The 72089-nt window shown below is 36.5% G+C and overlaps 1 protein-coding gene across 3 annotated transcripts; it reads right to left on the bottom strand.

The window, feature by feature from the left end:
* Positions 1-35005: 35005 nt before the first annotated feature.
* LOC121993268 (probable inactive histone-lysine N-methyltransferase SUVR2) lies at positions 35006-64940 on the bottom strand. Of its 3 annotated transcripts, none has more exons than XR_006115148.1 (11): positions 64658-64940; positions 64263-64480; positions 63449-64040; positions 63222-63341; positions 61317-62497; positions 60660-60925; positions 53692-53758; positions 53534-53584; positions 50199-50292; positions 36842-36986; positions 35006-35363 (listed from the first exon to the last, which is right to left on the bottom strand). XR_006115148.1 is itself a non-coding variant. In XM_042547996.1 (10 exons), exons 2-10 carry the CDS (start codon positions 64452-64454, stop codon positions 35335-35337), a joined length of 2592 nt encoding a protein of 863 aa, XP_042403930.1. In that variant the 5' UTR covers positions 64455-64459; positions 64658-64940; the 3' UTR covers positions 35006-35334. The 3 variants fall into 3 exon arrangements, 1 of the variants encoding a protein (XP_042403930.1); XR_006115147.1 differs by having other exon boundaries at positions 64263-64459; XM_042547996.1 differs by lacking the exon at positions 36842-36986 and having other exon boundaries at positions 64263-64459.
* Between the last annotated feature and the right edge of the window lie 7149 nt (positions 64941-72089).

Here is a 72089-nt window from a genome sequence, read left to right as displayed (position 1 = left end):
CATCAACTCACACGAAAATTGTAACGCCCCCGTCCTCCCTGCTTTCTAAGAGTTGGGTTACTTCTTTCTCTTTTACTTCTTCTTTAATTTAAGCGCTACTCTACTTGGCAATAATTAAATGAATTTCTTTTAATCTTTAAAATGAATCCACATACAATGCATCAATCAGCATACCTCACATGCTAAAAGTATCAATCTGTAAAACTAATTAAGCATTTCTTCATTTTATTACTTTAGAATCTCATGCATATTCCTTAAAAGACATGGAATCATAATATCCAACAAACATTAACTAAAACTAATCTATTTCATCACTAGCAACAGAAATACTAAACAATATCCAATATATGCAAAATTAACAATTTATAAAATCTTCTTAACAATGAATAGAAAGTAAACTCTCTAAATTTTCTTAGTAATTTAAAGAAAAATCATATTATGTTCTAAGCAAATTCCCAAGGTTTTCCATAGTCCAAGCATCATACACACCATCACGCATCCCCTTGTCGCCTTCCTTCAAATTTGTTTTCCTTTTCCTTTGTCTATAGTAAGAGGAAATGCAACTAGTAAGCAACAAGGCTTAGTAAGTACTACCTAGCTCACAAAAATCTCAAGATGTGCAAGCATATTTTTAAAAATACTTTTCATGCCAGAATCTTTACTACTACTTACATTGATGGTACATGTAAACATGCATAAATACTTTCGTACTAATAGAGGAACTAAAAACAGGTTTAACTCAAGGAAACATGCATATACAAGCATTTAACTTTCTTAAACATATACAAGCATTTAACTTCCTTAAACTCGCTTTTTTCTTAACTTAACTTGAAACTTGGAAATTCTTCAACTTGAAAACTTTGCTAAAGCATATACTTGAAAATAAATAGCTTCATTTGGGATCCCTAAGGCGTAAGTACCATCTTATGCGCGTTCCCTAATAGGTTGAGGTAGCGAGCCACCAATCTTAAAAGAGCAGACCTTGGTCTACCAGGGCCAAGACCTTGGAATTGGACACCTGGATTTATTTACGGCAACCTTGGAAGTCGGGTACTGGCCTTTCAAAGTAAAATATCTTAATTACTTCTTCTTTAAATGTCTTGGCATTTTAACAAGTACCTTGTGTGCCAGAATCCCTAAAGTCTTGACTTTGGGATCTACTTAAGGCCTTGGCCTTTTTCTTTCTTTTCTTTATCTTTCTTATACTTCTCCTAAGCCCACAATATTGATTGGGTATTCTTCCATATGCATCTACAAGTGAAATCAACTAGGTAACACATAATCATGCATAGAACACAAAAGAAATCTGCACATATAATATTTCTACGACAAGAAATCAATGGAAAACACCTCTTACTACAGGTGAGCAGTACTTACAGTGTTATCTTGAACTTACTAACGCGAAACCTCTCTAGGATTTCGGTGAAACTTGAGATCCTCGCACTTTTCTTACGTCCACGCACTCCTCTCGTCGGGAAGAGTCGGAAAATATCAAAAGCTCCCTCGAAGCTCGTCCTAGCCGGCCACCACAGGAAGCCCTAAGTGTTAGGATGTATACTAAAAGCCTAGCTTTTGTTATAAACATTTATCTAGAAATAAGAATCACATTGGTCAAATGTCTACATTTATGATAAATGTAATTGTTCAATTAATTTATATTGTAGATAACATGGTGTGTGGTGTCACACACAGAAGATCATGTTATCGGTTCCTTATAAATTATAAACAGTAGCTCATAACCAAGATGGAAAGGAACAAACCATTGGAAGGTCGTAGTGTAATTAGGTATTAGTTTATCTTAACTATATAATTACACTAGTACACTTAGAGTGTATTGAGTAGGACCATTTGAGGTCGTTTCTTTTATACTGACTTTATAAAGGAACAAAGACCTCAGTTATTATGGAAGTGTGTGCTCTTAATCCTAATATAATAACAAGCACATATATTTGATATTTATTTCTTTAATTTATCAATGGGTGAGATTTAGTTCAATAAATCAATAAGCTCGATAAGTTGGGAAATGATATCACTTATAGTGTGTGTTGTTGATTATAGAAGGAAACTGTGTCCTAGTGATCTAGGTTGAGAATGTCCCCAAGAGGAGCTCATAAGGATTGTCATGTTAAACCCTGCAGGTGAACTTAGTCCGACATGACGATGAAGTTGAGTGGTACTACTCTTGGAGCTAGATATTAATTAAGTGAGTTGTCAGTAACTTACTTAATTAGTGGGCATTTGTTATCTTAAACACAGGGAGACTAACACACTCATAATAAGAAGGAGCCCAAAAATGTAATTTGGGATTGGTGCGGTAGTTCAATAATAATTCTTTAGTGGAATGAATTATTATTGATGAAATTAAGTTGTGTGTTCGGGGCGAACACGGGATGCTTAATTTCATCGGGAGACCAAAACCAATTTCTCCTCTCGGTCCCTATCGTAGCCTCTTGTATATAGAGATTTATACCCACCTATACCCACCTTCTTACCCATCCTATAGGGGTCGGCCAAGCTAGCTTGGAGGCCAAGCTAGCTTGGAGACCAAGCTAGGGCCGGCCATGGCTTGGTTCATGAGTAAATTAATGTGGTCGGCCCTAGCTTGGACTAAAGCTTAGGTGGCTGGCCCTATTAAAATAAAAAGGAATTTTAATTTTAAAATTTTTTCTTATGTGGATAACATGATTTAAAAGAGAGTTTAAAAATTTAAATCTCTCCTTTTATAAGATTCTACAAAAGATTAAGAGAAGAGCTAAATCTCTTTCCTTATTTGTAGATTAAAAGGTTGATTTTAATTTTGGTAAAAACTTTCCTTTTTAATCATGTTCATGATTTAAAAGAAAGTTTAAAAATTTAAAAATCTCTTTTATTAGTTTCTACAAAAGATTAAGAAAAGATTTGATATCTTTCCTTATTTGTAGATTGAAAAGAGATTTTAATTTTTAGAGATAACTTTCCTTTTTGGAAATTATCCACATGTTTAAAAGAAAGATTTTAATTTATAAAATTTCTTTTTTATTAACCAATCATGAAGGGATAAAAATTATTGGAAAAAGTTTATAAATTTCCGGAAGCAAATAAGGAAGTTTTAATTTGTGTTTATAATTTTATTTGCTTGGAGATTTGTATATGGCCGGCCATTGTAAATTGAGAAGAGAATAATTATTTTTACTTAAATAAATTTTCCTTTTCATGGCAAAAGAATTAAGGAAGTTTTTATTTAAATTTCCTTATTTGCCAAGACCAAGGATTATAAAAGAGGGGGTAGAGGTGCCTTCATGGGTGAACGACTCTATTATTTTTCTCCCTCTTTTCTTCCTTGGTGTGGCCGGCCCTTCCCCTTCTCTTCTCTCCATCCTTGTGGCCGAACCTCTCTTCCTCCTTGGAGATCAAGTGGTGGCCGGATTTTAGCTTGGAGAAGAAGGAGAGAAAGCTTACATCCCTTGGAGCTTGGTTGGTGGAAAAAGATCTTCATCTTTTGGAAGCATTGTGCTTGGCCGAAACTTGAAGAAAGGAGAAGAAGGTGCTTTGGTGGTTTCTCATCTCGGAAGATCGTTATCCACACAACGTCCGAGGTTAGAAGAGGAATACGGTAGAAGATCAAGAGGTCTTTCTAAAAGATATAACTAATATTTTTCCTTTCCGCATCATACTAGTTATTTTAGGAAATAATACTAGATACAAGAGGCATACGATTCTACTATTTCGAATTTGTTTTCGATGTTGTGTTCTTTTGTTTTTTATTTTCCTTGTGATTTGATTGTTCTTTTCGGTTGACCTAAAGTTATTTAAGGAAATTAAATATTAACTTTCCTTAAAAGGCTTTGTCTAGTCGGTGGTGGTTGTTCCCATATCCAAGAAGGCCATGTGCCTCGCCACGTCAGTACTGGGAGTCAATTTTGGAAACTAAGATTTAATGAAATTAATAACCTAGGTGATTTGGATCGAACGTGTTAAGTTCCGCAGGAGATCCGAGTCTAAACCTAAAAGAACAAATAAATTAAACTTAGGATTAAACGTGTTAAGTTCCGCAGGCGATCCGAGTTTAATTTAAAAGAACACATGGTAGCTAGGAAAAGGTTCAGACCTTTGTACAAAATTTTTGTACAGTGGAACAATTAGGTTTTTCGAGTAGCAACCAACAATTGGTATCAGAGCTAGGGTTTTACCTCTGTTTATTTGGTATTAGTTTAATTATGCACATGTCATACATAATTTAGGCAGGTTAATAGTAGGATGTGCTAACTTTGTGGATGCAGGATCCAACTATTATGGCTTATAGTTGTTATGTGTGTGATTGGACCCTTGGACATGTCAAGGGCATTTTTATTGTGTGTGCATGATTGTATTATAAAATACAGCAGGAGCTGTATTTAGTTTTTTTAGGATTTTATTTTTTGATCTAGTTACATGTACATTCCTTTTATGGAATATAGGATCGATGGATGTAAATTTTATTTTATGTTCGATTTAGTTTACATGTACATTCCTTCGAGGAATATAGGATCGAAAAATGTAAAATTCTATTTATGTCGCGGATCGAATCTTGCAAGGCGTGGAACCTTTTGAGGATCAGAGGTGCAACGGAACAAGGAGCAAGATGGATGCGACAACTAGACCCGGTGGCGGTGGCCAAAGTTGGCAGCAGCTAGGGTTGGCGACACACGGAGGACAACAATAGATAAAAGCCATAATAGTTGAAAATTAGTTTTTCTATTTATTGCTTTTTATGTTGTGTTGTGTGTGTTTGTTAGTATGCATGCTAAGTAGGCTAGCATAGTCAAAATTCCTCACTTTAAATAACTAAGTGGGAGAGAGATTTATTTTAAATAAATTCCACGGTCTCCATTACTGGTTTATAAGTGATGCAACAAGCTTGCGCGTTGGCTCTGAGTGTCTTCCTCCATATCGGATGAGCTTGTTTGCGGATCACTAGCTTAAACTTCTATTTTGGATGACTATAGGAAGTTAATTAAGAGCGTGTGATCTTCCCCATCGGAAGGGACACAATCTTATTAACGGACTTAGTGTCAAGTAATGGTATACACTTAGGCACGTCTAATAGTATCCTCCCCATCGGAGTCACTGCTATTATTTGTGTGACCGAAGAAAACCAACTATTGATTTGTCAAATAAATAAGTTGACAAGATAATAAAATTAAAAACCCCTCTTACAAATGTTTGATTTTGTATACGTCCACACTATCGTGGCATACAAAATTCACGGTGTTTGAGGTAATTTTATTTGTCATAAAGATTTATTGACAAGATAATTAATGGGTAAACCCCTCCTCTTACAAATGTTTAAATTTTGTATACGTCCACACTATCGTGGCATACAAAATTCACGGTGTTTGAGGTGTTGGTGAATTTAAATAATATTGTTTGAGGAATCAATGTTATTTTAAATTCAAAAAGTTTTGAACAAATATTTGATCAAAGACAGATCAACTATTAATTATATTCGTCATAAAGTAAAGTTGACGAGATAATAAAATTAATGGATAAAATCTCTTTTTAGATTTTGTATACGTCCACACTATCGTGGCATACAAAATTCATAGGGATTTTAAAAGAATTGATCTTGACCAAATATTTTTGTGATTCTTAGGATTTAAAATGTTTGTCAATCCCCTAGCTGTTATACTATAGAAAAGACTTAGTAGTCCCAATTGTAATGATTGGAAATAGGACTTGGACATTAAGGTTGACTGTCTTCTTAGAACTAAGAACAATATAGGTGTATTTAATTCATTAGTTGAAATATGTTTAGTGGTGTTATTTACCAGAACCTGGAGTGTAGATACAGATGTCATTAATCATGTCCGTAATTCATTGCAGGGTTCCAGGAAACTCGACAACTAAATGAAAATAAAAACACCGTCCACATGGGCACTGCTGTAAAAGTGGCAGCTGTTGCAGTGGGAGATGTTTATCCTTTGATAAGAATAAAATATGGATTATTAGAAATTGTCTTTACATACTAAGTTTAGAAAGAACCTGATTTCAGTTTCTAAACTATTATAGAATAGATATTGTGTCTATTTTGATAACAAAGTTGTTATCAAGAAAAATAGGGAAGTTATCTATTCTGATATGTTGGTTGACAATTTATAATCCAATAACTCCCACGATGCAACAAATGGAAATAAGTAACACATCTTCTAACTTTAAGAGAAAGCAACCTTCGAAAATGAACCAATTATATCTTTGGCATCTAAAGCTAGGTTATATTAACTTAAGTAGGATTCATTGGTAGCTGATGAACTTTTGGGTTCATTAGTAGTGGAAATCTTTCCAACCTGCTGTTGGTTGCTACTCGGAAAACCTATAGGTTCCACTGTACAAAAATTTTGTACAAAGGTCTGAACCTTTTCCTAGCTACCATGTGTTCTTTTAAATTAAATTTTGGATCACCTGCGGAACTTAACACGTTTGATCCAAAACTTAATCTATTTGTTCATTTAGGTTTTGACTTGGATCTCCTGCGGAACTTAACACGTTCGACCCAAGTCTCCTTAAGTTATTAATTCCATTAAATATTAATTTCCATAATTGGTTCCCAGTACTGACGTGGCGAGGCACATGACCTTCTTGGATATGGGAGCAACCACCACCGACTAGACAAAACCTTTCATAGAAATCTAATATTTAATTTCCTAAAATAACTTTAGGTTAACCAAAGAGAACAATCAAATCACAAGGAAAAGAAAAAACAAAAGAACACAACTTCGAAAAATATATTCGAAATTCTAGAACGTAAGCCTCTTGTATTTGGTATTATTTCCATAAATAACTAGCATGATGCGGAAAGAAAAATTACTAGTTATACCTTGTAGAAAAACCTCTTGATCTTCTACCGTATTCCTCTTCTAACCTCGGACGTTGTGTGGGAAACGATCTTCCGAGATGAGAAACCACCAATCACCTTCTTCTCCTCCTAGCTAGGTTCGGCCAACAAAGAGGAAGCTTCACCAAGGAAGAAAATCAAAACACTAACCAAGCTCCAAGAGATGCTAGCTTTCTCTCCATCTTCTTCTTCTTCTCCGAGTAGTATCCGGCCACCACAAGAGCTCCAATGGAAGAGAAGGGTTCGGCCACCACAAGAGGAAGAGAGGGAGAGGATGGCCGGCCACACCAAGGAACAAAAGAGGGAGAGAAATAATAGATGTTGTGTCTCTTGAAGGCACCCTCATCCCTTCTTTTATATTCCTTGGCCTAGGCAAATTAGGAAATTTAATTACAATAAAATTTCATTAATTTCCTTGACATGATTTAATTGAGAAAAATAAAATAAAATTTCCTAAATTAAAACCAATGGCCGGCCACATCAATGAAGGAAAAAATTAGACAAGTTTTAATCAACAATTAAAAGTTCCTAATTTGTTTCCGGAAATTTTAAAAATAAAATTTCTCTTTAAAAATCTCTTCATAGTTGATAAAAGGAAATTTCTATAATTTTAATTTTATCAACATGTGAATAATTTTAAAGAGAAAATAAAATATCTCACCAATTTACAAATAAAGAAAGAGATCTAATCTCTTTCTTTAATCTTTTGTAGATCTTTTACAAGAGAGATATTTTAATTTTAATTCTCTTTAATAAATTATTTCTTCCACATAATAAAAATTAAAATTAAAATCCCTTTTAAATCTAATTTGGCCGGCCCCCACTAGCTTGGGTTCAAGCTAGGGCCGGCCATCCAATATTATACCTAGGCCGGCCCTAGCTTGTTCCCAAGCTAGCTTGGCCGGCCCCTATTGGGTGGGTATAGAAGGTGGGTATAGGTGGGTATAGAACTCTATAAATAAGAGGCTACGATAGGGACCGAGAGGAGGAATTGGTTTTGGTCTCTCGATAAAATTAAGCATCCCATGTTCGCCCCGAACACACAACTTAATTTTATCAATGATAATTCATTCCACTAGAGAACTATCATTGAACTACCGCACCAATCCCAAATTACATTTTTGGGCTCCTTCTTATTATGAGTGTGTTAGTCTTCCTGTGTTTAAGATATCGAATGTCCACTAATTAAGTGAGTTACTGACAACTCATTTAATTAATATCTAAGTCCAAGAGTAGTACCACTCAACCTTATTATCACGTCGGACTAAGTCCACCTGCAGGGTTTAACATGATAATCTTTATGAGCTCCTCTTGAGGACATTATCAACCTAGTATCTCTAGGACACAGTTTCCTTCTATAATCAACAACACACACTATAAGTGGTACCATTTCCCAACTTATCGGGTTTATTGATTCATCGAACTAAATCTCACCCATTGATAAATTAAAGAAATAAATATCAAACATATGTGCTTGTTATTATATTAGGATTAAGAGCATACACTTCCATAATAACTGAGGTCTTTGTTCCTTTATAAAGTCAGTATAAAAGAAACGACCTCTAATGGTCCTACTCAATACACTCTGAGTGTACTAGTGTAATTATATAGTCAAGATAAACTAATACCTAATTACACTACGACCTTCTAATGGTTTGTTCCTTTCCATTTTAGTCGTGAGCTACTGTTTATAATTTATAAAGTACTGATAACATCATCTTCTGTATGTGACACCACATACTATGTTATCTACAATATAAATTAAATGAACAACTACAAACAAATGTAGACAATTTGACCAAATGTGATTCTTTATTCATAATGAATGTTTACAAAGCTTAGGTTTTCAGTATACAATCCAACAATCTCCCACTTATACTAATGACTAAGCTGCCATATCTTCTACCATACATCTGATTCCCATTCCCTCCACATGCCGATCGAAAGCTTTCGCCGGAAGGGCCTTAGTGAAAGGATCTGCCAGGTTATCCGCTGATGCAATCTTGGCGATGACAACTTCTCCTCGCTTCACAATATCTCTTATCAGGTGGTACTTGCGCTCTATATGTTTACTTGCCTTATGGGCTCGTGGTTCCTTCGAGTTTGCAACTGCACCGCTATTATCACATTAAATTGTGATGATTTTAGGCAAACTAGGAATCACATCTAAGTCCATAGAAAGTTCCTGAGCCATACTGCTTCTTTAGCTGCCTCAGAGGCTGCTACATACTCAGCTTCCATGGTTGAGTCCGAAACGCATTTCTGCTTAACACTCCTCCATGAAATGGCTCCACCTCCTAAAGTAAACACATAGCCTGATGTAGACTTACTGTTATCCCTATCTGATTGGAAATCTGAATCCGTGTAACCCACAGGGAGCAAATCGTCTGCTTGATAAACTAGCATATAATCTCTAGTCCTTCTCAGGTACTTTAATATATGCTTTACCGCAGTCCAATGTCCTTGTCCAGGGTTACTCTGATATCTGCTGACCATGCCCATGGCAAAACAGATATCAGGTCTCGTACATAGCATTGCATACATTAGGCTTCCTACAGCCGAAGCATAAGGAACTGCTTTCATGTCCTCTATCTCTTTTGATGTCTTTGGAGACATCTCTTTAGATAGAGATACTCCATGTCTAAAAAGTAAGAAACCTTTCTTGGAATCCTGCATGCTAAAACGAGCAAGGATTGTATCTATATATGAAGCTTGGGATAGACACAACATTCTTTTCTTACGATCCCTTATAACTTTGATCCCAAGAATGTGTGCACAATCTCCTAAGTCCTTCATATCAAATTGTTTGGACAACCATACCCTTACGTCTGATAATACCTTGACATTGTTGCCAATTAATAAAATATCATCTACGTATAGTACAAGAAATACCACCACGTTTCCGTTACACTTCTTATATACACAAGATTCATCCGGACTTTGAATAAATCTATATGACTGGATTACTTCATTAAACCGGATGTTCCAAGATCTTGAAGCTTGCTTTAGTCCATAAATGGACCGATTGAGTTTGCACACTAGATGCTCTTTGCCTTTTTCAATGAACCCTTCTGGTTGCTTCATATGGATGTTCTCTTCAAGACTTCCATTAAGGAAAGCTGTCTTGACATCCATTTGCCAAATCTCATAATCCATATGAGCAGCAATGGATAAGAGTATCCGGATAGACTTAAGCATGGCTACCGGTGAAAAGGTTTTCTCATAATCGATTCCCTCTTTCTGAGTGTACCCTTTTGCAACAAGCCTAGCTTTGAAGGTTTCTACCTTCCCGTCTGTCCCTCTTTTCCTTTTGTAGATCCACTTGCATCCAACGGCTTTTACACCATCAGGTGGTTCTACAAGCTCCCAGACCTTATTAGAGTACATAGACTCTATTTCAGAATTCATTGCCTTTTGCCAAGATGCTGCATCTATATCTTGGAGTGCTTCGTCATATGTTCGTGGATTAGGTTCATGTTTACCCAGGATCAAGTCCGAAGACTCTCCCAAAAACATGAATCTATCAGGCTGCCTTACAACCCTCCCACTACGACGAGGCACTGTTTGTGGTTGTGTATCATGTGTGACACGTGTTGCAGTCTCTTGTGGTACTTCATCTTGTACTGTTGGTACTAAAGTAGACGTGTCCTCTCTTAGTTCTTCTAAAACAACTTTACTACTGGGCTTGTGATCCATTATATAGTCTTCTTCTAAAAACTGGGCATTGGTGCTAACAATGACCTTCTGGTCTTTAGGACTATAAAATAAACCTCCTTTCGTTCCTTTGGGATATCCTACAAACACGCGAACTTCTGTACGAGATTCTAACTTATCAGCATCTGGTTTTAGCACATGTGTTGGACTACCCCAAATCCGAATATGTCTTAGACTGGGTTTTCGCCCATTCCACAATTCTATGGGAGTAGAAGAAACTGATTTAGAAGGTACTAAGTTCAGAACGTATACTGCTGTTTCCAGAGCATATCCCCAAAACGAATTTGGTAATTCTGAATAACTCATCATCGATCTAACCATCTCCATAAGAGTCCTATTCCTTCGTTCTGCTACACCATTCTGTTGGGGTGTTCCAGGTGCAGACAATTGGGATAAGTAATTCCTAAACTCTCCTAAGAGGTATTCGCCACCACGATCAGACCGTAGTGTCTTGATACTTCTACCTAATCGTTTCTCCACATCAGCCTTGTATTCTTTGAACTTATCAAAGCACTCGGACTTGCGGCGCATTTGGTAAATGTATCCGTATCTTGAATAATCGTCTATGAAAGAGACAAAATATTCAAAACCTCCTCTTGCCTGGACAGACATAGGACCACACAAATCAGAGTGAACCAATTCTAACACTTCTTTGGCTCTATACCCCTTGGCCTTGAATGGCCTTTTGGTCATTTTACCTTCTAAGCAGAATTCACAAGTTGGAAAATTTTCCAACTCTAATGAACTCAAAAGTCCATCGGCTATAAGCCTCTGAATCCTACTTAAGTTAATATGACCAAGCCTTAGATGCCAAAGATATGCTTGGTTCATTTCCGAAGGTTCTTTTCTCTTTTTAGAATTAGAAGATGAGTTATAAATTTCCATGTTTTGCTTTGTGGAAGAAATTGGATTTAAAGTATACAAATTGCCAACTAATGCACCAGAACAGATAATCACTTTATTTATTTTAATAACTACATCGTTACTAAAAGAAACTGAATATCCATCTAAAAACAGTTTAGAAACTGAAATTAAATTCTTTCTAAAACTGGGTACATAAAGACAATTTCTTAAAACCAAATTTTTATTTCTACTAAAAAATAAGTAGACGTCTCCCACTGCAACAGCTGTCACCTTAGTAGCATTACCCATGTAGACGGTAATCTCCCCTTCAGATAGTCGTCAAGTTTCCTGGAACCCCTGCAAGGAATTGCAGACATGATCAGTGGCTCCCGTATCTACACACCAGGTGCTGGTAGATAACACCGCTAAACATGTTTCAACAACTAGAGCATGAGATATACCTTTGTTTTGGTTCCTACGAGGACAGTCCGCCTTCCAATGTCCTGCCTGCTTGCAGATGAAGCACTTGCCCTTCGGCTTCTTCACTCCAGCTTTAAATCCCGTACTCTGAGATTTATTCACTTTCTTTGCTGAGCCAGCTTGTTTCTTCTTCTTCTTTCCTTTCGGTTTAGAAGTAGAACCATTTTCAGCAAAGTGAATTTGAGAATTGTGACGAAATAATCCTTCTGCTGCTTGAAGTAGTTTCCCTAATGAATAAATCCTTTTATTCATATTATAGTTCAGGCGGAACTGCTCAAAACTTCTAGGTAGCGTTTGGAGGATCATATCGATCTGGGTTTCCCCATCAATTTCTCCTCCAAGGATCTGTATCTCGTTCAGATAAGCCATCATCTTTAGGATATGATCCCTTACAGGAGTACCCTCTTGCATGGTGGCTGTCATTATCTTTCTCATAGCTTCTTGTCTAGAAGCCCTATCCTGATGACCAAAGAGTTCCTTGAGATTGTTCATAATATCATAAGCTGTTGGTAAATCTTGATGCTGATGTTGCAATACATTTGACATTGAAGCCAAAATGTAACACCGCGCCATCTCATCTGCCTTTACCCATCTCTTATGATATTCAATCTCCTCTTGGGTAGATTCACCTGTGGGTGCATCAGGACAAGGTTCAGTCAGTACAAATTTATAGCTTTCAGCAGTCAGAACAATGTCCAGGTTCCTTTTCCAATCTATGTAATTAGGTCCAGTAAGTCTATTTTGTTGAAGTATGATGGACAGTGGGTTGAAAGTCATCCTAAGAATCAGAAATAACTTTTGGTCAGAACTTTAAATTTAGAATAATATTGATTCCTTAAACAATACTATTTTAAATTAACCAACACCTCATAACACCGTGAATTTTGTATGCCACGTTAGTGTGGACGTATACAAATTCAACATTTGTAAAAGGAGGGTTTTAACCCATTAATTTTATTATCTTGTCAACCTAACTTTTTGACAAATAAAATTAATAGTTGGTATTATTTGGTCACACAAATAATAGTAGTGACTCCGTTGGGGAGGATACTATTAGATGTGTCTAAGTGTATACCATTACTTGACACTAAGTCCATTAATAAGATTATGCCCCTTCCGTTGGGGAAGATCACACGCTCTTAATTAATTTCCTATAGTCATAAGAAAATGGAAGTCTGTTCTAGTGATCCACAAACAAGCTCATCCGTTATGGAGGAAGGCACTCAGAGCCAACGCGCAAGCTTGTTTGTATCACTTACAAACCAGTAATGGAGACCATGGGATTTATTTAAAATCCCTCTCCCACTTAGTTATTTATAAATGAGGAATTTTAACTATGCTAGCCTACTAAACTTGTAAACTAACATGCACACAATATAAAAGCAATAAATAGAAAATTTAATTTTCAACTATTATGGCTTTTATCTCTAGTTGTTCTCCGTGTGTTGTCATCCCAAGCTGCTGCCATATTTGGCCACCGCCACCGGGTCTAGCTGTCGCATCAATCTTGCCCTTAGTTCCGCTGCACCTCTGGTTCCTAGAAGGTTCCACGCTTTGCAAGATTCGATCCGCGACATAAATAGAATTTTACATTTTTGATCCTATATTCCATAAAAGGAATGTACATGTATCTAGATCAAAAATAAAATCCTAATAAAATTAAATACAGCTCCTGCTGTATTTTAATACAATCATGCACACACATATAAATGCCCTTGACATGTCCAAGGGTCCAATCACACACATAATAACTAAAAGCCATAATAGTTGGATCCTGCATCCACAAAGTTAGCACATCCTACTATTAACTTGCCTAAAGTATGTATGACATGTGCATAATTAAACTAAATACCAAATACACAGAAGCAAAACCCTAGCTCTGATACCAATTGTTGGTTGCTACTCAGAAAACCTATAGGTTCCACTGTACAAAAATTTTGTACAAAGGTCTGAACCTTTTCCTAGCTACCATGTGTTCTTTTAAATTAAATTTTGGATCGCCTGCGGAACTTAACACGTTTGATCCAAAACTTAATCTATTTGTTCATTTAGGTTTTGACTTGGATCTCCTGCGAAACTTAACACGTTCGACCCAAGTCTCCTTAAGTTATTAATTCCATTAAATATTAATTTCCATAATTGGTTCCCAGTACTGACGTGGCGAGGCACATGGCCTTCTTGGATATGGGAGCAACCACCACCGACTAGACAAAACCTTTCATAGAAATCTAATATTTAATTTCCTAAAATAACTTTAGGTTAACCAAAGAGAACAATCAAATCACAAGGAAAAGAAAAAACAAAAGAACACAACTTCGAAAAACATATTCGAAATTCTAGAACGTAAGCCTCTTGTATTTGGTATTATTTCCATAAATAACTAGCATGATGCGGAAAGAAAAATTACTAGTTATACCTTGTAGAAAAACCTCTTGATCTTCTACCGTATTCCTCTTCTAACCTCGGACGTTGTGTGGGCAACGATCTTCCGAGATGAGAAACCACCAATCACCTTCTTCTCCTCCTAGCTAGGTTCGGCCAACAAAGAGGAAGCTTCACCAAGGAAGAAAATCAAAACACTAACCAAGCTCCAAGAGATGCTAGCTTTCTCTCCATCTTCTTCTTCTTCTCCGAGTAGTATCCGGCCACCACAAGAGCTCCAATGGAAGAGAAGGGTTCAGCCACCACAAGAGGAAGAGAGGGAGAGGATGGCCGGCCACACCAAGGAACAAAAGAGGGAGAGAAATAATAGATGTTGTGTCTCTTGAAGGCACCCTCACCCCTTCTTTTATATTCCTTGGCCTAGGAAAATTAGGAAATTTAATTACAATAAAATTTCCTTAATTTCCTTGACATGATTTAATTGAGAAAAATAAAATAAAATTTCCCAAATTAAAACCAATGGCCGACCACATCAATGAAGGAAAAAAATTAGACAAGTTTTAATCAACAATTAAAACTTCCTAATTTATTTCCGGAAATTTTAAAAATAAAATTTCTCTTTAAAAATCTCTTCATGGTTGATAAAAGGAAATTTCTATAATTTTAATTTTATCAACATATGAATAATTTTAAAGAGAAAATAAAATATCTCACCAATCTACAAATAAAGAAAGAGATCTAATCTCTTTCTTTAATCTTTTGTAGATCTTTTACAAGAGAGATATTTTAATTTTAATTCTCTTTAATAAATTATTTCTTCCACATAATAAAAATTAAAATTAAAATCCCTTTTAAATCTAATTTGGCCGGCCCCCACTAGCTTGGGTTCAAGCTAGGGCCGGCCACCCAATATTATACCTAGGCCGGCCCTAGCTTGTTCCCAAGCTAGCTTGGCCGGCCCCTATTGGGTGGGTATAGAAGGTGGGTATAGGTGGGTATAGAACTCTATAAATAAGAGGCTACGATAGGGACCGAGAGGAGGAATTGGTTTTGGTCTCCCGATAAAATTAAGCATCCCGTGTTCGCCCCGAACACACAACTTAATTTTATCAATGATAATTCATTCCACTAGAGAACTATCATTGAACTACCGCACCAATCCCAAATTACATTTTTGGGCTCCTTCTTATTATGAGTGTGTTAGTCTCCCTGTGTTTAAGATATCGAATGTCCACTAATTAAGTGAGTTACTGACAACTCATTTAATTAATATCTAAGTCCAAGAGTAGTACCACTCAACCTTATTATCACGTCGGACTAAGTCCACCTGCAGGGTTTAACATGATAATCTTTATGAGCTCCTCTTGAGGACATTATCAACCTAGTATCTCTAGGACACAGTTTCCTTCTATAATCAACAACACACACTATAAGTGATACCATTTCCCAACTTATCGGGTTTATTGATTCATCGAACTAAATCTCACCCATTGATAAATTAAAGAAATAAATATCAAACATATGTGCTTGTTATTATATTAGGATTAAGAGCATACACTTCCATAATAACTGAGGTCTTTGTTCCTTTATAAAGTCAGTATAAAAGAAACGACCTCTAATGGTCCTACTCAATACACTCTGAGTGTACTAGTGTAATTATATAGTCAAGATAAACTAATACCTAATTACACTACGACCTTCTAATGGTTTGTTCCTTTCCATTTTAGTCGTGAGCTACTGTTTATAATTTATAAGGTACTGATAACATCATCTTCTGTATGTGACACCACATACTATGTTATCTACAATATAAATTAAATGAACAACTACAAACAAATGTAGACAATTTGACCAAATATGATTCTTTATTCATAATGAATGTTTACAAAGCTTAGGCTTTTAGTATACAATCCAACACCTGCGAGTCTTACTTGGAAGGAAAAATAACCAAAAAGCTTTTAAGTCAAAGGGGTATGGAGCCAAAGATATGTTGGAGTTGGTTCATTCTGATTTGTGTGATCCTATGACTATCCAGGCAAGAGGTAGTATCGAATATTTCATCTATTTTATAGATAACTATTCAAGATACAAATACATTTACTTAATGTGCCGCAAGACTAAGTGCTTTGATTAGTTCAAAGAGTACAAGGCTGATGCGGAGAAACGTCAAAGTAAAAGTATTAAGATACTACGGTGAGATCGTAGTGGCAAGTACCTCTTGGGAGAATTTAGGAGTCACTTATCAAAAGTAGGGATTCAATCCCAACTAACTGCACCTGGTACACCCCTACAGAATGGTGTAGAAAAAGGAAGGTATAGGATTCTTATGGAAATAAGTAGATTGATGATGAGTTATTTGGAAAATTACCAAATTCATTTTAAGGATATACTTTGGAAACGGAAGTGAACATAGTACCTTCCAAAGTCAGAACTCTCTACTCATATAGAATTGCTAAATAGGCATAAGCCTATTTTGAAGCATATTCAGATTTGGGTAGTCCAGCACATATGTTGAAGAGAGACAATGATAAGTTGGACAGGAATTCACTTGTTTGTTATCCTAGAGAAATGAAAGTAGGTTTATAATCTTAAAAATCAGAAGGTCATTGTTAGCATCAATGATCGATTTTTAGAAAAGGACTATGTAATAAACCACAAGCCCATAAGTAAATTTGTTCTTAAAGAAATTATAAAGGACATGTCTAATCTAGTACCAACTGTACAAGATGAAATATCACAAGAAACTGCAACACGTATCATAATTGATACACAATTATAGACAGTACATCATCGTAGTGGGAGGGTTGTCAAACAACCAAAAGGATTCATGTTTTGGGAGAGTTTTTGGACTTGATCCCAAATGAACATGAGTCTGATCCCGGAAATATGATGAAACACTCCAAAATAAAGATGCAGCATCTTGGCAAAGAGCAATGAATACAGAATTAGAATATATGTCTGGAAGCTTGTAGAATCACCAGATGGTGTAAAAGTCATTGGGTAAAAATAGGTCTACAATAGGAAAAGATGGATAGACAGGAAGGTGGAAACTTTCAAAGCAAGGCTTGATGAAAAAGGAAACTTTTTCACTGGTAGCCATGCTTAAGTCTATCTGGATTCTTTTATCTATTTGGCAAGTGGATGTCAAGACAGCATTCCTTAATGGAAGTCTTGAAGAAAGCATCCATATAAAGTAACCAGAAGAGTTCATTGCAAAGGGAAAAGAGCATCTTGTGTGCAAGCTCAATCAGTCTATGGACTGAAGTAAAGCTTCAAGGTCTTGGAACATCCGGTTTATCAAGATAATCCAGACCTATGGATTTATTTAGTAACCAGATAAGTCTTGTGTATACAAAAAGTGTGATGGAAACGTGGTGGTATTTCTTGTACTATACGTAAATAACATTTTTGGTAGTTGGAAACAATATCAAAATGTTGTCAGAAGTAAGGGTATGGTTGTCCAAGTAATTCGATATGAAGGACTTGGGAGAATGTATATATTCTTGAGATCAAAGTAATAAGGGATCGCAAGAAAAGAATATTTTACTTATCCCAAGCTTCATATATCGAAAAAATCTTTGCTCGTTTTAAGCATGCAAAACTCCAAGAAAGGTTTCTTACCTTTTTAGCATGGAGTAACTTTATCTAAAGAAATGTCTCCGTAGACATCAAAGAAGATAGAGGAAATGAAGGCAGTTCTTTATGCTTCGGCTGTCGGAAGCCTAATGTATGCTATGCACGAGATCAAAAATATGTTTTGCCAAGGGCATAGTTAGCAGATATCAAAGTAATCCTGGACAAGGACATTGGACTGCAGTAAATCATCTATTGAAGTACCTTAGAGGCACTAGAGATTATATGCTAGCTTACAAGGCAGTTATTTTGGTCCTTGTGGGTTGCACGGATTTTGACTTCCAGTCGGATAGGGACAATAGTAAGTCAACCTCGGGGTTTTGTGTTTACTTTAGGAGGTAAAGTCATAACTATGTAAGAGTGATAAGCATAGGTGTTTTTCTGGACTCCACCATAGAAGCTGAGTATATGGCAAGCCTCTAAGGTAGCCATAAAAGCTAAATGACTTAATAACCTCAAGATGGACTTAGATATGATTTCTGGTTTGTCCAAAAATTATTACAATTCATTGTAATGATATTGGTGAAGTAACAAACTCGAAGAAACCATAAGTCTATAAGGCAGGTAAACACAATAGAGCGCAAGTACCACCCAATACGAGAAATCTTATAAACGAGGAGAAGTTGTTGCTGCCTAGATTATATTAGATGATGACCTATAGATCTTTTCACTAAGGCCTTTAAGGCAAGAGCTTTTGATGAGCATGTTGAAGAGTTGGGAATCAGATGTATGGCAGCAGATATAGCAGCTTAGTCTTTTAGTATAAGTGGGAGATTGTTAGGATGTATACTAAAAGCCTAGCTTTTGTTATAAACATTTATCTAGAAATAAGAATCACATTGGTCAAATGTCTACATTTATGATAAATGTAATTGTTCAATTAATTTATATTGTAGATAACATGGTGTGTGGTGTCACACACAGAAGATCATGTTATCGGTTCCTTATAAATTATAAACAGTAGCTCACGACCAAGATGGAAAGGAACAAACCATTGGAAGGTCGTAGTATAATTAGGTATTAGTTTATCTTAACTATATAATTACACTAGTACACTTAGAGTGTATTGAGTAGGACCATTTGAGGTCGTTTCTTTTATACTGACTTTATAAAGGAACAAAGACCTCAGTTATTATGGAAGTGTGTGCTCTTAATCCTAATATAATAACAAGCACATATATTTGATATTTATTTCTTTAATTTATCAATGGGTGAGATTTAGTTCAATAAATCAATAAGCTCGATAAGTTGGGAAATGATATCACTTATAGTGTGTGTTGTTGATTATAGAAGGAAACTGTGTCCTAGTGATCTAGGTTGAGAATGTCCCCAAGAGGAGCTCATAAGGATTGTCATGTTAAACCCTGCAGGTGGACTTAGTCCGACATGACGATGAAGTTGAGTGGTACTACTCTTGGAGCTAGATATTAATTAAGTGAGTTGTCAGTAACTTACTTAATTAGCGGACATTTGTTATCTTAAACACAGGGAGACTAACACACTCATAATAAGAAGGAGCCCAAAAATGTAATTTGGGATTGGTGCGGTAGTTCAATAATAATTCTTTAGTGGAATGAATTATTATTGATGAAATTAAGTTGTGTGTTCGGGGCGAACACGGGATGCTTAATTTCATCGGAAGACCAAAACCAATTTCTCCTCTCGGTCCCTATCGTAGCCTCTTGTATATAGAGATTTATACCCACCTATACCCACCTTCTTACCCATCCTATAGGGGTCGGCCAAGCTAGCTTGGAGACCAAGCTAGGGCCGGCCATGGCTTGGTTCATGAGTAAATTAATGTGGCCGGCCCTATCTTGGACTAAAGCTTAGGTGGCTGACCCTATTAAAATAAAAAGGAATTTTAATTTTAAAATTTTTTCTTATGTGGATAGCATGATTTAAAAGAGAGTTTAAAAATTTAAATCTCTCCTTTTATAAGATTCTACAAAAGATTAAGAGAAGAGCTAAATCTCTTTCCTTATTTGTAGATTAAAAGGTTGATTTTAATTTTGGTAAAAACTTTCCTTTTTAATCATGTTCATGATTTAAAAGAAATTTTAAAAATTTAAAAATCTCTTTTATTAGTTTCTACAAAAGATTAAGAAAAGATTTGATATCTTTCCTTATTTGTAGATTGAAAAGAGATTTTAATTTTTAGAGATAACTTTCCTTTTTGGAAATTATCCACATGTTTAAAAGAAAGATTTTAATTTATAAAATTTCTTTTTTATTAACCAATCATGAAGGGATAAAAATTATTGGAAAAAGTTTATAAATTTCCGGAAGCAAATAAGGAAGTTTTAATTTGTGTTTATAATTTTATTTGCTTGGAGATTTGTATATGGCCGGCCATTGTAAATTGAGAAGAGAATAATTATTTTTACTTAAATAAATTTTCCTTTTCATGGCAAAAGAATTAAGGAAGTTTTTATTTAAATTTCCTTATTTGCCAAGACCAAGGATTATAAAAGAGGGGGTAGAGGTGCCTTCATGGGTGAACGACTCTATTATTTTTCTCTCTCTTTTCTTCCTTGGTGTGGCCGGCCCTTCCCCTTCTCTTCTCTCCATCCTTGTGGCCGAACCTCTCTTCCTCCTTGGAGATCAAGTGGTGGCCGGATTTTAGCTTGGAGAAGAAGGAGAGAAAGCTTACATCCCTTGGAGCTTGGTTGGTGGAAAAAGATCTTCATCTTTTGGAAGCATTGTGCTTGGCCGAAACTTGAAGAAAGGAGAAGAAGGTGCTTTGGTGGTTTCTCATCTCGGAAGATCATTGTCCACACAACGTCCGAGGTTAGAAGAGGAATACGGTAGAAGATCAAGAGGTCTTTCTAAAAGGTATAACTAGTATTTTTCCTTTCCGCATCATACTAGTTATTTTAGGAAATAATACTAGATACAAGAGGCATACGATTCTACTATTTCGAATTTGTTTTCGATGTTGTGTTCTTTTGTTTTTTATTTTCCTTGTGATTTGATTGTTCTTTTCGGTTGACCTAAAGTTATTTAAGGAAATTAAATATTAACTTTCCTTAAAAGGCTTTGTCTAGTCGGTGGTGGTTGTTCCCATATCCAAGAAGGCCATGTGCCTCGCCACGTCAGTATTGGGAGCCAATTTTGGAAACTAATATTTAATGAAATTAATAACCTAGGTGATTTGGATCGAACGTGTTAAGTTCCGCAGGAGATCCGAGTCTAAACCTAAAAGAACAAATAAATTAAACTTAGGATCAAACGTGTTAAGTTCCGCAGGCGATCCGAGTTTAATTTAAAAGAACACATGGTAGCTAGGAAAAGGTTCAGACCTTTGTACAAAATTTTTGTACAGTGGAACCATTAGGTTTTCCGAGTAGCAACCAACACTAAGCTTCTTTTGTTTTTTTCTTTCGCCCAAGCCAAGGAGGAGTCGGCGCACGGGAGGAAGAGGAAAGATTAGGTTGAGAAAATCCCATTATTTCACTAAAGTTCTTCTATTTATGCCTAGGGACGTATTTATTTCTACATAAAATTATTTTGCTCTCTTTTCTTTTAGCACACTCCTGCTGGGGCACCTGGTCATCCTAAACATTCTTAAGATTTTGCTTACTAAGGGGTTTCGGGGTCGAACCTCGGCTTGACAACTTTTTGCCACAACTTTATTTCTTTTGGTAAAAGTACCAAACGACCTCCGAAAATTCTATAAAAATACTCTAAAAATTTCTAAAAATCTCTAGAATATTTCTAAAGCATTTCTAAATATTTATAAGTACTTTTAGAACTCAAAACAAGGAAATTTGGGGTGTTACAATTCCCCATACCTTATAAAAAATTCATCCTCGAACTTAGAATAATTCTGAATATTTTTGTCTCATACTGTCCTCACGCTCCCAAGTAGCTTCCTCATGCTTCTGATTTTGCCAAATGACCTTCACTAATTGTACTTCTTTTTTTCTTAGTCTCTTAACTTCTATGTCCACTATTTGTGTAGGTCTGCTCTCATAGCTAAGATCCTCCTGGACCTGTACTGACTGAGGCTGAATCACTTGGCCGGGGTCATGGACGCACTTTTTTAGCGTGGAGACATGAAATACATTGTGTATTGTTGACATGTCTTGTGGTAAGTCCAGCTTGTAAGCTACTTTCCCAATCCTCTCTGTAATCGGGTAGGGTCCTACGTAGAGAGGACTTAACTTGCCCTTTTTGCCAAATCTCATCACTCCCTTCATAGGAGCGACCTTGAGAAAGACCGGATCACCTACTCGGAATTCAAGTGGCCTACGACGTGTGTCAGTATAGCTTTTCTGCCTACTCTGGACAGTCTCAATTCTCTGTCTGATCTTCTGGATAGCCTGAGTGGTCTCATCTATCATCTCAGTCTGAATGCCCAGCTCTATTTCCATTTCTTTCTTTTCATCTGCTTCTTGCCAGCAAATGGGTGATCTACATTTCCTACCATACAACGCTTCATATGGTGTCATCTTAATAGTGGTCTGATAGCTATTGTTGTAGGCGAATTCAGCTAAGTACAGATACTTGCACCAACTACCCTTAAAATCTAATGCACAAGACTTGAGCATAACTTCTAAAATCTGATTTACTCATTCTGTGTGTCCATTAGTCTGAGGATGGAAGACTGTGCTGAACTTGAGTTTGGTGCCTAGTGCATTCTGAACACACTCCCAAAAATGAGAGGTGAAACACCCATCTCTATCAGAAACGATGGATTTCAGAACTCCATGAAGTTTGATCACTTCCTTAACATATAGCTGTGCCAACTGCTCTATAGAGTAGGACACCTTGATGGCTAGAAAATGGGCAGATTTGGTCAATCTATCCACTATCACCCATATCGCATCATATCCATTAGTGGTTCTTGGAAGACCCGTTATAAAGTCCATGGATATTTCCTCCCACTTCCACTCAGGTATTGGAAGGGGTTGTAGGACTTCTCCTGGTCTCTGGTGCTCCGCTTTGACTCTCTGGCATGTCAGACAGGTGCTGACATATTTAGCAACATCTCTCTTGAGTCCAGACCACCAGAATCTCTGTTTCAAATCTTGATACATCTTGGTGGAACCAGGATGCATGGAGTAAGGTGTACTATGAGTCTCTTCTAGAATCTTCTTTCTCAGTTCCTCATCATTGGGGACACAAAGGCGGCTTCCCAGATAGAGGATTCCACTATCTGATACTCGAAACTCTGAATGTTTTTCTTTTTGTATCCCTTGCTTGATCTTTTGGATATCTTGATCCTCACTTTGCTTTCTCTGTATATCCTCAAGCAGGGTTGACTCTAAGGTCAATGCAAAGAGTTGCCTATAAATAACTTCAACTCTAAAGTCTGACAATTCCTTCTGCAGTGGCAATGCTAATGACGACAAGGACATCAAGGGTGCACTGGATTTTCGGCTTAGTGCATCCTCCACTTTGTTAGCTTTACCTGGGTGGTAGATGATTTCACAGTCATAATCTTTAGCCAACTCTAGCCACCTACGCTGTTTCATGTTTAAATCTTTCTGGATAAAGAAATACTTCAAACTCTGATGGTTTGTGAAGACTCTGTACTGAACTCCATACAAATAATGTCGCCAGAGTTTTAGTGCAAAGACCACAGTTGCCAGCTCAAGATCATGAGTGGGGTAGTTCTTCTCATAATCCTTGAGTTGTCTGGAAGCATAAGCTATAACCTTCTCCTCTTGCATGAGTACAACCCCAAGGCCCATCTTGGAAGCATCACTATATATATCAAAACTCTTGTCACTCTCTGGAACAGTCAGAATGGGGGCACTGGTCAGTCTTTTCTTCAGCTCTAGAAAATTTTGTTCACATTTGTCTGACCATTCAAACTTCCTATTCTTCCTAGTTAGGGTTGTTAGTGGAGAGGCTATCCTGGAAAAGTCCTCCATGAATTTTCTATAATACCTAACTAAACCAAGGAAGCTTCTGATCTCACTGGCGTTCTTAGGCCTACACCAGTTGTTGACTGCCTCTATTTTGGCAGGTCCACTTGAATACCTTCTCTAGAAATGATGTGACCTAGAAATGCCATCTAACCAGAACTCGCACTTCGAGAATTTGGCATAAAGCTATTTTTTGCTGTAGGGTCTGCAGTATTATTCTCAATTGCATGTCATGCTCCTCTGGGGTTCTTGAATAGATCAGAATGTCGTCGATGAACACGATGACAAATTTATCGAGGTATTCTCTGAACACTTTGTTCATTAAGTCCATGAAGACCGCAGGAGCATTAGTCACATCAAAAGGCATGACTACGAATTTGTAGTGTCCATATCTGGTTCTGAAAGCTATTCTGGGTATATCACTTTTTTTCACTTTCAACTGATGGTATCCAGAGCGCAAGTCTATCTTCGAGAAAACTGTGGTCCCTCTCAGTTGGTCAAAGAGATCATCTATTCTGGGAAGAGGGTACTTATTCTTAACTGTTACTTTGTTCAACGCTCTATAATCTATGCACATCCGCATAGATCCATCCTTCTTCTTAACATAACACTGGAGCTCCCCAGGGTGAATGACTAGGGTGGATGAAGCCTTTGTCTAGAAGCTCCTGGAGTTGTTCCTGTAATTCCTTTAGATCTACCAGGGACATTCTATAGGGTGCCTTGGAAATTGGGTCGGTACCAGGTACCAATTCAATTTCGAATTCAACTTCTCGTGGGGGAGGTAGCCCAGGTAGATCTTCTGGGAATACCTTGGGATATTCACAAACCACCCGAACCTCCTCCTTCTTGAGTTCTTTCTGTTCCTCTGCTTTCACTATGTATGCAAGGAAACCAGCACACCCCTTAGCTAACATCTGGCAAGCTGTTAAAGAAGATAGGAACTTCTTGGTCCTCCTCTTTGGTGCTCCAATGAACTCGAATGGGACTTCACCCTCTGGACTGAATGTTACCTTTCTCTTACGGCACTCTACGACAGTATTGTACTTGCTTAGAAAATCCATACTCAGGATGACATCATAGTCTTACATAGCAAGTACTACTAGGTCAACATATAGCTCTCGGTCTGAAATTCTCAATTGGAAACATTAAATAAGGAACAGTTGTATTTGATTTGAAATCAGCTTTTAATTCCTCATATCGACGATCATCAAGAAGTCTTTGGAAGTGACTGAAGAAGTATAAAAACTTGTGTTTATAAGTGACATACTTTTTCACAATACTATTCATGCTCTCACTTCTTTGGGTTATAGTCATATCCGCACAAAACATTTGTCGTCCATATACTAAAGCTCATTTTTCCTTGATGTTGTACATCCGTCTCAACCAATCATTATCTTCAAGTGCATACTTGGCTAACCTCATGTTCCATGCTGAAATAAAATCTTCCTCTTCATCAAAATCATATATACATGAGGCAAAATCTTTAGCAAAGTCTCTAAACATAGAAAAAACTCCATTCAAATGTATGGCAACATTGTGATAGATATGCCAAATGCATAAACGATGATGTGTTTCGGGCCATCTGGAAGCTAATGCCTTTGTCATTGCCGCATCTTGATTTGTAAGAATAGTAGTTGACTTTTTCTCACCCATAGCTCTAGTTAATGTATCAAATAACCACTCAAAAGTCAAACTGGTTTCATCATATAATAAAACGGCACCAAAAAGTATGGATTGTTTATGATGATTAACACCTACAAACAATGCAATTGATCGACCTTCATTGTTCTTTCTGTAGGTTGTGTCAAAGTAAACAACAGCTCCAAAATTAGCATAATCAGCTCTCATTTTAGCATCAGACAAAAAAATATTAGTAATCAAATCATCTTCATCAACTTGGATAGTATAAAAAAAATTAGGATCATCAAACTGCATTTTCTGCAGATATTCTAATACACCCCCTGTATCCCAACTCTCATATTTATTGTTCTTTTGGATCGCAAGTAGTTTTTATAATCCTCAGGAATAAATCCTAAATTCTCCCTCCCACCTACTTGCCTCACCATAAGATCATGAGATGCTTTTGGGGGGATTCCCACATCACTTGCCATCTCAATCTGTATCGCTGCAGAAGAAGATATATTTCTATGACTTCTATAGAGGTGAATTTTATTTGGACTTGAAAGATAATGATTATGCTCTTTAACAAACTACACCACAGTTAACTTGCTTTTTTTCCGATTACAAATCTTCATTTTAGCCTCACAACCAAACCTTGTTTCATCACGACTTGCTTTGACATAAAGATCTTGTTTGTCTTTTCCTCTTTTACCTTGGGCACAACAATAAAAAACTCTATCAAGTAATTTACCCGATTCATCCCTGTGGATTCTACCTCTCCTTACGCCAAATTCAACCTTTTTTGCATATGTCAAATAAAATTGATATGCATCTTCTTCTGTCTCAAATTATAATCTCATTTGTGGTATATCCAAATCTGTTTCAATGTTCAAGCCTATACAATCAAACAAACAAAGCAAGATGGCTAAAAAGGGAAATTTGATATACTGAAGCTCAATACATTCCCAATATGATTCTTATTACCTTCGTCAATAACATCAAAGTCACCTACTAGAATATCTTCATTTCCTTGAAAATTCAAACGCCGACAACTTGTAGATTCACCCTCCATGATAATTACTTTGATCCTGTAAAAAAAATTATATTTAGGGCAAAAAAAAAACAGCCACAAAAGAAGCATCTAAAAACAACAATTTTATGTCAATTGTAACTATGTTATTGCCCATTGAATTTTCTTATGCCTAATGCCCTTGTGTTTCTAATTGTAACTATGTTATTCACTACTGCTGTCAACTATTACATTCAATCCTACTTTCGTGTGCATGCAACAAACAGACAAACACAGAATATACACAGATATATGATCAATGTTACAACCACATTCTAATATCAAATGCCAATCCATAATAGATAATAGCACAATATAAAGATGTAAAATGTTTCAAACAGTGAGGGTTGATCAATGAAATTCAACTAAAATTTTGATTGTTGTATCATGTAGGAGTTTAATCAACGAAATTCAACTAAAATTGTAAATCTGGAACTCAAACTATTAAATAGGAAGGAATTAAAGGAAAGCTCAACCTTGTTCACACCAACAGTTAACGGCGGCAGAGCTTGGGGCGTCGTCAGTCGCAGGCAGGGCTGGGCCTCGGAGGAGTCAGGGAACTGGGTCGTCGCCGTCGGACAGCGGTGGGTCTCTGCGTGAGTCGCGGACGCTGGAGGCCGTCGGGGACGCGAGGGGTTAGGTCTTGGAAAAGCAAGGCACGTGAGGGATTTCCGCCGCCGGGAAATTTGTGGGCGAGAGGGTTTTCCGTCGCCGACGTGAGGTTAGGGCACCACCTCGTCGTCGTCGTTAGGGCTGGGAAAGCTCACACCGTCGGCGACGCAGGGCACCAGCCTCGTCGTCGTCGTTAGGGCTGGGAGGCTAGGGCTCGCTGAACTGTTCGCATTTGGGTACACGAACCGCATGAGTTGGATTTCTCGTGTGCACGCGCCTTGTACGTGATGCTCTTTTTATATGGAGTTTGTGGTCCAGGGTTGGTCCAGGGAAGTTTGGTCCAGAGGATCCGAACTGACTGTTTAAGGATAGTAACTTGAACTTCCGATGAGTACGTGTTGATTGACAATGAGGAAAGGATAGAACATGATACATCAACTACCACCACAACGAAACCGAACTCCTAGAGCTCTTCCCAAGCTGAGTAAAACTCTCTCTCTCTCTCTCTCACTAGTTCTCACATCATTCTTTTCTTTTTAAGAAATAGTTCACCTATAACCATCAGTAGTTTAGCTAATTCTACGTGAACAATCGCTAGTGCTTATAACCAGTTCTCGTGGGATCGATAATCTTTTATTACTGACGACGTATCCGTGCACTTACGGAAGCATAACAGTCACTTTGGGATCTCCGGTCATACGATCATGGATTACACAATAAACTTTTTAACACATAATAAGAAACAACCCATTAAGCTTAATTAGGTCCTTTTATGTAAAGAATTACCCTCCCTTTCAAGGCGATGCCCTTGAAAATCCGATTAACCCCTGTCATGAAGCTCCCGGTCATATGATCTAGAGCATCCCCTCTACGAGGTGAGCAATCTATACATCTAATCAATTAAATATGGAAATTAAGCACAAACACATTACTGCTGGTGGGAGGCACAGTCGTGCCTCAAGGCACGACCGGAGCCTACTTCGTCTCTAGTGATAGGGCATGGTTGTGACTTAAGGCATGGCCGGAGCTTGCTTTGTCTCTGGTGTTGGGGCATGTCGTGCCTCTGGGGCACGAGTTGCCCTTGGGTCGGCACATGACCATGCCTCTGGGTCACGACTAGCTTGCTGATTTTTTTCAGAGTTGCTCCTATGTGCATATTTACTCCATTTTGGCTCCAAATAGCATCCTTTCAATCAAAACATGCAAATAATATATCTCCAAATATAATAGGATGGAAGTATAATATAATAATGAAATAAAGTATAACAAGCATAGATTATACTCATGAAATACAAGTAGATGTGCATCAAAAAATGCATAAAATCATATATAATCTACCATATCAGTATCCACCTTCTTGAGGTGACTAATCCAAAGATCCGCTTCTCACTTTCATAGATGCACTATGAAAACCTCCTTTCTGGATGCAAAGAAGCCTCGTACAAGTTCAAGTACGAGAATAAAAAACAAGAACGCGAGAATATAATGAACACCTTGCTCTTGATTTCTTGTTTCTCGAAAATACCTCTTGTTGAATCAGAAATGTAGCAACATTCACTCCAAAATCACCAAGAACTGGCAGCTCGAACACCTTGCGAAACCCTCTTTTCTAGGGTTTCTCTTGGGCTAGAAAATGCCTCATAATCAATTAAGCATATCCCTAATCAATTGTCATGTCAGACAATCGTTCAAAAATCTATAGAACAACTCTTTTTAGAATGCTCAATCAATTGGTGAGTCATACCAATCGATTAGGAAGCCTCTAATCAATTGCCCAAATCAATTTTGAAACTTTATGTGGTATCGCAAAAAGGCCCTCAATCGATTACCCTAATCGATTGGTTTGGCCTTAATCGATTGCCTAATCGATCTCAGCATCTTCTATATTGTTGCGACAAAACTCCCAATCGATTACGCTAATTGATTGGGGCATGTTAAATCTTTTTGTGCTTCATGAAAATAGCCTCCAACAATTAGGAAATCAACCTAATTGATTTGAACAATAACATTCAACACTTTCTATTTTTTGCAAATCAACCTCCCAATCGATTTCCCTTATCGATTGGAATAGTTACCAATCGATTACTGATGAGTTATTATTTGATACATTCTTTTAAGATTGATATTTGGTGTATTACATTTAATTTCACATGTTTATATGTACTTTTTATCATATTTATGCATGAAGATTATTTTAGCTCAAGTGTACATTTTTTATCTTAATTCATGATATTTTTCTCACAATTTGAATTTGATTTTGTAGGACACTTGAATTGATTCAATTGGTACATGCCAACAAGTGATCCCTTCCATAAATGGAGAAGCTCATACCCAATCTAGTTCAACCCATTCCTACTTATTGAGCTTAACCCAAGTCAAACCCACCACAACAAAACCCTAATGCTGCATTTGAACCTAACTTAAGCCCCTAAATAAACCCAGATCAAAATCTGATATAAAAACCTAGATTTCGCGGATGAACAGTGGTTTGCGCTACTGTTCATCCGCGATCTTCTTCATCGCGCGACGCAGCCCACCATCTTCTTCCTCTAGATTTTCTTCTCATCAAGTTCATCAGCGATGAGCTTCCTAGCTATTGGTGTCCAGGTTCCGTCCATCTGAACTCGCTTTAAGGTGTTCCTACGGTGACAATTCTGGTTCGACAACTCTACTTCTGCCCTGATCGACGGTGTTCCTCCAATTCAGTGGCTCCGCCCATAATAGTGATCATCAACGGCGCTCCTTTGGTGTCACTCGATCCCTTCCGACGACCTTCCATCCACCACCAGCACCACATCGGATCAAAGTTTCCAGAATCACAAAATTACATATTCCCTGAGTTTGCCAGCTCCGATCTTCATTAGCTTCGCTTGGAGAGGTGTCCTATGGTTCTGGTGAAGGTCGAGTTGAGTATAGTGATTGTGAGCTTCTTCTCTGATTGCCAAAGTGAGGTTTCATCAAGCTTCCTTGTGTGACGGCAAGGAGAGACTTGATTGAGAAGTGGTTTGGTGTGGAGATGGTTTAGATTTCATTTTTTTTTTCATTCTTTTTATTATTGATAGATTTGGATTTCGATGTGTCATTTGGATTTAGTAATCATAGTTCTTTTTAGATTAATTGTTTGAATTCAAGTGTAGTGGATACTTAGTTTCAATTGAGTTCCAAGTAGTTGCTAATCTTGCTTTAGCTTAGATTTCAGTTCTATTGAGTAGTTTAGTTTTCTTTAGTTAGGATTTAATTCTTGCTTTAGATTAGAATTCTTTTGTGTCTTGTTATTTCATACCTTAGTTTAATTGTGTTGATGATGAAACTCATAGAGTAGAGTGACAATATGTTATGGATTAATTATTGGCACTTAATTAGATTTTATTCATGCATTAAATTCGCTTCTTATTGTTTTGCTTTTGCATTGGTTAGATTCAAAATTAAAATCAAACAACCCCCATTTTAATAATGAGAACTCCACAACAAGGTCCTATCAAGCCCCAACTTCTTTTACCCGTGCGACTATAGTGGCTCCAAGACGAGGAACTTTGGTCGAGTGAGCTCTCTACGACCTCAATCTCCCAAAATCCCTAACATTAAACTAACCTAGCGAGGCTACCTACCTCGAAAGTAACATCGGGATGACAATTAGATAGCACTAGGAGTACAGATCAACAACAATCACCCCTAGAGCAATGACCTGCACGTGTGGCTGGCCAATGAACGACACTTCATTCGTGTTTGCTCGTTTGATCATTCACGTGGCTCTCCTAGGGCCCGCTGACAGCTTACATGAACCTTTCACCTTCGCAGCTATATAAGATTCTACGATGGTAAGTGAAGTATAATTTTCTTCTCTCATGTAAAGTCAACTCTCTTCATCTTCTCTGAACTTTTGTTCTCTCATGTGCACACGCGAGCCTTGCACTTTAGCTCATCATAAACTTGACTATTGGAGGGGTCACGTCGGCAACGTCGGCCCTTGACTAGCATACTTTGATTGACAAGGCACCAAGAGCAGACGTATCAAAGGACCTACCTCATCACAGCTCCAGAGGAAGGAGAGGAGGAGCCCGAGCATGTGAAAAGGACATCATCAATATTGATGGTATTTTGCTTATTTAGAATGATATTCGAACATTGTAATCTATTAAAATTTAGTTGTCAATAAGGTCTCTAGCTATATTAATGGCATTTTGCTTATTGGGAGTGAAGTCCTAATGTTGTAATGCATCAAAATTTAACTCTCAATAAGATTCTCTATGAACGATCTAGGAAAGGAAAACTATATACTAGTTATAAGAGTTCAAAGGGTAGATCTAAGACTTGGTTGGGACTTTCCATTGACAAAGTATTTATGTAGGAAAGCAACCAAGAAGGGATCGATTTCAATCTTGCAAGGAATCATTGTGACATGCTTCGATGGTAGGATCGATCAAATATGTATGCATGTGACCTGTCTGGCATTGGCTTTTAACCTATATACTTAAAACCAAGTCAACCCTCATCAGAGATCTAAGTGACGTTTGGTTTAAGGGTTTGGGAATGAGGGAATGGATTCATTCCCAAATCTTGTGTTTGGTTGATGGGAATAGAATCAAGATTTTGGAATGAAATCTAAAAACTTGGGTATGGATGAAACTCACTCTCTCCCTTGAGTTTTAATGGAATGGAAATGAGAATTAAGTTTTAGAAGAAAATACCCTTAGTATAGTTATTCAATTTTTCTTTTATTTCACTCTCTCTCTCCTTATTCTCTCTCATCATGCTTTCTCTCTCCTCATTCTCTCTCATTACACATTCTCTACTATTTTCTCTCTATATTCTCTCTCATCACTCTCTCTCTCCTTATTTTCTCTCTCTTCATTCTCTCATTATTTTTCTCATCATACTTTCTCTCTCCTCAATCTCTCTTATATACTCTCTCTCCACTTTTTCTCTCATCACACTTTCTCTCTCTTTATTCTCTTCCATCACACTCTCTCTCCTCATTTTCTCTCATCACACTTTCCCTCTCTTCATTTTTCCCATCATACATTCTCTCTCATCACACTTTCTCATCATACTTTCTCTCTCCTCAATCTCTCATTTTCTCTCATCACACTTTCTCTCTCTTCATTTTTTTCTCATCATTCTTTCTCTCTCAGCACACTTTCTTTCTTATCATACTTTTTCTCTTCTCAATCTCTCCTATCACGCTCTCTCTCCTCATTTTCTTTCATCACACTTTCTCTCTCTTTACTTTCTCTCCTATCACACTTTCTCTCTCATCATATGTTTCTCTCACATTCAACTTTCTCTCCCATCTAATTTTTTCTCTTATTTTCCTTTAAGGGTAAAAAAAAATTTAGGTTCATTAAGATTGAAAATATTCAACTAGCCAAATATTATTTTTAAGAATGATACTCAAGCTCGTACTAATTCTCATTCCATAATATTATGATACTCATTCTCATTCTAATTCTTAAGAGAGAATCAAACATCACCCTAAAGATATGACTACAACAAATCTATGGGCAGGCTGAAGAATCACAACCTCATCAGATATCTAAAGATATACTCAAATAATTCCATCTTATTAAAGAGTTTATTAAGTGTGGAAACATCATAGGAAGAGAGTATCTACTGAGAGAGTAACATAGTTGATCTACTCAATAAATGTGTTATCATCGCATAAACATTATTTAGTCGTGTTTAATCATTCAAAATAAGATACATGATTGAAAACCCTTAGTGCAATCAAGAATTATTAGTGTTAAGTTCCCAAAGATAATCGCTATAAAATATAATTGCAAGTTATATGAATGATATTGTTCTTTTATTCACAATTTCATTAAATTATCCTAATAGCATCATTGCTTTAATGATAAATCAAAATATATACGTGAGATGATGTTACAACATATGGCGATGTTATTAAAAAGGTCCTTAGTCATAGTAATCTTGATACAAGGTATTAACTTCATAATATGATCAATACCTCTTATGGGTATGCTATCTGATACCAACAAGCAATCTCACACATGTAGACGCAGTGATGCATAGTCAACTGTCTTGGGAAATGGTGTAGTAATAGAGTGCTTCTTAGTTTATCATATATCGATGGAGTTTTAATTTTGATAAATTAATAAATGAATTTTTTTTAATAGATGATTGATCTAAAAATATTAAATTATTGGGTCGCCTGATATTAATATTTCTAAATTTATCCTAATGATCAGTAGAAAATTTTCATAGGATCCATCTAAGCCAAGTCAATCACCCTCAATATTAGTCAACGTAAACTAAACACCTATTACTAATTAAATTTTAAAAAAAATGATGCATAGTCAACCACATTGTGGGACTGTTAGAGAACCACATATAGATTTGTAGCATGGAAAAAGGGTTGAACTCCGATGAAATAGATGAAAAATATTCTTTCACATAGGAATTTGTCCCGTACCTAATTTACTATCTTTCAATAACATAGATCGTGTAAGCCGTCAGAGTGACAGATTTTACCTTGCTTGTTAGATATCTTTACAATTTTTTATAATTAATAGAGAATTTATCACTCCTAGTTTAGTAGAAAGCTCTCAATTGATGCTCTTTTCCGTATGTGATGACTATTTCAAATGAATCAAAACTTGCATACCTAAACCAATAAAAAAGATCTTAATGCGAGATTAAAACATGGGAACACTTAGGTTCATCACCACATATTTGAAAGCCTACAATATCAGCATACTCTAGTTTTTGGCATTGGATGTAGATAGCTTGGGAGATGATTAATGATTGATTAAGTGTTCATTTTTCTAAATGGATAATTATGATTTAATTATTTTAATTAATGAAGAATTTAGTTAGAATCAACTAATCATTAATATATTCAATTGAATTAGATAAAGTAATCAACTAAGTGTTCATACAATCTTCCCAACATTGCAATTCCGTTCAAACAAAATGAGTTGGTTAAGTTGGGCATATTGTTCGTGCTAAATAAGTTGAATGAACCAATTAGGCTAGGCGAGGCAAATGTTCTAAGTGAATCGATTGAGGAGATTAGATAGGTCATGTCGAACAAGCCAAACACGCTAATTAGATTGAGCAAGCAAACTAATTGTATCGAGCAAGCAAATTAAACTGATAAAGTGAATTGATCAAATTGAGAAATCAAGCAAGCAAGCTAATAAACCTAGTCAACAGGAATCAAATAGATTAGTTAATTGAAGAGACCACTTAGGCCAAATCGGCTAATCATTTCATATAAAGATTTTGTTTTCATTAAAAAAAAAAATTATTCCAAATTTTTTCCTTGTAACATTTCTCTAATGCAACTATGCATGCGATGAGCCACACCAAGAACGCTTTTTTCTCTTGCATTCTTTCACTGCTAAGTTGCCTAGTAATTGTTATTTCATTCACTTTTTATTTTATTTTGTGCAACAAACTTAACATAAGAAATAGCTATTCATCAACCAAAAGAAAAGTAAAGCAATCCCATTTATTATTTATTTGATTTCATGCAACGAACTCAACATAAGAAATTAGTTGTATTCTATTCTCTATCAATTTCACGTTCACTCTATTTTTTAGTAATAAATATATCACTCCCTACCAATTTCTTTCCATAAACTAAAAGCAGCAACAAAAGTAAACAATCAGATCATCTAAAGTATAATGGAAAAAGATAATGCTCAACTAAGCTGCAAATTTATAATCATGCAGTAGAAAAATTAAATGTTCGAATGCCTCGTAGATAATCTACAAGGTTCAAAGTTTTGCAGAGGTTCATCAATATCTATCATTGATATTGATGAAAAATATTCAAGCATACACTATTTAAAAAACTATTATATATGATTTTTTTTTAAAAAAAATGTACATGGAATAAGAGAGTGCAAATAATATATATATAAAAACAGTTAGCTTGCTTAGAATTTGAATCCTATCCATCACTTAGCACAGAACATAAGGAACTGCATTTGCCAATCAAAGATCCTCCTGATGCAAACGTTGATACACAAACACCTACTTATGATTGAAGTGGCTTGCATAGGCAATTTTGATACCTACAAAATATCCCGTCAAATATCCCATCGCAAGTACCAAACGTTGGAACCAAGCTAAGAAAGTGCCAGATAATGCTCATTCCAAAAAAAACGTTGGGATTTCTATCTAATTTGCACAACAACAGCTTCTATTGACTATCTGTTAGTGCTAACAAAAACTTTCATTTGGAATGAACCCAAAATTCTCTCGAAGTCTATAGCTTCAAGTCCAGTCAACTACCTTGCAGATGCTCTTGATCGGGTCCCTGACAAAAAACATTGCATAAGAGGATCAATAGTAGAGAACTATTCTTTTTCATAAAATGTATAGTGGATTGTAATAGCCTCATTACTTATAATTTGATTAGGATAAGTAGGATTGTACTACTTTGTTTAAGATAGTAGAAAGCAGGTAAAATAGATAGCCTTGATATACTTCCGATAGCAAACATAAATATACATATTGGGATGAACTAATTTAATCAAAAAACGCATGAAAGTAGGTCAATTCTTATTTTATCAAACACTCCCTTCAAACTAGAGGTTAAATATCGACTATGCCCAAGTTGTTGCATAGAGACAACCAAAACTTATTCTTACTCTTGATGTCAAACATTACCCCTCAAAATAGAAATAGAGGATAGATATTGACCAAGCCCAAGTTGTCGCATAGATATAAACTGAGCCACCAAAATAGTTTGGTAAAAATCTAGACAAGTTTTTCTTCTAAAGGAGAATATGGTCCATTGATTTCTAGGAAACATGGCATCTCAAAATAGTGACAGTATACTTAAATGTGTTTAATGCATCCATGAAACACCAAATTCATTGCAATGTAAATAGTTGCTTATTGTTGTAATGCATATTCATTGTTTGATGCTTGTAAAACTAAATCGTCATGTAAACTTATGTTGTATGCTTTAACTAGAAGGTGCTATCACATGTAGCTTCATCCTTTTTCATGTAACTATATTACCTCTGACATGCATATAGAATTTGAAGTAGAAATTATGCCAACAGAGAACCCAGCATATCCATCAAAAAGAGTATCAAAATTTGAATTTCATATTTCTTGAGGGTAATCCTTTCCCTGGATATCCTTTAATATACGTTGCCAATCAATGACAATTAAATTTTTACATGGACAGGCATCCAACACTAACTGTTCAGAGCTATAAATAAGCATTTTCCACACCGAGGAAATAACATATCCTCAGAAATCTTGAAATGATAAATTTTATTTTTGGTTTATTTTTTAATGATGTGTCATATCGTTTTAATGGCATCAGCATAGATTGGCAAAATTATAATCTTGGTAGCACTATTGTTGGACAAAAGATTGAATGATCTAATCTTAGTAAACTTCAGACAACTTGGTGACCTAATGACAAACTTTTCAAACCACATCCAATGATTTTGTTTAGATTAATGATTTTCCTTTTTAGGTTTACCCATATACTAGGTTTGAAGGAAATTGATCTAACTGTACCCGTTTTGATCTAACTATATCAACCAATATAACCATCAGACAGATAATTGATTGTAAAACAGGAAACAGGTTCTACACCATGCAATGGCAAAACAAATTCTCATATTTCTTGCAATGGTTTTGGCTTCATGGTGCGATCTGGAAATCCTCATAGATGACAAAAACAAGGGTATGCAAAAATCCAAGCATAAATTTTTAAAGAAAACTTAATGAAGGAGGTACACTTACAAGTGTACATAATGAAAGTACACTTACCTTGCTGAAGAGCAGCAATCAAGGATGAATGAAGGAGGTACTAGTGTCAGAGAGCCTCATGAAAGAGTTACAAGCGACCACTAAGAATCTGATTGGGTTTCACTACAATAACAATGAACATCTAATGGAGTGGTAGCGGATACCCCTAGTAGAGTTGATGGAACTTATGATGTCAAGTGGAGATGGTGAAGAGTACAATAAATAGTTTGAGAAACAAAGTGTAGTTTCAAAAGATGTGGCATTGTATAAACCTACAAACTGAGAAATACTAAATTATAACACTTCTAGTAACTTAGGAGCAAATCCATGAAAAATGCAAAAAGTAGATCTACAGCTAATTTTGTCATATCCTAGTCCAAGGCAAGGCCATGTACAGAGCATAAACAACCAAAAACCCCTAAGCAGCAAGAAAAAGCATTTTATATTGGAAGAAGAAATGTGAAATTTTACCCATTAAGAACAATTGAGATGAAAATAATGAGATAATATAAAGTGAGAACATCTCCCCAATATAGTTAAGGTACATATATACAAAAAACATCATAGAACATGTGATATGAAGAGGATTCTGATTCTTGCATTTTTGTGACACCATGATTACAATGTGTATACGAACATATGATCTAGTGAAAGATACCTTGTAAACACACACACAAAAAAAAGTTATTTGCATCTACACAAGTATTATCACTATCTTTTGATAGAATTAGAAAACTGTCATTTCTATATTAAGTACATCATACTAACTTCTCAACAAGAAAGTCATGTCATGTCAAGACAGTCTACAGAATAATGAATCGTCTGTCAGTAGAGATAGGTCTAGGACCTCAAATATGAGTGAACACCAAAGGGATAAAGTATGCTCATGAGTACTAAAGGAAAATGATGCATGTGGTTTTTTCCAAGTTCAGAGATGGATGGTGGGGTTTGCTAACTTCAAAAATGAATGATAGTGCCCGCCAAGTCAAATGCTTCACACTGGCACTAGGTTAGTGAGACTGAAACACTGATTATCTTTATTATTTTAACCAAAAGACATTAACAAGACAATGATGCCATTGGTAAGGGGTTATGCTAGTGGTAGCAAGGGCATTAGAGAAGATTTGATCATCTATGTAATAAATTCCATAGAGTCAACAATGACAAGGACAACAGGTTACATAATTATTTAAGGACCCCATAGAGTGAAAAATAGGGAATACCTTCATGAGAAATTGTGAAGCATAAAGATTTTTGACTAAGAACAATAAACATGTATCAAAAGAATATGGTCCTTTAAATGAGAAGTGTTAACATTAGAGACAAATAGTAAGGTTAAAAAAGCGAAGATTAGAAATTAAATTGTGATTGTCTATCAGATGTGAAGATGCATATGAACCAGAAAACATGGAATTAGGGATTTTAACATATAAGAAATGGATCAAGAAGTGGTAGTGATAGCAAATCTAGATCAATCATTGCATTCTAGAGCAATGCCTGAAATAGTTCATATTCAATTGATCTAATACTAATTATGATCAATGTTGGGGGACAATCAGAAGTTACAGTGAAACGTGGATGCCACTGTGGAGATCATCAAGCAAGCAATAACTTAGCAACTTGAAAATTGAAATTCTTCATAACACTTGGAAACTTTGGGATATGTGGAGAAGGGGTGATATATGACAAGTTTATCCCACATTATCTGAGGAGCAACGACGTATACCAGTAATGAACAATCATGTTGTGTATGCTTAATATATACGAGAGGCATTCTGCATATGAGAGTTACAGAGGAGCATTACTGATGAAGCCTGATTGATTTTATTTGATGAGAAGTTATATATAGTCAATAAATCATGTTAAGTGGCATGGTGGAGAAATGAGATGATTGTACTCCCAATGAGACCCAATAAGAACTTCAAATGTTTATGCCCATTAGGGAGAACTGGATCTCTTGAGTTTGATATTGGTTCTGATAGCACCATCGGATTTAAGGCTGTTAGTGAATGAGTATTTCATGATGGATGAGAAACAACAAGAGATGTTGGTCCTAGTGTTTTACATAAGCATAACCCAAGGAGAAGTAAATTATTCTGGATCTACAAGTGAACATTTTCTTACACAGACAAGGACTCATCCTTACGATAATTGGTGTTAGCATGAAGATCAAATGACAAAATATCCAAGTATTAGTTGTATCAAATTGAAAGAATGGACGAAGTCAAAACTAGTTGGGAAAATTTAAAAAAAAAATCAAATCAAATTCTTTCCTATATAAATTATAAAATATGATTTTAAAAAACTCATAAAAGCATTGTTTAAAAAGCCCTTGCCTAAGTTGCCTATGTAGCCACATATATTTATGCAACGAGGGATCAGATAGATAATATCCATTTACGGCTGCATACAGATTATACAAGCTAAATGAATCCTTAGCATCTTAAAGTTCAAATCAAAGTTTATATTGATTAAATATATTTTGCTAATAGACAAAAGAAAAGCAAGCATTTCTAACCAAGAAAAACTTTTTGTTATGTGGATTGTGGCAGGTGATTAACATTTAGTTGTTATTTAATATTTGTTTCTGTTATGTAAATTGCTTAGATTCATATAAAAAATGTTTTAAAAAGTTATGGGTCAATTAGAAACGATGGTTAATTTAACCATTAAGTGATAGATGTAAATTTTCTTTATACTGCAGAGGCTGATTTATTTGAGATATAAAATAATATTTTTTGACACATATTATAGATTATTATCAATATAATTATGTATGCATCGGCATACTCTATATGGATACGCTTGTGTAATCTTACTTAAAATGGATGCCATATCATGTACCTTATGCCAAATTATTAATGATAAATAAAATGAACAATCAATAATAAAATCATATTAACAGTAATAACAGATTATCAAAATATCATGAGATAGGAATCAAATAGATAATATCAATTTCTTGCTATTTTATAGAAACATATTGAAACTTTCCATATTGTATGTATTCGATAATTAATTGACAATAAATCATATTTATTGTTTTAAATAGAAAGATAAAATATATCATAATCCATAATAAAATCATATTAATTAATATAGATATACTGCACTAGGGAATAGTAATATATTATTCAACAAAATTGTATTTTTGAATATTTAAAGGTAAAGGGCTAGTTGTCTCGTCATTGACAACGACGACGATGGCGACGACAACTAAATCTTATCACACTAGATGAGGTCAGCTATAGAAATCCTTCTACATGCTCTATATCCTACTATATCGTGATTTATATTTAAATAAATTTTATCTTGTTTTATTGTTACTAACCAAGTCTTTTTTTCGTCTACTCTTCCTCACTTAATGTGCACATTTGTTATAGTTTTGGATTGCCCAACTAGAGCATTTTTTTTATCCTCTATATATTCGTATCATCTTAAACATGTCTCCCGGAGTTTTTCCTCAATAGGTATAACCCTGACTTTTTCTTTAATATTCTCATTTCTTATCCTGTCCATCCGTGTATGTCCACGCATCCAGCTTAACATCATCATCTCTACAACTCTCATCTTCTGCTCATGTGCTTAAGTCATAGCCCAACATTCAATTTCATATAACATAACAGATCCAACCGCTATTTTGTAAAACTTTCTATTAAGTCTTAGAGTATCATCCTACTCATATTCTATGTACCACATCTTTCGCAATCCTTCTATCCTTTTACAAAAATGATCCTAAATACTTAAAGTCATTAGTTAGACAATTAGTCATCTTCTATCTTAACAATTAGCTCATTATGTTTATTATTGTTAAATTTAAATTCCATATATTTTGCCTTTACTTTACTAAGTCTAAAACCTTTTACTTCTAATGTTTCCCGCTAAGATTCAAGTTTAGCATTTACTCCTTCACATGTCTCATCTACTAAAATCATGTTATATACAAACAATAAACACAATAGTATTGAATCATTAGATATGTCTAGTGAGTTCGTCCCTGATTAATAGGGACAATCTGAACCTTGATGTAACCCTAAATTTATGGGAGGATATGTGCAATGAGTTTGTCGATAATTAATGTAAAAAGACAGGGACAATCTAATCCTTGATGTAACCCTATATTTATGAGAAATGTTTCGATAAATCCGCCTGAAGTTTTCACTCTTGTCGTTATATCGGCATACATGTCTTTAATTAATTTAATATACGTTATGCTAACACTTCTCTTTTATGAAATTCTCCATATAATTTCTCTTGGGACTCTATCATAAGCTTTTTCTAAATCAACGAATATCATGTGTAAGTCATGCTTCTATTCTCGTTAGTTTCCAATTAGAAGATGTATAGCTTCTATTGTTGACCTTCCAAACATAAATCAAAATTGATTTTCGATCACTATAGTCTCCTTCTTTGGTCTTTTTTCTACTACTCTTTCCCAAAATTTCATGGAATGACTTATTAATTTAATACCCTTATATTATACGTCTCCTTCGCTCTTATATAAGGGAACTAGAGTACTTATCCTCCATTATTCAGCCTTCGTTTTCAATGTGAATAACATTGTAAATCACTAAATACCTTATTTCCCTAGACACTTCCATACCTCTATCAAAATATCATTTGGTCCAACTAATTTTCCATTTTGCATCCGACTTAAATCCCGTTCTACTTCTAAAGTTTGAATTCTACGATAAAAATTTAAATTTCTATACTAATTTAAGCTACTTAAACTACCTAAGTTAAGTTGATCATCCAAATCTTCATTAAAAAGTTGATGAAAATACCAATTCCATGCTCTTTTATTTCCTCATCATTTAATAGTTCTTATTGCATTCATCTTTAATACATCTTATTTGATAAGATCTCTTGTTTTCCGCTTGATCTATTTGTAAATGTCACTTTCTCCTTTTGTATCAAATTTTTTATATAAACGTTTAAAAGTTTGATTCTTAGATTCATTCACTACTTTTGTGGCCTCTTTCTTGGCTACTGTATACTTTTTAAAATTTTGCTATTCTTACAAATGTATAATACTTTATAGGTTATTTGTTTTTCTACACTCTCTCTTGTACTTTCTCATTCCACCACTAAAATTTTTTACTTGGGGACACACATCCCTTTGACTCACCAATTGCACTATTAGCTATTATTTTCAACTTTAATGGCATTTTATCCCATATTATATATGAGTCGTCGTGTATTTCTACTTATATATGTTTTGTTTCTTATCCTTTAACTTTCACCACTTAATTCTAAGAGTCATGCACATTTTCCTTTTATATATACGGTAGGTGCAGCGGAGGCCGGCAAGAGGGGGGTGAATTGCTGAAAACAAAAATAAAAACTATACCCTCCTCGGATTTCAACTCAGAATTTAAATTAGCAATAAAATAACAACTAAATAAGGAGACAGAAAAAGAAGCAGAAACAGAATTTAACCTGGTTACAATCAAGGAGGTTGTTAATCCAGGGCGATGAAAAGCTCTACTAGCAGAATCTCCTTTACTGTAGGCGGAGAAGCCTTTTTACACTTAGAACGCTCACTTAGTTGCTACGAATTGATTACAAGTTGGATGCTTGAGTTATTTTTTCATTCCTAGCTCCAGGGGCCTTTATATAGCTCCTGGAAAGTCTATCCCGAGGGTCCAAGGCGCCTCCAAGGTCGAAGTTGAGTTCAAGTGAACTTTATCCATAACAGGATGATCACCCAAGTGAGCACAAGGAAGAGTTAACCTGTTGAAGGCTAAATAGATGGACTGGAGGCGCCTCCAAGCGACTCCTTTTTGAGGCATTCTTCAGCTTCCGATGCTCCGTTCTTTTGGGTGATTGCGGCCAACTGGAATAAGGCTCACCCGAACCCAATTCCCGGCCTTCTCCTCGAGCAGCCTTCCGTCCCGGCTTAACGTCCCTCAAACGCCGTGCACGCTCTTCACGTCCACCGGAGTACTCTTCCGCAACTCTCTCGTCCTTCGGACGCACCGAGCCCGTCGGCTCCCTTCCCGTACCGTCCTTCTCGCTAGCTGCGTCTTCCGCTCGACTTCCTGCACACTCAGACACAGGGATCAAACACAGCAGGACCTAACCAACTTGGTTGATCACATCAAAACTACCACGGGGTCCAACAATCTCCCCCTTTTTGATGTACATCAACACAAATTCAAGTTAGGGTTAAAAATAGACATAAACAGTAATTTTAAAGAAAAAATTACTAAACTAACAAGTTAAGACTAATTTTTACAATTAGTAAAATTGCAACACATTTTATAAAAATAACAGAAAAATATTTCTAACTCCCCCTAAACTTGTACTTTTCTCTCCCCCTTTGATCACAGCAAAAATGGGGTCTTAAGTAAAATATTTTCAAGGAAGATTAAATCTTTGGAAAAAAAATTTTCTAAGTAAAAATGAATTTTTGAAAAAATTTCGAAGTTAAATTGAATTTTTTTTTTTTAAAAAAAAAATTCTAAGTCAAAAAAAATCCTAAGTAAATTTTTTTTTTAAATGTTCCTAAAAAAACAGTTAAGTCAAATGAAGTTTTTCAGAAAAAAAAATTTCTAACCAAAAAACATAAGTTAGAATTTTTCAAGAGAAAATTTCTAAGGAATTTTTTTTTTTTTATTTTAACAAATATTTGATAAACTTTCAAAGCATTATTTAATTCTTGTTTAATGCTTTTTCAGAAAGTTAATTAAACATTTTCTTTCAATATTTTAGCTTCCATGTCGTGGCGAGGCACTAGGCCTTCTTGGTTATTGGAGCAACAACCACTTAGACAAAGCTTCCATAAAGAATTTCAATGTTTAATTTTCTCACTGTAAGCTTTTAATTTTTGAAAAATTAATTAAGCACAGATTTTGGAACCCAATAGAGGTTCCTTCCTACAGGATTATTCAAAAATCTAGGGGGTATATAGTTTCTTGGTATTTTCCAAAGTTGACCTTGATGCTTCCTTATATACCAATTTAATTTACCATAAATTCTAATTTTTGACTTTGAAAATTTCTTTAAGCATGCATCATTTTTTAATTTTTCAATTTCTAATTTTAAATTTTCATTTTCTGATTTCAAATTTTCTTTTTCTAATTTAACTAATTCTCTAGAAAGAGCTTTAATAAATCTAAAAGATTGATTCGGGGTCAGATTGCGTACCTTACTTACCTGATTTGGTGACGCACACCCTTCACTACAGCTTTCTTCTGACGTTCCTCCCCCTTCGTCGATGCTCATCTCTGAGCTGGACGTTTCTTCTAGCTGATGGTTGGCCATCAGTGCTAGTCCCGAGAATTCTTCAACTTCCGATTCAGAGGATGACGAATCATCCCACGTGGCCTTTAGGTTCTTGTGTTTGGAGGGTTCTAGCTTCTTGTATTTTGACTTTCCCCTTTCTCTCTCCTTTCTCTTTAGCTTTGGGCAGTCATCTTTGATATGCCCCTCTTCGTTGCAGTTATAGCAGTGAACCGTCCTCTTCTTTCGATGATGCCTCTGCAATTTAAATTTATTAGTACTGAAAAACTTATTGAAGCGTCCTACCAGAAGTGCCACTTCGGACTCGTCAACTGAGGCTTCGAAGTCAGAACTGTTCATCTTTGCCTTTAAGGCAATGTTCTGACTTGACTTCTCTGCTCCGTTGGGATCTGAAACTCGAGACTCGTGAAGTTCAAAAGTGGAAAATAATTGTTCTAAAGTACTTACCTCGAGATCCTTAGAAATGTAGTACGCATCTACTAAGGAGACCACTCTGGAGTTCTAGGGAAGACATTGAGCGCGTATCGGATAGAATCCCGGTTGGTTACCTCTTCTCCAAGGTTTGTTAGTTGCATTATCAGCTCCTTGATTCTCGCTTGGAGTTGTGCTACCTTCTCGCCTTGGTTCATCCGGAGGTTCGTTAATTGGTTCCGGAATGTCGCGCTTCGCTAGCTTCGCTTCGGAAGTACCTTCGTGAAGCTCCAGAAATTTTTCCCAGAGATCTTTCGCGGAGTCGTAGCTTCCAATCCGATTTACCTCCTGAGGTGGCAGTACACTGAGTAGATGGAACTCAGCCTTTCCGTTGGCGACGAAATCGGCTTGCTCCTTGCTCCATGTGTTTTCTTCTTTATCTTTCGGCGCTGCAAAATCATATTTCATTGTAATAAGAATATCCACAACCAAGGAGGATATTCTTCATTGTAACTTAAGGAGACAAAAAAAGAAACAGAAACAGAATTTAACCTGGTTACAACCAAGGAGGTTGTTAATCCAGGGCGATGAAAAGCTCTACTAGCAGAATCTCCTTTACTGTAGGCGGAGAAGCCTTTTTACACTTAGAACGCTCACTTAGTTGCTACGAATTGATTACAAGTTGGATGCTTGAGTTGTTTTTTCATTCCTAGCTCCAGGGGCCTTTATATAGCTCCTGGAAAGTCTATCCCGAGGGTCCAAGGCGCCTCCAACAAGGTTCAAGGCGCCTCCAGCTCGGTCAGCGGATAAAACTTTATCCACAACGCAAACGGTCAAATCTAACCTGTTGAAGGCGCCTTCATGATGGAGGCGCCTCCAAGCTGGCAGCTCCATTTTTCAGCTTGGTTTCTTCAGCTTCCGATGCTCCATTCTTTTGGGTGATTGCGGCCAACCGGAATAAGGTTCACCCGAACCCAATTCCCGGCCTTCTCCTCGAGCAACCTTCCGTCCCGGCTTAACGTCCCTCGAACGCCACGCACGCTCTTCACGCCCATCGGAGTACTCTTCCGCAGCTCTCTCGTCCTTCGGACGCACCGAGCCCGTCGGCTCCCTTCCCGTGCCGTCCTTCTCGCTAGCTGCGTCTTCCGCTCGACTTCCTATGTTCCTAAGCTCCTGCACACTCAGACACAGGGATCAAACACAGCAGGACCTAACCAACCTGGTTGATCACATCAAAACTACCACGGGGGTCCAACATATACTATGCTTAAAGCACATATCCAACACTACTAACCTATGTTGGGTTGTTAAGATTTCTCCAAAGATGACCTTACATTAACTACAAATTTTCTATCTTTTTTCCAAACCATAAGAAAATCAATTTGACTTATTATTTTCACTTTTAAATCTGATCAAGTGTTCTTCTCTTTTCTGAAAAAATGTATTAGCTAGTATAAGATCGTATACTGTCACAAAATCCAATATAGTTTTCTCTTCTTTATTTCTTGTTCGAAACTCATAACCCCTATGCACTCTATCATATTCCTCATTTTTCACTCTTACATGCTCATTTAAATGAAGGGGAGCCTTGGCGCAACGTTAAAGTTGTTGCTTTGGGACCAAAAGGTCACGGGTTCGAATCCTGGAAACAGTCTCTTGCAAAAGCATGGTAAGACTGCGTACAATAGATCCTTCCCCGGGACCCCACATAGCGGGAGCTTCGTGCACCGGGCTGCCTTTTTTTTTTTTGACATGCTTATTTAGATCTATTAAAATTATTTCGGTTAGCGGAATATTTTGTAATACCTCATCTAGGCCATCCCAAAATCTAGATTTGATGTTTTCATTTAATCTTAATTGAGATGCATATAAGTTAATTAGATTAATAGTTTCTTCTGCCACCACTATCTTGAGAGCTATAATCCTATCCTCCTTTCTAACTACCCATATTACTTCATCCTTAGCGAACTATCTATAACAATACTTACTCATTTCTTATTTTACTCATTCTTGTGTTTCATAACTTTAGTGTACCATAACTTATAACAGTACCATAACTTAGTTGGGTCATCAATTACATTCAAATCAAGTTATATTTAAAGAAATGAAAATTTTTTGAAAACTACTGGTTCTCGATGAGGGGTTATTATCACCCTCTATCGGCATTTGAGTGAGAGAGAGATGGCTAAACCATAAGTCTATCTAATGGTAGATTATGAGTGACTACAAAGTTGAATAAGCTATCTTCAAGCTCAACATAATCACTAATTCCAAGAACTCTTCGTGAAAATCTAAGTCCGTGTATTGTCCCCTGCATTGTTGAAACAAAAAAAGATGGTAGTTGGGGCATGTGCATAGACAATCGTGAAATTAATATTATCACTATCAAATATTGATTCCCTATTCCCCCATATTGGTTGGATACGTTGGTTGGTTCTTGTATCTTTTCAAAAAATGATTTGAAAAGTGGATATCATCAAATACACATAAGGCCTAGAAAATGAATGGAAGATAACTTTTAAGATTAAAGATGACCCTTTATGAATGAGTCAACATGTTTATTGGCCTTTCAAACACTCCTAAAACATTCATGCACATATGAATTATGTATTGCAACAATTAATAAAAAAATAACTTATTATTTATTTCAATGTTATCTAAATTTATAGCAAGAATAGAGTAGACCATTTATAAAAGTTCTTCACAAGGAGAAGCTTTACATAAATTTGAAGAAATACAACTTCATAACTTCATCTGTGATATTCTCGAGTTTTATGGTGTAATCTAAAGGATTAAGCATTCAAGCAAGCTAAAAACCATACAAGAGTGGTTATTATCTATGACACTATAAGACGTTAGCTTTCGTGGCCTAGTAACATTATATCGGTCATTCGTTAAAAGTTTTGATTTTAAGAAGAAATATCAGTTTGTTTGGACCAATACGGCTTCACAAGCTTTTGAAGAAAGAAAACATTAGCTGACACATCAATTCTTTAACTAACAAATTTTTCCAAGGTTTTTAAAGTGGAATGTGATGTATCTAATGTTCGAATCAGAGGCATATTAAGTGAGGAAGGGAATCCAATTGCATTGTTTTAGTAAAATGTTGACTGAGACAACAGCATTGTTCCACTTATAACAAAAAAAAAAATTATGCATTAATTCGAGCTTTGCGCTATAGGCAACCAAGGTATAAAATCTCTACCCCTGCCAAGTTTCGGTGCCAGACCGGAATGATATGGTTTCGTATCATGTTGTGTCGATATGATTTCAGTATTTTTTTATTCATATATAGTAACTATTAGATAAATATGTTTATTGTATATAATTTAAAAATAAATTGTATATTGATTTTATATAAGTTCTCCATTGTTGAACAATTTAATATTGTTAGAAAAAATAATTAAATATAATTTTCTTTAAAGAAAATTGATCTATCAATAACTCAAATTAAAATTGATACATCATAATATGTTACCTTACTAATACCAAAAGGAATGATGTGAATCAGATAGAAGCATTGGTACTTGTAATATTCTGCTTAGGTCAACTAACGCATAGATTAAATAATCATAATTATATAAATTATTATAAAGATGTTATTTTATATATAATAATTATATAAATTAACTATTTATTTATTTATTTAAATAATATATATTAAAATAATAAAAAATATCAAAGTATCAATTAAACAATAAAACAGTAAAATAGTAAAAAAAATACAAAAAAATCAAAATATAAATTAAAAATATTAGAATTTTTAAATAAAATTTAAAACAAAAAAAAATCAATATCAATTAATAATTTTATTTTAATTTTAAATATATTTTATTGAGATAATTTAATTAGGATTTATAAAAGCCTCTTCGAAATATCACACTCTAGTTGGAAATTATTTGAAGTAATTAAATCTCAATTTTAATTTTCGATCAGAACAGGTTGCGGGACGCTTCTAGCGGCACCTAAGGCATCCCGCGATGCCTCTAGCGGCGCCAGAAGTGTCACAGGAAGCTTCTGCAACCCTATGAGGGGCGCTTGGGAATTGCGACACTTCCGCGATCCTGCGGGGGTCACCAGGGCGTCGCAACATTTCCGCGAGCCCACGAGGATCGCCAAGGCGTCGCAACGCTTCTATGACCCCGCGTGGGTCATCACAACGTCGCAATGCTTTTACGGGGGTCGCCACAGGGTTTCACGGGGTCGCGGCTCTTTGGGGACACCGCGCCCCACGATGATTATCGTGGGATCGCGGCTCTTCCGCGACCACATGAGGGTCGCCAGGGTCAACCCAGCGGCGGTTAGTGCTGGCCACATTCCGGTGTCGGGGTACGGGTGAAATGGTAAGTTTCACCCGTTTCGCCCGGCACGGAATAGTATTTTATTCATAGTAGGAGACATTACGTTCATTGACAAAACCTTGTTCTATACTCTTATCATCAAACTCTTCAATACATCAACTCTCAAAGGAAATAATCGACATTGGAAATGGGTCGCCTTCTTGCAAGAATATTCCTCCGTAATGAAACACAAATCAAGTGTTGTTGAAAACAAGGCACTTGATTCACTGAGTAGAATGGTATATTCTTTTGTGGTTGTACAAATGGAGTTTAAGCTATTCACGAAAGGCTATCCTTCATGCAAAAATTTCAGATTTATATTTGCTACCTTGTTTGCCAGATAGCATTGAGTCATTTAGAAGGGATAAGACAACAACAATTGATGATGTTTCTATTGGCCTAGCCCTTAAAAAAGACGTGGCCAAAATTGTTTCTCGATGTTGCACACGCCAGTTATCCAAAGGAAGATATACCACAGCCAAAGTCCTTAATTTAGCCAGCAATTCAGTGCAGTCAAAGTATTTTTATGAGCCATTTGTGTTTTTTATATTCAAAGATCAACCTACTAAGAGAATGGTGAGAAAATTAGTGTGGAAGCTTCTCAAGGGAGGAAGTGGGGCCCTCTTGCAAGGTGAGGATGGGGAGAGACATTGAGGAAAAGAAGGGAATGGGGTGGGTCCCTTTGCTTGTGGAAGAAGACTAGAGAGATAATGCCAACGAGGGTAGAAGACTTTGCTACTTAGTAGACACTAAGAAATTCCTAATTGGGTTACAACTTCAATATGGCCTAAATAATTTCATTAAAAAAAACATAAGATTAGGTCTTGCTATTTCATGTAATCTAACAAACAGAGGTAAACTTACAGAATACAACAATTTTATCCCTCATCTAAACAAGTAGATAGTCTCAACTCATTTAGAGATTAGGAAGCCACATGTTTTACTATGGTTTTAAAAGTATGCTTTCTCAAGCTTATGATAGAAGTTTCACAGCAGGACTGGGGTAGAAGAGACGAGATGAATCAGCCATCACACTGCAGGCTAAAACAAGGGATTAGACACCACACAAGAGCTTAGAATTAGTCACAACTAGAACAGAAAACATTGTCTTAGTTAAGAGTACAAAAGAATTGGATGGGAATCCTTCTTTTAGAAGGGAATGCCCAAGTTGGGAGGGCATTTTCATCATTCAGAAGCAATGAACTTTATTGAAGATTGTGCTTGACTTGACTAGTAGCACCACATATTAAAGAGAAAATATTGAACATCCTATACAATAAAGCTACAAAGGACTACCAATGATCAACTCATTTTTATTCTTAAGCAGGGAAAAAAGAATTATCCAACTAATAGGTGTCACATTGCTTTTGAACACAACTTACTTCGGCGTTTATTATCTCTGCAAAGTCTGCTTCCACATCTACATTTAAATGCCTTGATTGGGTGATGATCATCATCAAAATCAATGCCATAATCCTGCCATTGAAGAACATGTTATCAAAGAATTAAAGGAAAACAAACTATGCAAGAGTACATAGAAAAGATTCAGTCTTCCATGAGCATCAATAAGAATAAACTCCCCAAAAACCCACTCATGCAAAAGGACAGATTTAGCTAGACCAAGGTTCAAATTTCGGGAAATACTAGAGTTTTAGTATCTCACCAGAAAATAGGACTACGGGATCGTCCTTGTCATGCCAACGATTTCGGTACTTATTTAATTGAATTCTTAATATTAACATTTGGCTTTTATTAAAATTAATTAATAATTAATAATTAATTAAATTGCAAATACATAATTGTTTTTTTATATTTGTTGAATATTTTAATCAACTCAATTTTTTGATTCAATATGGCTGCAACTAATTGAGTTTTGATTTTTTTAAAATGAGTCATTTGTAAATTTCATAATTATTTTGTTTCATAATAGTTTACACTTGTAATATATGCAACTTTTACTTTCATTATTAAGGATGTCTTGTTTTGTTTACATGAATGTATATTTATACGAGTTTATGCAATTGTATTTGAAATTTATTCATTAACATTTAATTAAAAATTTGTAAATTAAATATCATTTGATATTTTGTTTGATAAAACCAAAATAAAACTTTCTTAGATAAAGTAAAATAATTTGGTTTTAATTTTTCAAGTAACCACAATTATATGAAAAATAAAACTATGGGATTTTTTTAATTTAGAATGTAAAATATTATATTTTACACTTACATTAATTTTATAACTAAATTTATTTAATTTTAAGTATAAAATTTTAAAATAAAAGTGTAAAAAAAATTAACTTGAAATAGACTTAATCGAATTTGAAAAAATTGTATCCTTTTACTTGAATTGAAATGTAATCTTTTAAAAATTATTCTGATATTTCAAATAAAGGAACTAAAAATAGTGAAAGGAAATAAATAAAATACTTTTAACTTAATTAAATAAAATTTATTTAATCATTAAGGATTTAGCTTGTCCTGTTGAACCTTAATTTTTTCATCACATTTTTTTATTGCTTGCTCATATGATCTTTCAAATTTCATCTTATTTAATTTTTTATTTTAATTATTCTTTAATTTGAATACTACTAATTAAGATAGATTAAATAATATTTTTAATTTTCCATGAAGTAGACATGGTGATTAGGTTTGAGTAGGTTCAAATCAAGTTCAATTTAAATTAAATTAAATTTATATATAAAATATTGGTTCAGACATATTTATTAGATTGATTGCATTTTAAAAAACTTATGAATAAGTTTAGTAATTATTTTATCACTCTTTTTTCCTCACGTTCCTTCTTATTCCTCCATGATTGCGTAGTGCACCTCTGTTCCTTCCTAATCACATGGAGTGCTTGTGGCACACACCACCAAACGTCACGGCAATTCTTCCTATCCAGTATCCCTCTTCTCCTCTCCTATCCTCCTTATCTTTCTCTTGCTCGATTTTTCTTCTCTTCCTTTCATTTTCTCTACTTCTAACTATTGTCGCATGCCTTTCCTCCTTCCTCTCCTCCTTTCTCTCCTTCCATCTTTTATCCTCTCAATTTCCACATCATCATGTCACCATGGGACCATGCTGAAGGGTTTTGTGTGGCAATCACCAAGTGGAACAATAAATTTTGTCGGTGCCAACCAAGATGACTCAACACTTAAAACAATGGTGCCTTCACCATAGGTATGATGTCGATGGTGGAGTGGCTACTCAACGAAGCATACAATACCAATAAGGATAGATCTTTCAACCCCGAACTCTATTAAACTGTTGAAGGAGAAAATTACCTAGTTAGTCTTCTCTACCTATATTTAACATTAGATTTGTGATATTATATGGTACTTAACATTTATAAATTAAGTTCTAACAAAGTGCTAGCTTAATCTAGAACAAAAAATCATTGTTGCACATAAACAAAAACTCGAACAAAAATTGTCTAAGGTTTAAGGAAAGAAAATCTAAGCATTAAATATGTTCTTGTTAACCGCTAATAAGTAATGTAAAAGACATAATCAGTGATTGAAAATAAGGGATCAAAATCGGCACCGTACGCGCGACAATTTCATGTGAGTCATCACGTGAGTCACACTCGCGCAATGCTACTCTACCAAAGAAAATTAACTGTGAATTTAATTAAATCAAACAATTCCCAATATTTCATAAACCCTAATTAAATTATCCCAATAAAATATATAAAAAATATTGTAAATTTTTTTAAAAATTTAATAAATTTTAATAATTGATATTCTGAATTTTTTTTACTGTTTTAAATTTTATTTAAAAATTCTAATAAATCACATTTATATTCTAATATTTTTTTATTTGTTTTTATTTTTAAATTATTTATTTATTTATTTATTTTAATGTTTAATTAATATTCTAATATATATTTTACTATTTTAAATATATATTATTTAAATTAATAATTAATTAAATGAATAAATATTTAATTTATATAATTATTATATATAAAATAATATCTTTATATTAATTTATATAATTATGATTATTTAATCTATGCGTTAGTTGACCTAAGTAGAATGTTATAAGAACTAATATTTCTTCTAATTCACACCCCTCCTTTTGATATTAATAAGGTAACGTATCATGATGTATCAATTTTAATCCGAGTTATAGATAAATCAATATTTTTTAATGAAACTATATTTAATCATTTTTTCTAGCAATATTAAATTATTCAATAATGGAGAACTTATATAAAATCAATATACAACTTATTTTTAAATTATACACAATAAACATATTTATTTAATAATTACTATATATAAATAAAAATAAAGTATATCGACACGGCACGATACCGAAAACGTATTGTTCCGGTCTGGAGTCGAAACTTCAGCACGAGTTGAGATTTTAAACCTTGGACATAACATGAGGAAAAAAATACAAAATACACAAGGGTAAAATGATTAACAGAAATCATCTTATGTATCATACTAAGAAATGCAATGCATAAGTTTGGCCCATCTTGTCAAATGTTTCCAGTTCCACATCATTGATAAGAACAAGGTAACATAAATTGGAAATTCTTGGTACAATTTTGCAATTATTTTCCTACACTCAGAAAAACAGGGACTTAAAGAATTTTTCGTGTTTAATAATGCAAAAAATCTTCAGAAACTGGAATTAAATTTATTGTGTTCTCACAAGCTAAGAAACATGTTTAACATGACACTCGATAATTTAGAACTACTTACCCATGTCAATTCTTCCAAAGGTTCCACTTTTCTAGTTGTAAAAAAAGCAAGCTGCAAGAGCATTCAATGAGTACATAAGATTCCCACACATAAAAGAAATCTGGAACTTTGCCTGAATACTGAATAAACAAATTTGAATGAAAAGATTCAGCACTTACATGGTAATAATGATGATCTGGCGTTTCTATTTCAACTGGAATTTCAATCAGATTGGCATCGCAGCATCTTGAAACAATACATAAAAATTGAAGTAATGTGTTACACTCAAAGGTGAAAAGCATAATTCATCAAGATCAGGTACAATGAGAGTTAAAAGGCATACACTAATAATCAATTAAAGTGCATTACAAGTTTAGAACTAAAAGAGAGAAATAAACTTCCAGCAACTTTGTAGTTTCATGACAAATAATAGGGACCAACCAAACCTTGCAAAAACAATACTTGGACATAAGATTATTGATCATCTGTAGTACTCACACATAATGACAAGTCTGGGCCAAAAGTATGCTGTACGCATGTTACTAGCAATATTATTGTAAAGGTATGCTATGGGCATTGTTGTTGAGTCCAGATTACACAAACTCGTGTAAGTATCTAACTCAGGTGTCACAGGTGTGGATCAAAATGTCCAACAATGGCTATTTCTAAAAAAAAATTAACATGATCAACAAAAATATGAGGATTCTATTATGTGTTTATGTGTGACTATTAGTGTCTGACACATGTGCAAAGTAGAAGAAGAGTGCAAGCATCAGAGTTGACTTGTTCAACACATGAGAAGGGTCAACGTGAATCCAATGGTGTCAACCTATATTTTGTGAGAATTTATAATTTATCTATTTCTCTTGACATAATCTCTAGGCTCTCCAGTCAAATACACTCTCAGTTCTCTGAAGAAAATTCTCCCTTTATAGTTTGCCTCTACAAGGTTTTAACATTGAACTTACATGATTTCTTATTCTTATTTATCCTATAAAATTCTCTAAAATTTAAAAGGAAGTTCTTCAAAAGGACAATTAGACCTACTATGTTATATGGTGTTGAATATTGGGTTATGAAGCGTGTACACGAGGAGAAGATAAGAGTCGTAGAGATGGAGATATTAAGGTGAATGTGCGGACATATAAGATGAACGGAATAAAAATTAAAAACATTAGAGAGAAAGTAGAATTGCACCTATTGAGGGAGAGACGCGTTTAAGATGGTATGGACAATAAATTAGGCGACAAATAAATACTCTAGAAAGGTAATATGAGATCGAGAAAAATACACACATTGATCTAGAAAAAGGGAGACCAATGAAGACTTGATTAACAACGATAAAACAAGATAAAATTCATTTCAATATAAATGCTAATATAGTAGGGGATCGAGCTCAATGACTTGAGGATCCATACAGTTGAATAAAGGCTTGGTTGTGTTGTATCTATCTTATAAAATTCTCAAGATTTTCTAAGAACTTATATGTAGTCAACTTAATCTAACATTTCAAAAGAAATCTGAGACCTCAAAGATTTCAACGTTGATCATGTTAAATTACATACAGAGTTTACTTGACTCGTCATACAGTGACATCTTCATTTGACATGTCCAATAGGGTCCTACCACTACTAAGGCAAACATGTTGAATAGAATCCTACCACTACTACCGAGCCAAATGCACATAGCTACCAGTTAAGCCAATGATTTTGAACATTTCTTATGAAAAATCAGCATAAAGCACCCAACTAAGTGTTTGTATTAATAGAGACAAAATGTGTACACAAGAACTATGAAATGGATTTAATGCAATCTGCAGAACACTAAGCAAGTGTAAGATCTAAGAATATGAGTCAATGTGCCTAGAATCAAAGTTTAAAATCTGGAGTCATTCTAGAGTTTCGATCTTTGACTGAAACGATATGGTTTTAGGACTTTAACGTGTCATGCCGGCATGATTTTGATACTTAAATATTAATCTTAATATAATATAGGTTGTAACTTCTAATTGACTTTTTATTATAATTAATAGTTAATAATTAATTAGATTGTTAATATATATTTAATACATGTTTCTTCTGCATGTTTGTTGATTAATTTAATTACCTCAGTTTTTAACTTTTAAAGTTAAAAAATCTTTCCAACTAATTAAGTTTAATTTTTAACTCTCATTCATAAGTTGAAATATTCTGTTTCAGAATGATTTGCACTTATATTTATTCAACTTTTGCGAGTGTGACATTGGAATGACCGAATGAGCAATGACAACATGAGACTTCCATGATCCACTACAAAGGGCATGTTTTGCTTTAGAATTATGCAATAATACAATAATTTCAAAGGTTTGAAAAGCTTCCATTGTTGAGGTGTAATTTTGTTTAAAATAAATGTATACTTTATAAGTTTATATAATTGCATATAAAATTTGTCCATGAGCATTTAATAAAAAAACTTATGCATTAAAAGTATTTTATTTGATAAAAGATAAATTAAACATAAATAATTCAAAATTTTATTATTTAGTTCCAATTTAGCTTTGTTTCTTCCATGTACCTACAATTATTAGAATAAAAAAAAATAGAGATCTAAGATTTTTCATATTTGGAATGTAATATTATAAAAGGTTTCAATTAGATTTTAAATTTTGTAATTAAATTTATTTGGTTTTTAAGTACATAAAACTTGACTTAAACTTAATTAAATTTGAGAATTTTGGATTCAAAATTTATTTGATAAAATCAAATTTGAATTTAAAAAATTATATTTTTTTAAAAAAAATCAAATATGATAAATGAACACTTGTTGCAATCATCCGGTATCTTTAACAATATTCTAATGAAATGGATTAAAATTATTTAAAAATAAACAGATTATGTTTAACTTTAATCACAAAGGAAAGCATAATGTCGAACTTAGTTGTTCCTTAACACTTAAACTAAGGGTGAGAACAAACACGAGGAAGAGGAGAAGCATGAAAATCTCATCAAACTCTAACCTTTTAGTCATGCTCGCACAATCTCCGGCCATCTCTCTTGATGTCACCAAATTTACATGGAAAAAATATTATTCATATTAAATAGCAATTTTATCAAATTTAAATTTTGCATTTTAAATTGTTTTTAAAAATGTCACGGGTTCGAATCCTGGAAGCAGCCTCTTGCAAAAAGCATGGTAAGGCTGCGTGCAATGGATCCTTCCCCAGGACCCCGCATGGCGGGAACTTTATGCGCCGGGCTGCCCTTTTTTTTAAAATTGTTTTTAAAAACTTTTTAGATAATTAATTAAACTAAATCAACCAAGGTTTGAAGTGTCGAGCCGTGCCGCCTGAAACAGTCAAAATTTACCGTTCCGGTGACAAACTGAAACCGGCACAATAGGAGAACAAATTTCGCTGCCACCGGAAGCGTCGCAGGACTCTTCCGGTGGCGGTGGAGGCGTCGCGCGACGCTTCAGTGGCCAGTAGCGTCGCGCGATGCGTCGCGCGATGCTTCCCGCGGCGGCGGAAGCGTCGCGCGACACCTCCGCCGACGCCGGAAGCATCGCACGGTGCCTCCGCCGGAGCTGGAAGCGTCGCGCGATGCCTCCACCGACGGCGGAGGCGTCGCGCTCCGCAGCGCGCGATCGCGAGATCGGGATCGCGGGATCGGGAGCACTGTTACAAACGAAATTTTTTTAATTAATTAAACAATTCCTAAGTGTGATATTTTGAATAGGCTTTTATAAACCCTAATTAAATTATCCCTATAAAATATATTTAAAATTTTAAAAAAAAAATAAAAAATAATTGATATTAAAAAAAATCTTTTTACTGTTTTAAATTTATTTAAATTTTTTTTAAAAAATAAAAAATTCTAATAAATCATATTTATATTCTAATAATTTATTATTATTATTTTTTGCTGTTTAATTTATATTTTAATTTTTTTTACCATTTTAAATATATAAGATTTAAACTAATAATTAATTAAATGAATAAACAATTAATTTATATAATTATGATGTATCAATTTTAATTCGAGTAATTAATACATCTTTAAAGAAAATTATATTTAATTATTTTTTTAACCATATTAAGTTGTTCAAGTAACTTATATAAAATCAATATACAATTTATTTTAAAATTATATACAATAAACATATCTATCTAATAATTACTATATATTAATAAAAAAATATCGAAACTGTATCGGCACGGCACGATACGAGACCGAAACCGTATCGTTCCGATCTGAGATCGAAACTTCGGCACGGGTCGAAATTTTAAACCTTGAAATCAACCCAATATTTTGAGTTTTAAGGATGAATGAAAGTCACATTAGGATTTGGCAAAGACCATTAAATAGGTGGATTTGGATTTATTTTGACTTATAATTGAATAATGTTTATATATAGATAGGATAGTCAAGTTCGATCCTATTTAATTAAAATAGTGATAATTTTAGAAGCTTAAGAATTATTTAATTCCACTGTCATTTCTCTTTATATAAGCACTCCTAACTCATCTCTCTGAACCCTCTCCTCTCCCTTAATCCCTCTTGCTCACCTACATCGCTTGTCCTGCCTCCTGCTAATCCCTCTCTCCAAGGTACTCTCTCTCCGGTAGCTTCACCCCTCTTCTAAATTGAGTATTTTAAGTTATGTAGCCAGATGAGTCATCTCATAAGCTGGGGAAAGTTCCTAAGGCATGAAAATCTCACTACGAGAACCTTCTCTTAATAATAAAGAAAAATTAATTAAGCCCTAAAACTTGACTTTAAAAAAGACTATGGACGATTAACCCTTGAGGAAAGAATGTTCCACATGGCATTAATCATGACTTTTCCTCATAAAGCATAACATTTTCACATTATCTATGAAATGAAAGAAGAAAATTAACTAAGCATGAATTAAAGATTTAAGATATCCTTCTAACAATTAACAGCCTCGTCTATTAGGAATGGACTTCCATTGGTACGTATCTTTGTAATAACTTATATTTCTAAAGTTAGTCAACCTAGAAACTTAGTTTTCTTGTTTATTTCTTACCAGAATTAAGAGTTACATGAGCGTATAGAGGCGTATGCGAACTCAACAATTATTATAAGGATACAATGATAGAATATACTACCCTTTTATCTTCATAAGTAGGGGTCGCAAAAAAACCCAAAATCAAATGGATGACCAATCCAATCCAAATTTGGATTATTCACATGTCAAAAAATGTAATGTATTTGAATCTTGAGTTAATATAGATATCTAGTTCAAAAATACTATTGACCCAAGTTTAATCATATAAATATATAATTTACTCAAATTTTAATTAGATACATTGTGAATCATCAGTTAGACATCTCTTTCATTGAATAACAGGACTACTTACTCTATAAAATAAATAGTAATAGCATTAAGAGCAACAAAAGACTAGTAAATTTTTAAAAATATATATATGATTTTAGTCGGGGAGACCATTGCATTGTGTGACTTTTATATTAATATTTTCATTTTTATCTCTATAATTATAAGTAGATCTTTGATATGGATTTAACTTATAATATTATAATTTAATTTTATTCAAGCAAGGTTCAAAATTTGAAACTGACTGAAATGATACTATTTCAGTATCGTGTTGATATTTCGATGCATGGTGTCAATAATGGAGGGGAGTTGAAGAAGATGAAGAATAAGGAGATATTGTCCATACTGAGCATGGTTTTAAATCTTGTATCATACCACGAAATAGTCAAATTGATAAATTAATAAATTATCAAAACTTGATACCACTCAGTAACAGACAATGTCTCCTTCCTTTATTTCATTCCTTTCCTCCTTTAACCTCTAATCTATCATCGGCATTATGTATTGGAGCATCAACACAATACTAGAACATTATCTTTTACCGAAACGATATGTTTTGACCGTTTCAACCATTTTATGCGGCACGGTACAAGATTTTAAACCATGAGATTAAGTATCTTTGTATTAACAAACACTTTAATGGTGACCTAAAATTTGATAACCAAGCGTTCATATTTAACTTCTAAACTCTTATCAATTTATTGTTCCTAAGCTTTTTGGTTATATAATAAGAAGCCACTGATAAATTTGAAATAAAGGTAAGAGATTTAACATCTATTTAGGAAATTATTATCTACAGTGGTCCAAAGATGAACCACCATGCTAGTTAGGAGTTGACTCATCAAACTCAAAATGGAGATTGACTTAAAAAAATAAAAAAGTATATGAAAAAAATAAAAAATGGATCTCATATCTTTTAAGTGATCTATGAGCCAAAATATAAATTTGACTCACTAACTTGAATTATTGTAAGTATATATTTGCTTTAATCTTTATTTAAGTAATAAGTTGATTATGACAGAGAAGGAACAATATCTTTTTGCTGAATAGAAAATGAATATTGATGATAGCATTGGATTGTGAGATGATGAAATTTTATTGTTCAATTCCAAAGTTTCAGTGCCCACGTTGTATCGCGTTGATGCTCACTCTTACAAGTATGTCAAGATTATTAATACTAATAGAATCAATAGTTTAATAATATCATTATTTATTTTTATAATTAGCATGAACTTGCACTCCTTATATTGGCATACCTACCGATATTAATAAAGCTTGTAAATATTTATATGTCCTAAAAAATATCATTATAACTTGTTAATACTTAATACAAAAATTAACTGATTAATATTCATGTAAGAGTAAATTATTAATATTCATTGATATATTGGAAACATCAATTAATTAATAATTTATACTAATATAAACTTGTAGTAGTTAAAACCTGCAAGAATTACTATTAATTGCAAGTATTACAAGTTACAGGTATCAACTTAATGTTAATTTAGTACTAATAAACATAAATTAATGTTAATTTCCTTATAAGGGTTTATTAAATAAATGTAACCACGGATAGCACACCCTACTTTTTGTTCAGCCATGTAGATATTTCGGACGCTGTAACTATTTGGATAATACAGATGGAATGGGAACACATGCGCAAAAAAACCAATTTCAAACATTAGAAGTTCTCCTAGTGACCTGAAAACTAACAGGACCAATAGTAGCAATAGTTTCAGCAATGATAGATCAAAGATGCCTAACCTACAGAAAAAAAAAAAGAAAAAAAAAACAAATCTTATGAGGAGCATACCTATGGTTAATAAACCTTGCCACATTACCATAAAACGTTGCATCCAAACAAAGTGCTTCTTCATCCTTAAGTGTACCTTCAGATCCCCAATCAGCATCAAGTAGCACAGGATATGTATGTTTTGCATTGCCAGTTGTTTGCATTGTCCTGTCATAGAGCTCCATGTTTGTCAGTACTTCCCCAACATATTCACATACAAATGCACCCCTAGGCAATTCATCAAGCGTTCTCAAACCCCATCCCTTTTCCTCAGATGTACGAAATACCTGGGTGCACGTAATAAAAACTTTAGCTATAACTCAAAAACTAAGTTGATTGGAAATATTTCTTTAAAAAATAACTTCACACTTTAATTAGGAACATCCCATTTTGTCTGAGAATTGGTTGTCAAGATATGCTCGATCAAAGATGTATGATATAATGATAAAAAATTTAGCAGCAACTCAAAAAGTATGTCTACTGGGATAAAAGAGCGAGAACAAAGCTCTAGTAGTATTTGAGATAGATATAGCTCTTTTCTACTGTAAAGAGAATTGGTTATAATGAAACATCAGGGTGTTCAACCAAAGCTATAACATAATGTGGCTGGAGACAGACCTATACAAAAAGAAAATGAGGACACAAATTTATTAATTTCCAACAAACAATAAGCTTCACCTGCAAATTGCGTGTAATGCCTCTCTGTACCAGACGATTGCCACAATGCATGCTGCAGCCACATTTGCTCCAACATTCTTTAATGAATTTCCTAACCAAATGTCCTTTGCATGGCTCTGGTGAAATTTCATTCTTGGATCTTTCTATAGGGCAATCTGGACAATAAAACTTGTGGTGCTTCTCTGGTTCACGATACATCGAAATACACTCATCCAAGAATTCCCTTTTTACAACCCCCTGTGTTGTATAGGCAAAATCACCTGCTGTTTCTCTTGCACATGAACAAGGAATTGGTGCAGCCAAACAATCATTGAAACAGTCAGCACAACAGTCCTCATCTCCAATTCGAGCAAGAGAAAAATTCAGATATGCACTTTGGTACACAATGTTTCGTGGTATGTAATTAAAAGATGGTGGATACTTATCAGTTGTGATTTCATTTACCACTGGTATTTGCACTCTTTCTTCACCTTTAGATATGTCATCCACATCATGGAGCGGCCTAAATTCTGCAAGTTGATATTGTGGTTGTTGAACCATGGCCAAACCCTGTGATGTATCCTTTGCAGATTGAGAAAATCCAGGTTTCTTTCTTTTCTTACTCGTCCCATTTTGATTATTCTCGGCATCATTATGACAGTGAGATGGACCAGATCTATCCTGAAAACCACCAGACAGTGTTGGACCTAAGAAACAATCTGAACTTGCGGGCATGCACACAGTAGGCGTCACAGGTTTCTTGAGTGAATCGAGCAAAGAATTTATCTGTACAAAATTTTCCTGATCATTGTCAGTTGTTTCAGAACCTAGTTCTAAAAAACATTGGCACATCTCATTCATAAGGTTTTTAATGGAGAAGCTAGGTTGCAGAATCTTAAATGATCTCAGACATTTGTCCTCCACTAGCTTGTAAACATCCTCCAAATTTGGCACATGGAAATCGGGTCGATCAGAATTGTACCAAAATGATAGTTTTACATCCCCTAGATCTGATGAACCAGCATTGACATTGACAGAAGATGAGCCCTGAACTGACAAGATTTTGGATGGGGACCCTTTGTTGCATGTGTTATCTAGGAGGTTTTCTTTATCCTTCTCATTTTGTTCATCATGTGTTCCATCTCGAACAACAATTTTCTGCAAAATAGGACTCTTCGAAGAATGTTGATGACTTGCTTCACCTTCAAGAGACAGAAGGGAAAATTGAATCAATCCCGAAAAGTTCTTTGCATGACCAATCACTTGTAGATAAATACAGCATGCCTGGTACTAAAAAAGAGTGCTTCTTCAAAGGAAAGCGCCATGATTAAATTACAAGTCTATCTAGGAATTGTGAAGTCACTAAAACTACAATTTGAATAAGCCACATGCTCAAACTTCTAATACCACCATATGGCCTGAAGTGGTGCAGCTACTCAGCACTCTGATATTCCTACTACGTTCAGAGCAACGAGTCAAACACGGCTTGAACCTAACAGGAATACTTATACTACCCAAACTAGATCAACTGGTAAAAATCACAGATAAGAGAGACTGGATGTCAGGTAGACACAAACACCTAAGAGTGACTACTGTGCTATTATCCTTGTGTAAAATTTGTTAGCCTAATTGACAACATTCCTTAATGCAGTAAAAAATCAGTCTCAAAAAAAAGTGCATAGGTCATTTTTCACATTAAAGACAAATCTTACATTTCAAGGCACAATAAAATAAATATATATAAGTAATGTAACCCCAATATCAGACGATAGAGATAGTAACAAACTAGAGATAATATTCTAATTAGATATTAACAAATTATTTTTGTAAAACCAAAGTGCATAATGCTTCCAAGGAAGTGCTGGAAGCACAATATAACAATTAATGCAAACCAACTACACAGAAGGGGGAAGATTGTCAATATACCAACATCATGAGAAGAAATGGGCCGAGGAGGGGGTATCACTGCAATAGGAGTCTCACATAATGGTATGTCATCATCACGTGGTTCATCTTTAGGCATGATTGGAACAGAAGAAAAGTTACCTGCATTGAGTTTTGATTTTCAAAAGTCAATTACTCATTCAACTTTTAATTTTCCAAGCAAAGAATCATCAATCGTCACTAATCATGAAGGTACTTAGAAAGCATACCAGTTTGATCTGGACCAGAACAAGCTTCGAATCCTCGTATTTGAGATCTTGTCACTCTAGAATTCATAAGAGATGAAGTTTGGCCAGTCCTTCTGTGACTATCATATATCTGAGGTAACAAGGTCTCAGTTGTCCATTGCTTCTTAGACAATGGCGGCGTTGACAATTTCTCAGGTGCTTCTACAAAAGAAGTAGGCTGAGATGATGTTTCTGTGACTGTTTTGCCTTTGTGGTTCCTTGAGTAAACTGCTTGATCTTTTCTAAGTTCTATTTCAGGCAATTCTGATTCAACTGTTTTTCCTCTGTTATTCTTTGAGTAAACTAACTCAGAACGGGCTTCAGGCAATGAAGTTTCAACTATTTTCCCTTTGTGGATCATTGAATTAGCTAGCTCATCTCTTCTTGTTTCAGGATAGGCTTCAGAAGTAACATCTCCTTCTAATTTTGGCCTTTTAAGTGAAGGCTCTGCAGCTGCATCAGAGCTAATCACTGCTGGCCCAGGGTCATTGGCTTCTTTCCTATTTCTTGTTCTTTTCTTCAGAGGCTCAGGTTCGTTACTAGCAACATCATTCTTACCCATACTGCCCATATCCTGTTCAGATAAGTTAATAATGCTTGAGCCTAGAAAGAGAACACATTGAAGAAACTACACATACAGAAGATCTAAATTAGGATACAATTCTCATTCATCATAAAGAACCTTCTCATGTTCCTCGTGAAGCTTTCACGACAAAATTTCAAAAAACAAAAAAAATATATTATAAAAAATGGAAAACTAAAATCATAGAACAAATAAGTAGCATCAGAATGGTACCTTTGATTCTGACTCTTGCATGTCTAGTATAGCATCAGCGAGAACTCTGTAGTTCTCAGCTTCAATGTGCTCCCAGTTATTATCATAAACCTTAAGAAGCTTCTTCAAAACCAGTTTAGCTGTTTGCATAGGTATCCCGATGGCCTTCATTGCATTCAGTGCTGCCATAGCTTTTGCAGGAACCGGAGCCATTCCAACTACAATATCACCAAGAAGAGCTACAGAAAACAAGGAGATCGAAAAATGGCAAATGCTGACACGAAAGAGCAAAACTCTACAACAAAATCCAACGCAGAGAGCGAATACAACCCTAAATGCTCAAACGACGGTTAGAAAAATGCAAAAACCTACAAAAAAATTCCAATTATATCCAAGAAATAGAAGGAAAGACCTACACTTTCTAAGATATTCGAGGCAGATTAAACTGAGATACAACAGATCCGCGAGATTGGGTGGGAACGCTTCGATCGGCTTTGATCAACGGAAGAGGGGATGTCAGTGGGAAGCGATGCTGGGGGACGGCGAGACGAGAGCATGCAGTGTCGCCCTTGACAGCTCAAAGCATGGGAAGGAAAATGAACACAAAGGGGGGAAAAGCAGCCCTGGAGTCGGGGCACGAAGCGACACTACATCGCTCGCTGAAGTCACGACTCGGGACCAGTGCCGCGATTTGTGTTCCTGCTGCCTTGGGTTAGGGCAAATGCATTTAATAATTAAATTTGCGGAAAATTATATCAATTAAAAAGAAACAAATAATATAAAATAATTAGATTGGTGTTTTATAGACGGATTTAGGAGGCTGAAATTGAAATAAATTTTTTTTTATTATTTTTGGTGTATGATAGAAGAAAATCGGAATCAAAATAAGAATTTAATATCTCTGATTTCATAATATCCTCATCCCTTAAATTATCATTAAATTCATTCATCCTCATTCCTTCCTCTTTTTTTTTTTTTTTTTTTTGAGACAACTTAGCCCCAAGTCATCCAAACCTCTTCTCCAAGATGAGCGTCTTCTTTGCCCCTTTTCTTTCCCACCCGCCCGAGCCTCCTCCATTCTTCTCCTCCTTCTCTTCCTCTCGGTCACACCCTCTTTCTTCTTCCCCCTTCTTCTCGGCGCATATTTCTCCTCCTTTTCCTCCTTGCTCAGTCATTTGAGTTGTTGCCATCGAAGCTGCTTCTTCCCCTTCCTCCTCCTTCCTTTCTTCTCCCTCCTTCTCCTTCTCTTCCCCTCTCAATCGAAGTTGCTCTCAACCGAAGCTTCCTCCTCCCAATCAAAACTGCTTCCATCGAAGCTTCCTCCTCCTAACTAAAGTTGTTGTCATCGAAGCTGCTTCTCTGGCTTCCTCCTCCTCCCTTTCTTCTCCCCTCTTCCCCTTCTCTTCCTCCTCCCAATCGAAGTTGCGGCCATCAAAAGAAATTGCAATCTATAAGTAAATTATTTTATCTAAATGGTTTTTTGGAATTATGATTTATCCTAAGTTAATGGCTTTTGATTTTGGAATTGTGTTTAATTTGTCATCGATTGTTATGTGATATAGATAAACATGGCACGACCACCATTTAACCATAGAAGACGTAGATTAATGTGAACTTTATGGAATATGTATGGAATGCTCATGGTTTGTTTGTTTGTCATACTTTATCAAATTATAATACTTGCATATCATCGAAGTAGGATTTGTAAGTACCTCAGATTAGTTTTGATGTATTCAACTAAGTCAAGTTATGTTCTGTTATATGTTTGATCCATATGTCTAAGTGTGCAGAAACTTAGGAATATAAGAAATCAAGCGAAAGACGCAGCTAGCGAAAAGGGTGTCATGGAAAGCGAGTTAACGAACTTAGTGCATCCGAGGGATGAGATACTGTGGAAGAGTACACCAGTGAACGAGAAGGGCGCGCGTGCTTCTGAGGGATGAGAAGCCGAAGCAAAAGACTACTCGAGGAGAAGGCTAAAGTTGGGTTTGGATGAGCTCAACTCTCCAAGCAATCGGAGTCGAAGCCGGAAAAAGTCAACTCTGAGCTAACTTTATTTAGACGCATGTACCAAATCCAAGTGCTCGAACTCCGAGCGCCCAAGAGCCCAGACTGCCTTGCTGCCAAACAGGTGCCTCGTCGCTGCGGATCACTTTTGGGTCCATGTCAATAGCAATTTAGGAGCTGAAATCGGTCTGAGCGCTCAGGAGTGGATAAACGGCTTATCACTTAGCCGTTGTGAAGAGGATTGAGGCAACCAACGGGGGACGCCTGGACTAAGTCTGAGCACCTGGGATCCTCCCCGTCAGCAAATAGTCACTTCTGTTGGTGTAATTTGCACTAACGGTCTAACTCAGATTTTGATGAATGACAAGTGAGTTAAGTTAGGTGTTATCTTGATCTAACGCATTTACCGAGTGCGCAAGTTTCGGGATGTTCGATTCCTGATTGCCAGTCGGGATGTTAGATTCCTGACTGGAAGAAAGTTCAGTCAGGATGTTCGAATCCCGATTAATAGTCGGGATGTTCGATTCCCGATGGGAGAAGACCGGATGTCCGATTCTGGTAGATCGGGATGTGCGATTCTAGATTAGAGAAGACCGGATGTGCGATTCCGGTAGATCGAGATATGCGATTCCTGAAGTCCGGATGTGTAATTCCGGAGGTAACTCTACACCTGATAAGTAGAGTTAAGTCACTGGAGGAGAGTGAATAAGTGAGGATGCACCCCCGTTCGAAGGGACAGTAGGCGTTGGTCTGATTTAGGTCCATTTCGGGAACCTAAATCGAGACCTTGATTAGATCCTGATCTCAGGGAGACAATATCTAATTATTACTCTTTACTATGATTGTGCTAACTCTGTTTTGCATGATACACCTTGTATTATTAGACTAACATGTTTTGCAGGACTAAAGGAGCACAAAGGCCTCGAGTGAATAGAATCTGAGGTGCCTTCTAGGTGAACGAAGGCGCCTTCCTACTATTCATGGAAGGCGCCTTCAGTGTTATGGAAGGCACATTCCTCAAGATAGATCTTGGACCTCATCGCAGATAAGGCACAGCAAAGCCGGGATAAAATTTCTCTAGTTGGAGGCGCCTTCCACATCCCTTATAAGAGCTTCTCGACCCAAGCTTCAGACACAATTGATATACGAGCTTCTGTGCGTCCAAACGATTTCCTGACTGCTCCAACTTTCTGCTGCTGCTCTGTTATAACTCTGCTATGCCCAACTGTCACTAAGAAGCTCACCAAACACCGAGCTCGAGCTGACCAACTTCAGACATTGTTTGGTAACTAAAGTTTTGTATAGCATTTAATTTCTGCAAACGGAAAGTGTAGCGTGTTACACTTCTCCGATCTTTTTGTACTCGATCTCCTCTTCCAACGGTTTCAGAATAGTCATTTAGTAGATTACCCATTGGTAGGTCCGCGGTACCTGGATCTTAGAGTAGGAGTCGCCGAAGGCTCCGAACCATGTAAAAATCGCTTGCATTCGTGTCTGATCCGGCAGTAAGAATGGGGAACCCACTTCCTGAAGGGGATCAACCTGAGGACTGATGAAAGGCTATGCGGTGGATGGCCGAGCCGAGCGGATGGGTAGGTCCGAACGGAGCTAGAGATAAGCCCATCCATGGGCTCATGTTTCCGACGCCAGGGCAGGAAGACCGAAGGGCCGAGCGGGAGTCCGCTCGGCAGGGGCCAAGGGCCAAGGGGGTTGTCCGTTCGGCCAAATAGGGGCGAGGGTATAGAGGTTGCCGAGCGGCCTATGCGCTCGGCTCAGGATATGAGATATCAGCAGAAGCATGTCTGATGATTAGGCCGTACACAAGATCGCACGATCTTGCCGTCACATCATGGAGAGGCTGATACAGTAACAGTATGGTCTCATGGACGTCTCCCTGACAGATCCATATTCAGACATGGCCCTTCTGACAGACCCATACCTGGGCATGGTCAAAGGCAGGTGGTTGCTTTGATTGGCACGCCCAGGCTTCTTTGAGAGATCTATATAAGGCTTCCATTTCTCCACTGGAGGTATATAAAAAAAAAATCTTCATCTTGAAGCCACCTTTTTATTATTCCTCGCCTGACTTGAGCGTCGGAGGGCCGTCGCCGGGACACCCCTCCCGGCTCGGTTTTGTTGCAGGTTCACCGGAGCATTCGAGGATCTAGCAGGAAGCGCCACGTGCCCAGCGTCCACTGATAACCGATTCGGACAGGATCAAATTGGTGCCGTCTGTGGGAACGCTCCTGCATCCGATCAGAAACAATGGACGAGGCTGGACGACAACACACAGTGACGCTTTCTAGGGAAGAACTCGACGCTCTGGTCGAGATAAGGGCCGCCAAAATTGTTGAACAAAAACAGAAAGCAGCGGCCGAACGGCCGGAGCAACAAGCAACATCTGCGTCGGGTGGCCGAGCGGAAGCACCTCCAGGCACCGTCGCATTCCACCGGGCCTTATTTCGCACCCCTGAAGCCGGACCAGCTCGGAGAGATAGAGACTCTTCTTCAGACGAAATGCCAAGGCGAGATGACAGAAAAGGGAAAGCTCACCGGGCGGATTCATCTCCTGAGAGGACCAATCGCCAATTCTCGGAGGCTATTCTACGAGACCCTCTACCCAAGCACTACGTGCCTCCGACGATCGGCGAGTACAATGGAACAACGGACCCGGATGACCATCTGGGTAAGTTTGACAACACAGCCACGCTCCACCAATACACCGATGGAGTGAAATTGCGTCTTTCTTACCACCCTCTCGGGTTCCGCTAAACGGTGGTTTCGGAGGCTGCCGGACGGATCCATCACGAGCTTCAAGGAATTCCGAACGACCTTCCTCGCCAGTAGTTGGCGGTATCAAAAGACAAGTGTCGCCTTGTTCGCCATCAAGCAAGAGCCGAAAGAGCTTACATTCGAGATTCAACCAAGTGGCGATGGACATCCCAGCGGCCGCCGGAGACGATGAACGCCTTCACGCAAGGCCTTGCGGATGGGGACTTCTTCCGGTCGCTCATCCGAAAGCCGCCCGAGACTATGATCACATGCTACATCGAGCCAACGAATATATAAATGTGGAAGAAGCGCAAGCCGCTTGGAAAAAGGAAGCTCCAGCCGAGCGGGCACCTACTCAGGCCGAGCGGACACCGCTCAACCACCTAGAGGACCGAGGGCCGATGCAATCCGATCCCCTGCCGATCTCATGTACAAGAGGTGGCTGCGGCCAAGCCAAAGAAGAAGTGGACCCCTATGTTCCGCACCTTCAGACGGACACGCACGACACGAGGGATTGCCGAAGCCTTCCTTTGTATCCAATCCTCCCCGGAAAGCCGAACGACGATCTCCTCCCATCGACGGAGACATAGGACCCATGAAACGGACCGAACCCGCACCGAGAGACGACATCGGCAGGCGGCACCGATCTCCAAGGCGGAGAATCACCGGGCGTCAGAGAACGGTCCCGACCGTCCGCTCGGGAAGAGGAAAAGTGAACAATACTTCCCGGGCGAAATCGATATTATTGCTGGACCGGAGGAGACTCAATCGAGCTAGAAAGGCGGGCGTCCGGCAGATCCACGCGGCTGTAGCCAAGAGCGGGCAAGTGGACCGGAAATCACTTTCGGACCGAGGACTTGGAAGGAGTAGAAGTGCCTCACGACGCTTTGCTCATTAAAGCGGTAGTAGCAAATTACACCATTCACCGCATATTTGTTGACACAGGGAGCTCGGTCAACATCATATTCAAGAAGGCGTTCGATCAGCTGCAAATTGATCGAGCCGAGCTACTGCCCATGACGACCCCGCTCTACGGGTTTACGGGCAACGAAGTTCAGCCGGTCGGACAGATCCGACTAGCCACCTCGCTGGGAGAGGAGCCGCTCAGGAGGACCAGGACAATAAACTTCGTGGTGGTCGACTCTCCATCATCCTACAACGTCATTTTGGGACGACCGGCGCTCGGCGAATTCCGAGCGGTTGTCTCAACCTTCCACCAGAAGATAAAGTTCCCCGTGGAGGACAAAGTAGGAGAAGTGAGTGGAGATCAGCTAGCAGCTCGGCGGTGCTATATAGAGATGATCCGAGCAGAAGCTTGCTCCGCTCGGAAGGCGCCCCGAATCGAGGTAAATGCCATAACCGAGAAACCTCCTGCTTTAATTTATGATGAAAAGGAGGAAGTTCAGATCCATCCGACCCAACCGGAGGCCACGACTTTTATCGCCTCGGATCTGGAAGAAGAGCAGAAGGAGAAGCTGATCCAATGCCTCCAGCGAAATCATGATGTCTTTGTCTGGTCGACACATGAGTTGCCTGGAATTTCGCCAAGCCTGACGCAGCATGAGTTGCATGTCCGACCGGACGCTCGGCCAGTGAAGCAGAGAAAAAGGGACTTCAGTGCCGAACAAAATGCCATCATCCGAGCGGAAGTAGAAAAACTTCTGAAGGCCGGCCACATACGCGAGGTGCAGTTCCCGATTGGTCTCCAAGCCGGGCGGCAAGTGGAGGGTCTGCATCGACTTTCGAGACCTAAACAAAGCATGCCCCAAGGACTTTTATCCTCTGCCCCGGATAGATCAGCTGGTGGACTCTACGGCCGGCTGCGAATTAATTTGCATGCTTGACGCCTACCAAGGATATCATCAAGTGCCGCTCGCCCGGGAGGATCAAGAAAAAGTAAGTTTCGTAACGGCCGACGGCACATATTGCTACAAAGTGATGCCGTTCGGATTGAAGAATGCCGGGGCCACCTATCAACGCTTGATGAACAAGGTGTTCAAGGAGCAAATCGGGCGGAATCTGGAAGTTTATGTGGACGATATTCTTATCAAATCCGTCCGAGCGGCCGATCTTTTCAAGGATGTGGAAGAAACCTTCCGAACACTGCGTAAATATGGAGTCAAGCTAAATCCCCAGAAGTGCCTGTTCGGAGCTAAAGGAGGGCGCTTCTTGGGGTATATAGTGACCGAGCGGGGAATCGAAGCAAATCCCAGCAAGGTGAAAGCACTGCAAGACATGCCGCCCCCAAGAAATACAAGAGAAGTGCAAAGGTTGACCGGTCGGATAATTGCTTTATCCAGATTCATCTCCAGAACCGCCGACCGGAGCCTGCCATTCTTCAAGATCCTGCGCAAGGCTACTAAGTTCCAGTGGGATGAAGAGTGTGACCGAGCATTTGAAGAGTTGAAGACATATCTAAATTCTCTGCCTGTGCTGGCCAAGCCGATCGTGGGTGAGTCACTGTATATGTATCTGTCGTCAACTGAGCATGCTGTAGGCTCAGCACTTGTGAGGGCGAGCGGCGAAGAGCAGCCCATTTAAAAGACGCCGAATCTCGTTACGGCTCGAGAAGTTGGTCTTAGCTTTGGTTCTAGCCGCTCGGCGCCTTCGACCGTATTTCTTGGCTCACACCATCATTGTCCGAACGAACAGTCCACTCGGAAGGGTGCTGTTGAATCCAGAAGCGTCCGGACGGCTTATCAAGTGGACGACAGAATTAAGTGAATTTGATATTCAATATCAGCCCCGCTCGGCGATTAAAGCCCAATCCTTGGCTGATTTTGTGACCGAAGTGCAAAGACCAGAGCCGGAGGCTATGTGGAGAATATATGTGGATGGATCCTCCACCCGGCTCGGAAGTGGGATCGGAATATTACTACTCTCACCTCAGGAGGAAAAGATGCACTTATCCATCCGGCTAGATTACAAAGCGACTAACAATGAAGCCGAATACGAGGCCCTTATAGCCGGATTGCAGGCCGCTCGGCATGTGGGGGCCGGTCGGGTGACACTTTATTCGGATTCACTGTTAGCCGCTCAGCAACTCTCCGGCACCTTTGAAATCAACTG

Source organism: Zingiber officinale, chromosome 6B (assembly GCF_018446385.1).
Source record: "Zingiber officinale cultivar Zhangliang chromosome 6B, Zo_v1.1, whole genome shotgun sequence".
Taxonomy (NCBI): Eukaryota; Viridiplantae; Streptophyta; class Magnoliopsida; order Zingiberales; family Zingiberaceae; genus Zingiber; species Zingiber officinale.
Note: the sequence above shows the minus strand (reverse complement) of the source record. Positions and strands in the feature narration are given on the sequence as shown.

What these genes read in the sequence shown, in the direction of transcription:
- LOC121993268 (XM_042547996.1), bottom strand. Translation starts at nt 64,454, where the DNA reads ATGGCTCCGGTTCCTGCAAAAGCTATGGCAGCACTGAATGCAATGAAG. An exon ending in GCATTACACGCAATTTGCAG is followed by an intron (nt 60,926 to 61,316) that starts GTGAAGCTTATT and finishes ACGTGCACCCAG; the next exon opens with GTATTTCGTACATCTGAGGA. An exon ending in CAGAGATAATAAACGCCGAA is followed by an intron (nt 35,364 to 50,198) that starts GTAAGTTGTGTT and finishes GTTTTTTGTCAG; the next exon opens with GGACCCGATCAAGAGCATCT.